Here is a 72,089-nt window from a genome sequence, read left to right as displayed (position 1 = left end):
ATTATACAATTTTGAAGAGATGAAATCAGGTATTGTTAATTATAAGAGTATAATTTGAAAATAAAATTAGAGTTTAATGGTCAATAACGTACACAAAAATATCAAATGTGAACAAAAGTGATAATTGGTTATTCTGGACATTAACCTATTACAACCGGTTATAAATGTATATTTTAAATACAGAATAAAAGTTTAATGGTTAATAGTGTAAAAAATGATCAAATATAAACAAAATTATAAATGATCATCATGATTATTTTCCATAAAAAAGGTGATAATAATAAGTCAATAAAATTTGAACCATGGTTGTTAAGATCTTGATCCTGATCTTAAGATCGTACGGTTTTAAGATCCTACAAGCCAAAAACAATCTTGGTCTCAGTAGGATCTATCATAAGCAAGATCTATAGTGAGATCTTAAGATCCTGACTAGAATCTTAATATCTTAACATTATCTGATGCTACCTCTCGAGTTTTATTATATAGTCGAGGCTTACAAAAATGTATATTCAACTTGAAATCGAGCATCATAAGTTTCAAAAAGCCTCATAGAGTTTCATCGATTCATTTCAAATCAGGAAGGTAACACTCATGATATTCTTTTTGTGATGTTAAGACTTTAGTGTTATATGATCATAACTATCCTGATTCCTTTTGCAATTAAAATGTTTTCTTCCTAACTTTTTAGGGTTTGAAACAACAAAAATTATGGTTCATGTTTGAAAAATTAAAGTTAACTTCATATAAACATCTTAATCAACATCAAATTATAATGTATATTTCACACCCAATACCTTACAAGTAAATTTGATTATGAGTTCATTTTGGTAGGATCTTAGGATCTCAATCCGATCCGATCACGATCTTGGTAAACATAAAAACGATCTTGGGTAAGATCCCGATCTTGACAACCTTGATTTAAACGGCACCACTGAACCCAATCCCGAATTTCAGACATTGAAAAAAGTGGGATCACTTTGTTCTTCTCTGGTTAAAGTCCATGATTTTGGGTCGTTCGCTTGCAACTGTAGCTCGGGCCACTTCCTCTCAGCAGGCTTGGGCCGCAATTGAAAAGACATACCAAGCCCAAACCATAGCACAATGTACGTTCATGAAAGTGGAACTTCAAACCCTATCTAAAGGGTCCATGTCGATGATGTAATACATCGAAAAGAAAATATCTATTGTCGATTCTCTAGCAAAGGATCTCACTCTTATTTCCACCGAGGACCTCATTGGTCATCTTCTATCAGGTCTCGAATCTTCTTATGTCCCTTTCCTCACTGCTTTCATGATCAACGGAGAAAATTCTACCATTGATGATCTCATTTGTATGCTTCTGTAAGAAGAATCGAGAATTGAACAAGAGCATATTCATCAAGCCACTGTGCAACCATCTACACCAAATCCATCTCCAAATTCATCCATTCCAATTGCCATGAATGTGAATCGTTCTCAACCTCGATTCTCATCCTTTCCCACTACAAGATAGTTTTCTGTCTCTTCTCGTTTTGGTGATTCTCGTCGCAAAAGACTCAAATGCTAAATATGCACCAAACCTAGGAAAGAAACTATTGATTGTTGGCAACGCAACAACCACATTGCTTTTCCCCCTAAGTGTCCCAATCCTAGAGACCAAGCTCGTGATGCTCAACGACAAATGAACCTGACTCATCAGCACAGTCCGTCAACGGTTGTTGATCCCTCCTCGTATTTCAATACTGAAGCTACATATCACGTTGCTCCTTATTTTCAGAAGTTGAATCTTGCAAAAGAATACAGTGGTACCGACAAGCTGCAAGTTAGAAATTGTAACCACCTTTCAATTTCTCACATAGGCTCATCATTCTTGTATCCAAATCTTAAATTGCCATCTATTTTAATTGTTCCACACATTACTAAACATCTCCTCGGTATCTTTAAATTAACCCATGACAATAATGTTTACATGGAATTTTGGCCATCTCACTACTGTGTCAAGTCCTTTCAGGGAAAAACACTCCTCAAAGGGGACGTTAAGCATGGTTTGTATCATTTACCTGTTAGCCAAAACCACTCTACATTCATCATGGCTCTCACAGGTGTGCGGACTTCTCTCCATGGTTGGCACAAGAGGCTGGCACATCCCTATGCTCCCTTTCTCAGACGACTATTATCTTTGTTCAAGCTTCCTACTTCATCAAATAATTTTCCCAATGTTTGTGATTCTTTTCAATTAGGCAAGAGTCATCATTTTGGATTGTACTTGACCTGATTATGAGCATGGTCCTTTTGGATTGCCTTCACCATAGCAATATGTAGGATGAATTAAGGAGAGAAAGGTTTAATTATGATTTATTAATATATTATAAGAATAATATATTAAAGGAGAAATCATAATGTTTAATTGATATTAGTCAAGAATTAATTGAGAATTAATTTTGTGGCTAAAAGAGATTAATTAAACTTAGGGGACTGGATTTGTAATTATAAGATAATTGCAATTGGGCTATGGATTACCTAAATAATATAGGTTGGACGAATTCTCTATGGGAAGCCCATAAGGAATTCGTACAAGGGATATGTTAAAGGAGTCCATGGGCTGCTTAGGGCTTAAGCAGCCAGATTAGGGTTTCCTAGTTGTAAACCCTAATAGCCTACATGTATATAAAGGACCCTTAAGCCCCAAAAACGTGGACAAGTAATCCTTTAGGGTTTCCAGCCGTTTTTGGTGCCTCCTCTCTCCTCCCTCTTCATCCAAGTTGCTTAGTGGTGTTTGTGACTCCATTAGAGGTGCAACACTTGAGGCACTAAGCTTTCTGAAGCCAATCAAAGCAAGGATTGATTGTTATTGCTATATAACAATCAAAGGTAATTACTAAACCTTTATTTCAGTTCTTATTTGATAGATCTAGGGTTTATAGCTTTGGATATTCAATTACATGTTCATTAGACAAACTAGATCCAAAAGCTATTAGGGTTTGCATGTACACCATAGGAATGATGTATTGCTCGAAACCCAAAAGTGGTATCAGAGCCTAGGGTTGTTTGTTAGTGAATTTGATGCTTCTTTGATCAAATTTTGGTTGAAAATCGAAATTTTTGAGGTTTTTCGACTGGATTCGCCGAGTCCATGGCTGAACTCGCCGAGTCCATAGTGAACTCGACGAGTCCAAGCCTGACTCGACGAGTCAGAGAGTCAGATGGAGCTGATTTCGGGATTTTGACCTATTTTGGCTATGGATAATTACCTAAAACGTTTTTTATTAATAAAATCCGATTTTTATCAATATTTGGATATTATCCTTGCCAAAATAGAAGATAATTGTCAAAATTTAGATAATCTTTTGTTTTATTAGATAAAGATTGATTATTTGTTATTTAGATTTGAATTATCTTGTGAAAAAGTTTTAATTTTCCCCTTTAGGTTTTATAGTTTAAATTGAACTTAAATGTTTTGTTTTTGAAATTTAAATAGTTAAACCCTAATGTTTTGAAATAGTTTCAAAACTTGCCCTCAAGTTTTGGAATTTAAATTTTTTGATTAAAAGTTAATTTTGAAATATTTAAATTCTAATCCCAAATGTTTTGAAAAGTTTCAAAACTTGCCCTCAAGTTTTGGAATTTAAAAGTTGATTAAAAGTTTAATTTTGAAATGTTAAATTCTAAAACCCTCGTATTTTTGAAAAAGTTCAAATTGCACCCTTATGGTTTTATTTATTAATTAAGGTGTATAATTAAAGGAGATTTTATAAACCCATAAAGTTTTGGTTTACATTTAATTAAATAAAAGTATAATTTGTTAAATTAGACCACCTAGTATTTTAAAAGTGTAAAATACACCCTATACTATATATAACATTAAAAGTCTAATATTATATATATGTATGAGTAAACAGTCAGTCTTACCGTTAGTAGGCCTCATTCACGAAGCTGGTCTATAAGGGGTGTTTAAGGAAATTGCCTATAAAATGGCGATTGAATGGGTATCCATTCTTACCCACCACACTCTTGACTGGTGGAGGGTCGTTAGCCGAACGGGTAAGATAGGACGAAACCTTCCATTATAAGTATAATGAAATACAAAGTAACTAAATGCTTTTATAAATTCCAAAATCATAGTTACTTTAGGAAAAATGTGAAATTGTATGCTAATCTATGGAATTACACTTCACACCCTTGCCAAACGTTAGTGGAGCGTGCGTGGTTAACCGGCACACTAATTTGGGGTTGACATTGGTTGTGAAGGGTGGCTCGATGTTTATCATAGATCAATGGAGCGTGTGTGGTTAACCGACACATTGATTGGGTGATAGTATCATTGAGTGCATCACGTAGATTCGTATGGTTATTCACACCTTATTTGTGATCCTCGGCATCCCAGTCACAAATAGAAGGGCATAATCGAGATTAAACATGTCATTGAAAAGTTCAATGAATCTCAAAAGATCTAGGAGTTTCAATTCATTTAAAACTTAAACTTCATTTTTGTTTTTCATGGTGGGAATTGGTAAATCGTCATTTACCTACCTTCAAATATTATGCAACTATATTACGGCATTCCTCTTCTAGGTTGTAGAGTATTGTGTTAGATCCTAGCCTTGATGTTTCATTTGGGTGTTACATCAAGGATTCTTATCAACTAACTTGAATTTTCTCCCGTTTTGTAGATGTCTAAATCTTACAATGGTCTTCCCAAGTCCCTTGGAACAAGCTTTCCAAATGAAGATGACGTTCCACGATACGATCAAGGAAATGAGAGTCATACTTCACTTCCTCCACCTCCTCCAATTAATCTCCCTAACCCACAAGTTCAAAGGCTTGAAAAGTTCAAGCTCACTCAAGCCCTTTTGGCAAGTAAACACGAAGATGGAAAACCTGTGTGTGCACACATCTTAGAGATGAAGTCACACATTGATAGGTTAAGGATGATGGGTGTCGATATCTCAGAAATGTTGGCTGTTGACTGGGTTCTTCAGTCACTTCCTGAATCATATAGTGAGTTCGTTAGAGAGTACTATATGATGGACCATGACGTGACCCTCATTGATTTGACCTATTTGCTTATAGCTGCTGAATCAGAAATGATTTGGCGTGCTGATCGAGCAAATTTGTCTGGCAAATCAAACTCCCAAACTTCAATGGACATTGAAAATGGTGACATTGGAAATCCAGAAAAGGTAAATTCTGATATAGTTCCTTGTGTCATTCCAAAAGAGTCCATCTGCTTCTACTGCCAAAAGAAGGGGCATTGGAGATGAAGTTGTCCTGTTTACCTGAGAGATCTAAGAGATGGGAGAGTCAAGACGTATGGCTCTACTTCAGGTAAAATCTATTAACTAACTCTATAAGTTCCTATTCTTTGATTCTTAATACATGATGTGATAATATTACATTTTAATGTTTTTTTTTGCAGGATCAAAGAAAAGAGAGGAAGCTTAAGGAAGAAGCGTGCTGAATCTGATCATAAAGAAATGGATTTCGATCGCATGGACTCGAGGATCAGATTTTTGAGCTGCTACTCTAGAGTTAGGATAGAATGATAAGAAATATGAAATAGCATAGTTTTTCAGTTGAATTGCATTGTAAGGACAAATTTTTCCGCAATAAAATAAATTTTGATTTTGTCTTATTTATTTATCCTTGCAATGGTGTGTATGAAAAATTGATGTTTGATTGTTTCTATTGTTAGCAATAATGGATTCTTTATTATGTTATTTGTGGAAATGTCGAGAATTTGCCAAATAAGGGAAGATTCTCATCGCCCAAGTTTCAATTGGACAGAAACTTGGAGTCATGCAACTTGGTTGCGTGATGAATGAGAAACTTCATATTTGGAAATTAGACTAATTCTTTGACAAAGTGTCAAGAGAAGGACTAGGAGATCGAGTACACTAGGTTGTGCGTTGATCAAGTCCATCACAAGAGTGATAAAGATATTCGTCATGATTTACTAAAGTTTAGTAAATATGGTTATACTTATAAGATTAAGTATAATTCTGAGTTGATCGAAAGAGTTTCAATCAATAGCAGAACGAATAAGAAGCGTCAAGTAGGCAGAAAGATAAAAGTTTCTCTATTCTAAGAAGAAGGGAGAGTACCTTTTATTGTGTTTTATGATAAGTCTTAATGATTAAGAACTATTTCTCAATTGGTCCTCTAAGTGAGTTTTAGTGCATTTGTATGTCTAAGAAGAGGAATCGATAATTATGGAAATAGTTAAATCAATAAGTCAATCATACTTCGTTCCAATATCAAGTCTTAAGAGTCATACTCCAAGATTGTGAATTGAGTGACAAGTCTTTAGTAGGTTTATAACACTCAACAAATGTGGAATTGGAAAAAGTCTTCTTATTCCTGCACATTTGAGATTGGTAAGTTGTGATGTCTTCGATAAGACAAAGACCAACTAGAACCAATTATGTGAAGTGATAGTCTTGATAAAAACTACACTAACTCTTGAATATTTGTTTTGTCAAGGAATGTTTCTTGACAAGAGAATCTTATATGTCAAGGATTCAGTGGGAGTCTTAATGGTCTTGAAAGGTTTCAAGAACAAATCAAGAGTTAAACCTAGTTGATCATCACTAGCACACGACTTGAGGTTTAAAGCCTATCGTGGATGACATACTCCTTTTCTGTGCCATTCCAATTGAGTTAATATGCATGTGAGTTCTATGAGTTCTCATTTGAATACATAAAGACAAAGCACCTTGATCAATGGAAAGTACATTGATATGAAAGGGTGAGTTGCTTGGAAGACATGGTGGGCATTCATGTTACCATGAGGCAAGAAATCGAGATTGAGCACGTTCGGTCCATATGAGTTTGGATTTGTCGCAAACTTTGGTTTTGACAAATTTTTACATGGATAGGAACACATACACTTTAAAATCTAAGTGTCATGAGGTTTCCCTCCTTCATGAAAATGATTGTAAGGAAATGCTTTCACTAAGAGAGATTTTAAGAAGATTGCAATTGTGAAAATTGTATTCTCAAATTCGATTATGATTACGGCATCCCTCTTCATAGTTCGAATTGTGAGATTTGGCAATTAGTCTGAACATTTGGGACTTAGTAACATAAGTTCTGAATTTATTTAGACACACATGTGAGATATCTAAGGCAAAGGTGTATGAACTTACAAAGCTTAGATAAAGGCTTATCAAAGCATTAGGTATTAGAAATATGAACTTAAGGAATTCAATAAGCATTGTTTTCTGGAAGTTCAATTGTTTTCTGAATACATGTCAAAGCTAGTGGGAGCATAAGTGTTATGCTGGTAAGAAAATAATCATCATGTTAGTGGGAGCATGATTATGATGGTAAGTATTGCAAGTTAGCAATATTAATTATAGAAAACAAAGATTCACTTTGCAAAGTTGCAAGGGTTGAAAAGTTGTTTTGCTATAATTAAGGGAGAGAATAGTATACTTCATTTCAAAATTCTAAAGTTTAGATCGAGAAATGTTAATAAATTTAGTCAAGGATACATAGTGCATTCTCAAAATTCGATTATAATTACGGCATCCCTCTTCATAGTTCGAATTGTGGGAACAGGGCACATAAAATATTATGGCAGAAGGCTGATAAAGTATCACGTCTTTATGTGAGTCATTATGCATCGTATCCAATATGCTTCGGGTATAAAGATCGATTGCATATGCTATAATATTTGACCATTCTGAAATTTTCCAAATGCCTAGGGCATTAAGAAGGAAAAAGGACTAGAATCGGTTTTGACTAAAATAATTAAACAACTATCAAAGGACGATCTGAGGTTCACTGAGGATTTGTCGTTTGTGAGTAGTTGGAAGTATAGTACTGGATGGACTATATTGACATCATTATGAATAGATAAAATTCTATTAAGAATGAGTTGTCATATGGAAAATATGGAAATGTTTCCATTAATGGGAGTTGGATATTAAGAAATATGTCTAGATTAGAAACTTTTATGCGAGAAGGATGTTCAAAGGAATGTACTTTGAATGTGAGACTTCACGTCTATGGAATTGTCTTGTAACAATTTCCGATAGAGTACTTTGTGATTTCATTGGCCAAGTCTTGATGACTTTTGTGCTATGACTTTACGAAAGGATCGTTGCATAAAATGTTAGAATCTGACATATTCTAAAAGTGGCAAGAATTTGGTATTCCTACACTAATGATAAGGATTGGGGATTGTGAAATGAGTTTCATTGGAAAAGTTTTTCAATTGATCTATTTCACAAAGTATGGACCATAGGAAACCAAAGTGTGCATGCTTGGAGCATGGGACAATTGTGGTTATAATTCGAGTAATAAGTTGATTTTCTGAAACAGTAAGCAATGAATAATGAGTAATCAATATGGTGTTTAAATAAAAGTGTTTTTATTTACGCTAAAAAGTTTTGGGGCCATATAGGATTAATATTATTATTGCGTTTCACTTTGCATGCTTTGACTTCCAGAATAACTGGGTTATTCAAACCTCCACAGTCGGTCATACGTTGGAAGTAGGTATGAAGCAAGACTGTCATGAATCTGTCTGTAGATTGTCTAAAGTGTTTAGACATAGCACAAGTTTGCTGCAGAGTTCATGAGTGCCTTAATAAGATTAAAGTATTGGATTAAACCCACGCTCACTTGAATCACTTCATGGATTTATCACGGGTGATTAGTGAGACGATAACATTGTATATTCTTGAAACCGAGACGTGTGAGTTGTTATTTGCTGGTCGGTTGCACATTGATGATAAGTAAACACACCAGTAACTTGTGTTATAAAACTTATTGTTTTGTGTGATTTGATTAGTAGGTGCAAGCAAGCATTTGAGTCGAAGTTTATCCATTCCTTTTACCCAAAGTGGGATAAAAGCGATATTTGTGGGCCCCTCGATGATTTGGTGATGACATCCTAAGCGCTTGGCCAAGCCGGGACTAATTTGATGTGTTCAATTGTAGTCTGTTGTTAGTCGTTATAAATCGGAAGTCGGGAAACTGTATAGAGAGAATGATCAAATTCATGTCTTGTGTCTATACGATATCTTGAGAATGGAGGAATATATAATCCCTTATCTAAAGGACACGCGTATCTGATAAGATCAGAGTTGACAACGGATTTTGAAAGCTACGATTGCTGATCAGGTTCTGAAGTTATGCAAAATAGTTATTAGACTTATCCAAGTGGGAGACTGTTGGATTAGTGTCTAAGTCCATAACTATTTTGGTATGTACTTGACCCGATTATGAGCATGGTCCTTTTGGATTGCCTTCACCATAACAATATGTAGGATGAATTAAGGAGAGAAAGGTTTAATTATGATTTATTAATATATTATAAGAATAATATATTAAAGGAGAAATCATAATGTTTAATTGATATTAGTCAAGAATTAATTGAGAATTAATTTTGTGGCTAAAAGAGATTAATTAAACTTAGGGGACTGGATTTGTAATTATAAGATAATTGCAATTGGGCTATGGATTACCTAAATAATATAGGTTGGACGAATTCTATGGGAAGCCCATAAGGAATTCGTCCAAGGGATATGTTAAAGGAGTCCATGGGCTGCTTAGGGCTTAAGCAGCCAGATTAGGGTTTCGTAGTTGTAAACCCTAATAGCCTACATGTATATAAAGGACCCTTAAGCCCCAAAAACGTGGACAAGTAATCCTTTAGGGTTTCCAGCCGTTTTTGGTGCCTCCTCTCTCCTCCCTTTTCATCCAAGTTGCTTAGTGGTGTTTGTGACTCCATTAGAGGTGCGACACTTGAGGCACTAAGCTTTCTGAAGCCAATCAAAGCAAGGATTGATTGTTATTGCTATATAACAATCAAAGGTAATTACTAAACCTTTATTTCAGTTCTTATTTGATAGATCTAGGGTTTATAGCTTTGGATATTCAATTACATGTTCATTAGACAAACTAGATCCAAAAGCTATTAGGGTTTGCATGTACACCATAGGAATGATGTATTGCTCGAAACCCATCACATTTACCGTTTATTACTTCTCATATTGCTTCCAAAACATCTTTTAAATTGGTTTATTCTGATGTTTGGGGACCATCCCCCCTTTTTTCAATAAATGGAAATAGATATTTCGTTTTGTTCATTGATGATTGCACAAAGTTTGTTTGGATTTATTTCTTGTCCCATAAATCTCAAGTTTATTCAACTTTCTTGCAATTTCCCCAAATGGTTAAACTCAATTTAATTGTGACATAAAGAGTCTTAAAACTGATTGGGGTGAAGAGTATAGAAATGTGTCTACTTATCTTCAAACACAAGGAATTCTCCATCGTATTTTGTGTCCCTATACTCAAGAACAAAATGGTGCGGTTGAACGTCGAAATCGCATCATTATCGAAAATGGACTTACCTTATTAGCCCAATCATCTATCCCACATTCGTTCTGGGAACACGCATTTAAAAAAGCAACATATCTTCATAATCGTACAATCACTCCCCTTCTCGACTATCTTTCACCATATCAAAAGCTTTACTCTAAAGTTCCTAATTATGCCTTCTTAAAAACATATGGATGTCTCTGTTATCCATTTCTTCGTCCTTACAATCAACATAAACTTGACTTTCGGTCCTTTCTCTGTGTCTTCATAGGATACATTACCACACATAAAGGATACTTATGCTACCATTCCCCTTCCAAGCACATATATTGCATGACATGTCATTTTTAATGAAGATATATTTCCATTTTATATCCTTCTCCTCCTCCTCATGTTTCCACTTCTGCCCCGACCACCTCAACACCTACCACCCTTCTAGAACAAGCTGTCATCAACCCTCATTCTTCCCCTTCCCCTCCTTCTTCACCTCCTATTACTCCTGCTAACTCTATTCACAGATCTTCCACACCACCAGTCTCTCTACCAACTTCCACTCCAAATTACCAACAATCCACAGTAAGCTCTAGAGCAGAAAAAAAACTACGGCTTCCACTCACTATCGTCCCGCTGACAAGTCACATCATCCAATGGTTACTAGAGCGTGTACTAATTCCTTAAAACCAAAAATCTTTTCTTCCGAAATCTCTTCTATTCTAACTGTTGAACCTCACACCTTTAACCAAGCAGTTCAATCTAAATGTTGGCAAAATGCGATGCAATCTGAATATGATGATTTAATAATAAATCATATGTGTTCACTTGTTCTGTGTCCCTCCAATGCTAATCTTGTAGGATGCAAATGAGTGTACATGATCAAAAAAATTTTTTGGATGGTACCATTGACCGACACAAAGCTAGTCTAGTGGCTCAAGGATTCAGTCAAGAAGAAGGGGTAGACTACTTTTAAACTTTTATCCCTATCATTAAACCCACCACCATTCGTTTAGTTCTCTCTCTTTTCGTCTCCAAAGGATGGTGTATTCGGCAGTTGGACATTAACAATGCATTTCTCAGTGGTGATTTAAATGAAGTGTTCTACATGAAACAACCACGTGGGTTTGAAATTTCTCAACATCCCTCTAATGTATGTCGTCTACACAAAGCAATCTACGACTTTAAACAAGCTCCAAGAGCTTGGTTCACAAAATTAAAATCATTTCTTCTACAACAAGGCTTTAGGGCGTGCAAATCGGTTACATATCTCTTTGTCCACTTGTCCAAATCTGCTACTATTTATATCTTGGTGTATGTAGATGATCTAATAATTACAGGTTCAAGTGCAGTTCTCATCCAACGGTTCATTAATCAGGTTCATCAAGCATTTGCTCTTAAAGACTTGGGTGATTCGAGTTTTTTTCTTGGTATGCAGATTAAATGTACCTCAGCAGGTGTAACCCTCAATCAACAAGGTTATATTCAGGATATTTTTCACAAAACCAACATGGACAAAGCCTCATCAATCTCTAACCTATTGATTTTCAATCAAGACTTACCCTTGCTGGACCATCTTTCTCTGATCCTCGATTGTATATACAAGTTGTCGACTCCCTTCAATACACTACAATCACCCGACCAGATATTGCATACGATGTCAACAAGGTATGTCAATACATGCATTCTCCGACTACTCTTCACTGTCAGGTTGTCAAGAGAATTTTACACTATCTCTTTTGGATTATTCAGAATTTTACACTACTCTTTTGAATTTTACACTTGATCATTGTTTACACTTTTCACCTACTTCCAAGACATCTCTTTTGGATTATTCAGATGCAGGAAGATTATCCGACAAATATGACAGTCGTTCTCAATATGGTTTTTCCATATACCATGGATCGAATCTTATACGTTGGACATCTAGAAAGCAACGGGTTGTGGCACATTTGAGCACAAAAGCAGAATATCGATCATTGGCTTACACTCCTGCTAAACTAATATGTATAAAGCAACTGTTGACTGAATTACATGCTCCTATTCCTGATCCTACATTGCTACAGTGTGATAATGGTGGAGATATTTTTATGACAAAGAATCATGTCATTAGTACTCGATCCAAACACATTGCTCTTGACTTTCATTTTATCAGGGAACAAGTTGAATCTCAAAAGTTGAGGATTGTACATGTCTCTTCATTTGATCAAATGACTGATGTTTTCACAAAACCTCTACACAAGGATCAATTTGTGTATATTCGACACAAGCTTCAAGTTTGTAAAGATCATGAGCTTGCAGGGGGGTGAAAACGGTCCAGTGAGTTAGAGTTAGTCAATACACACGTGTTAGAGTTAGTCAATACACATGTGTGTACACATGCATATGTTAGACCTGTTATTTAGGATTCAGTTGTATAGTGTCCTATGTAAGAAAGGATTGTAATCTTGTATTAGATCAATTGAATATACACATCTTTGGTACTTCTATGGTGTAAAGATTAGACTTAGTTAAAAAAAACTATACAACCACATGGACAAAATATGTAATTTAATCAATGTTTTTGTATGGTGACATTATGGTAGTTTGTATCACAACTGAATTGAGTTTGTACAAAAATTTGTTATTAGATTTAGTGTTGTGCAATTTATGTGTTTGAGAAAAACTGAAACAGAAAAAAGGAAAAAGGACCGACGACATGTCGTCATTGTAAATAAAACATATAATGATGAAATGGCATCTCTATATTTCTTATTAAGTTATACCAATAACATATGGCTACGAGTTGCCGTCATTCGGTTAACCTATGGCGATTACATGTATCAACGACAAAAGGAATCTATAGCGACAAGGTGTTATATATATATATATATATATATATATATATATATATATATATATATATATATATATATATATAAAAGTTGGCTAGCATGATGTGTTTGTAGAGGTAGTATGTGAAGAAAACTGAATGGTATATGATATATAACATAAAATAAAAAAATTATGAACAAAATAAAAAATTTCTTGCTGTCATGAGTCGTTTTCCTCTTGACAAAATGGTGAAAGAGGTGATATATTATTAAAACCAGGAAACTAATTAATAAATTGTTGCGATGGTGCATGTCAAGTACTCATAATTACAAGAAAATAAGTTATTTTTTATGAAAATATAATAACAATCATTTTTTCTCATGCAAATGAAACACTTTATCTTGATATCGCCCCGGGCCCCCAAATGCCAAAGGGCCCCCAATTTACATTTGTTATATTGGTTATATGGTATTAGCCCATTAGTTTTAAGGCTATTGGGCTAGATTTTCAAAGCCCAGTACTCTAATTAACCTATGACTGCGTCGATCCAAAAGAGAAAGTGGGAGGAATCGTGCAGCGTCCGACTTCCAAGTTCCAAGGCGCAATTGATATTAATCGATTCCTATGGAAAATCCAAACGACTCTTCTTCAGAATCTAGAAACAATGGTTAGTGAATCAATTTCTTCTCTAATCTCTTTTTTCTTATTCAAGATTTCAAGTGAAGAGTTTTTCTCCTAATTTCAGATCTCCATCTTTTCTGATTTTCTGAGTTTGTCCACAAAAACCAAGTTGTCATGTACCATACTAGAACCAAGAATCAGAGCATCCAAAGTCTAATTGCTTTTCCATCTTTTCATGATTCTAAAAAACTGAAATCGATTTTTAACCTTCATATCTTCGATTTCTAGTTTTCTTTGTCTAAAATAGCATCTGAGAGACTAGAATCGAGAGTAACTCAGACTCAAAATCTTCTTTAAATTGAGACAAAATCGAGAATACTTGACATTGAGACGAAACTGATTATAAGTCTGTAAGTTCTAGTTTATTATAGCCTTCTTGAAATTTTTCTATACTTGTTTGAAATACGATTTTTTTTATGAATCTTTTTTTAACTTCAGAATTTTGTGTTGTGTAGAATCGGAGGAGTATCCGACCTTCTGTGATTGTGAATGGTCTTCAGATCATATTGCACTTTTGGCTGAATTAAAGTGCAAGCCTAGAACAAGAACGTGATGCATTTTCATTTTAGGCAAGTTTTTTTGTATTTTTAATTATGATTATAGGTATGCATGTTAATGAATTGATGATGATGTTGTTATAGATGATAGCGAAAGAGGTTTTTAAAGCACGGTAAGTGAAAAAAGAAAAATGTGATAGAAGTAGATCATTAGTATTTGTTGGCAATTTATGCAATAAGCAATGATCTACTACACACCGTATCATGCTATCTTTTGGAAAAATCAATCATTTTTAGTTTTTTATTTCTTTGTTTTTGATAGAAACTTAGATTGACAAGTATAGTTTAGCTATGAACCTTAAGTTGAAGGGTAAATTTTGGTGATGTATATCTTTGTAATAAAGGTGTGTTGGATGAAACAACATACAAATAGAGACTGTTTTTACTATTGAATACAAATGTGGAAATATCTTTTTATATATAGTTCGTTTCTGAGTTTTCTCTACTTCGTTGTTTGTTTGGAGTTAATATATATATATATATATATATATATATATATATATATATATATATATATATATATATGTGAAAGGGCTCCATTTTTGTGTTTTGCCCCGGGCCTCAAATTGTCTTGGACCGGCCCTGCATGATATTATTAGTTTCTAGTTTCTACACACTTAATTGTTTGGTTATTTTCATACACACTAGTTTACAAATTCCATACGTTTGATAACATTCATTATACAAATTATTTATAGGCAAAAACCTACTTAATTACATTGTTTTTTTTTTTTAAATCAAATATTACAATTTGCAATCTCCGAAAAACGGGGAATGGTAGAAGCGGGATTGATACCAACATCAATTTTTTTTCCACCTTGAAAGCGCCCCAAAACATAGGAAAATGATGGGATGAAATTCAAAGTTGAAGTGAGAGGTCGCTAGTTCTTTATATCTAACTAAAGAAATGCGACACCTCACATTAGCTTGCACAAATTTCGTTCACTTTGCTTGCATGCACGTATAAATATATACCATGCACCACATATTCTTTGTTTCAAAGTGAACTTGAAATTACTTTCAACAATCAATATTCAACATATATAGTCTAATGGCCAAAAAGCTCAATTTTCTCCCCATCGTTCTTGTTCTAGTTCTTATTACATTCTGTTTCTTGGCTCATGGAATCGAGGCACACGAGACTGGAACCGACGACAACAAGATGGAAGGTTCAAATCCAGAAGGGCCTGGACATAAGGATACGGATAACAAGATGTCAGGACCAAGTCCCAAAGGGCCAGGACATGCGGATATGGAGGACAAGAAGGAAACTAATGGCGGATATAGGAAAGAAAAATTAGGATATGCCGCTTTTAGTTTAATTATATTAACCGTGTCAAAATGTATGCAGGTATTGGAATTCTAGGCTCGGCCCATATTATATAAAACAAAAGAAGGCCTTTCGAATAACTGAAAAAAATGTCAAGATTTAAAATATGGTCTCTTGAATAAATGTCGAGCTAAGATGTGGAGTCGCAAGAAGATTACATTTTTGCTAAATGTGAAGTTGTGGTTGACCTTTGGAATAAAGTTAAGATCTGGTGGGGGGTTTCTCTAACTACCCCAACCTTCGGATACTAAAATGGTTTCTTCGGTTGCTGATTCATGAAGGATACTAAACCAAACAGGGGGTCATGCATTGTTTGAGTCTATTACACATACATATGGCGTTTGATTGGAGTTTAGTAGGTGTTGAGGTTACAAACTAGATTGCTTGTCCCGATAATTTGCCCAAATATGGCTACCTCTGGATTGTAATTGTTGCAACTATTGTTTCTATTATATATTTTTTTCTTTAGTTTCTTGCTAGTATTTAATTTGTCATAAAAAATGTTGAGCTAACTATAGATTTTTTTTGAATGACGAAAACCTACAAGTAACTATCATTAATCACCAAAGGGCTTCTAGCCCAGCGGTACCGGGTGTTGCACACCTCCTAGAGGTTGAGGGTTCAAGTCTCATTGTAGACATAGGTGGTATATATATATATATATATATATATATATATATATATATATATTGGGCTGATATTAATTGGGCTGAAGTGTTATTATTCCGACGATGACACGTTGATTTCTCTTTGATCGTCATTGTCTTCTCCGATTATCATGTTAATATGAAGAACACCAACGGAATCGAGATTCTTCTACTAAAATCTTCAATATTCGATTCAAGTCATACGAAATCAGGTTAGATTCGGATCAAAAACTTATATTTTATTTTCTACTAAAATCTTCAATATTCGATTCAAGTCATACGAAATCAGGTTAGATTCGGATCAAAAACTTATATTTTATTGTTAATCAAAAAGTTATGTTTCAAAAAGCGTAAAATTAGCTTTGATCATCAATCAAATTCGAAAAAAACCGAAACAAACTGAAATTGTCATCGTTTTTCCAAATTGAAATTCGAACAAAACCGAAAAAATCTTATATAGTTGTATATTACAACCATCTAATGCATAAATAACTATGTATACCTAAAAGTGTTCTATACAAATCACAAAAATTATTATCGGTGATCAGTTTTTCCAATATTTACAACATATGTGAATTGATTACTATTTTTTCAGAGAAACTAATCATGACTGAATTTAAACGTATATTGGTCTATTAGCATGTCCCATGCTTGTTTATACACCATTAATCGAATTTAATAATATTTTCGGTTTGAGTTATTTATTTTTGACAAAATTACAAAAAAGATCCATGTAGTTGTTAGGGTTTTATGTGGAAAAGTCTCCTTATTTTGGAAATTTTTTTTGATAAAGTCCTAAAAGTTTTTTTTTTTTAACAGAAAAGTCTCATTATTTGGAAAAATCACATAATCTATAATTTCCTATTAAAATATAAAAATGACTCTTTCGTTAAATGGGCAAAATGTTTAAAAAATCGGGACTTTTCCGTTCAAAAAAAAAAACTTTTAAGACTTTATTAAAAAAATTTCCTGAATAATGAGACTTTTCTACATAAATCCCTTAAAGTTATGTGGTTTTGACCCAAAAATGTTTGATGAAATACTTTAATTAAATTAAGACAAAATTGCATCTCTCTCTCTCTCTCTCTCTCTCTCTCTCTCTCTCCACCACCATTTACCGCCAACCACCTCCATTTCCCCCACCCCCACCTTTTGCCGAGAAAATCAACCCAAAAGCTTTGTCGAGCTCCACCATCTTGTCACCATACACGAAGACCTAAAATGTCGAAAAATCGACAGATTTAAAGAAGATGACTTCACCTCTCGCTTCTTCTTCGGTGTATGGATCAATAGATCGACATGTTTAAAGAACAGATCGGTGGCACCTAGTAGTTTACGACAACTTTACAATATAAATTGGAGGTGGCAGACGGTGGTGGTAATCGGGGTGGTCGTGGATGGTAGTGACAGATAGGTGGTGGTGTCCATGGTAGATCCCGTTTTTCCGACGGCGATGCTAGGATTTTCTACCATGGAAGGAGGTTTTATCCGGCATGCAGTGATGTTGGAGAGAGAGAGAGAGAGAGAGAGAGAGAGTATATATATATAAAATAATAATAGTAATAATAATAATAATAATAGTAATAATAAATGTCTCTACAAGGGAGAAATGGGTGGGTTAGAAGGAGTGGGGTGGGTATGATTTTTCTTTTTCTCATTTTTTTAATTAGAATAAATAGAAAATAATTAAAAGAAATTAAAAAGAACTACTTAAACCATCTCCAACCTTTAACATTATTTTTTTTTATATTATACCTACAATTATAGTGTAAAAGATAATGTAAACATTAAAGTCTTCTAATTCATTACATTATATTTAACACTAAAAAGAATATTTTAAGTATATTGTTCTTTATTCAACACTATATTTAATGTTACACTAAAATTCAACACTATATATAATGTTACACTAAAATCCATATTATATATAGTGTTAGGTATAATGTAGGTTTGAGCATGTAATTTATAGTGTAAAAGTGAAATTTTTAATATAGGGTAAGAGATGCCCTTAAGAGAGAATTCGTCATTTCAAGTTCGTTATAGACCAAAACCACACAAAAAAATCAAACCATTTGGACGATAACGGTACAAAGTATCCAAAATTAGATCACTAATACATCACCAAATCTTTTTGGACCAAAACCACGTAATTTTAACAACCACATTGACATTTTTGCAATTTTCTTTTTATTTTATTTCAACATGATTATTGTAGTTTAATTTATTACAGTTATTAAATAAAAGATCATTTGTATTTGTTATTTATCACGTATAAACATAGAGGTAAAACAAAATCCAATGTTATATAATAACTCAATAACATCTAGATCAACTTAAAATCATCATGATAGACGTTATATAATCAACAAATCAAATCTTGACACAACCCATGCAAATTTAAGGTGCTTCGAAACATATTCAACACAACAAAATACTCAAACCTACCAAAATGTTCATATCTACTTTGTGTTCTCTAAAAATTTACTTACACTACCAAAAAAACCCACTACTTCCACAAGTTTTCCCCATTCTACACAAATCAAATACAATATAACAAAGCTTTTCAAGACACTTACTTGGTCAATGGTTATTCTATAAACAGTCAATATCAATACTATCTTCTCATTTCTTGTTGTATAAACTTCAATCAATACCATCATGTTGTTAACATCCCATTGATGCGAATGAAGATTGTTATAGAAAAATGGATTAACATTTCTAAAAACTCTAATCTTCGATTTGGAAAAGGTCAATAGTCAATGGGGTTGTATGGCACACAAGAAGATTAAGCCATGGTGTTTATTTTCCAATATAGGCATACCCTTTATTGAGTAAGTGGCTAAACAATATAGAAGGTAGACAATCTCCATGATTTATGAGATATAATATAAATACCAAATATGCCCCCGTACATGTCATGGCCAAAAATCCAAACAAGAACCCGTTGACCTCAGCCACAAAAAAGTCAAGCAAAAGGTACCCATTGATCACCATCACTAAAGCAGCTACACTCCATGCAATTCTCTGATTCACATTCAAGAAAAAAAATATATATATATATAATCCCATATTCTCATTTATGTGTTTAAGATATAAAAAAAGTTAAAGAATCATCATACTTCATAATACCTCTAAAGTAGGTCCAATTTTGAAGACACCCATGACTTCCTCTTTAGACACCAAGGTCAAAAGTGGAATAAGAGCAAAAGGGATCTGAATAGACTGAAGAACATTAAGCCATTCATTCAACACATCAAGTGAAGCTTCTGATTTGTTGAAAACAAGAGCTACAATCATAGTTGGAACAATTGCACAACTTCTTGTTATCAAAGCCCTCAACCATTTCTTCAAACGAAGGTTAAGAAATCCACCCATGATAAATTGACCAGCATAAGTACCTGTGATTGTACTACTTTGTCCAGCTGCTAATAACCCAATTCCCCAAATATACAAAACTGGCATAAACCCTCCTCCATATTTCTTTTCAAGATACTGTCCAGCATTTACAAGCCCTATACTATCAGCTTGTTTAGTTCCATAAAACCCTTTAGCAAATACAGTAGTCACAAATAGATTGATCATGAAAGAAACCAAAAGGGCAGCAGATGACTCGATTGTGTAGTAATTGATTGCTTCTTGTACTCTTCCTTTCTTCTTTGGGTCGATTTTTCTTGATTGGACTAAAGCAGAATGGAGGAATACATTGTGAGGCATTATGACACATCCTACTACTCCAACTGCTTGTCTAATTGTTCTTGAGCTGAGTTTTGGAACCAAAAGACCTGTGGTTGATGGGATATAAAGATGAGTGATTTGATTACTATGGTTGGAATGTTAAATATGTTATAGAAATGTAACCTATTAGAAGTTCTTTTCCACTAGGTTGTGCATCAGCAAACATCCATGCAAATGATAGTCCCATAGTTGAGATGAGAACTGCAAAAACAGCTTCCAAATTCCTCACTCCATAGTTCTCAAGAAGTAAAAACATGAAACTGTTGTTGAAGGTGATGGAAAATAACAATAGTTAAACCAAGAATCAAGAGGGGAAATTGGTAGATTACAATGAACAGATTCGAAGAGGAGATTAATGGTGAGATGTACATTATATTCATTGTATTTTCTATGTTCAACTCATATTCAGATACATATTCTACAGGGTTCTTCTCAGTATCTTAGTTAATCATCAATTTTCCCTTGAAAATGCAATGGATATATATTCTAAAGCCGAATTATACGATCTAGCAGAGAGAGTAATAGTAAATCTCATAACTTTATAGCAATTCTAATTTCTAGCAGTCTATCTCAATTTTCACATCACAGATGTAAGAGTGGGATTAAGGAGAAAACTAACCAATCAGAAGCAGTGATGATGACTCCAACCCAAATAGGAAGAACCCCATTGCTAAGAATCTGTATAGCAATGGCACTGCCAATCACTTCTTGAATGTCAGCTCCAATTAACGCTACCTCGGCCATGAACCACAACAGCAATCCAGCCCACTTAGGATATTCCTCTCTACAAAGCTCCGCAAGGTGCTTCCCGGTAGCCACCCCAATCCGGGCGGACAACAGCTGGATCAGGAGACCCATACCCGTCGCCCACATCAACAGCCACAAAAGAGAGTAACCAGCAATGGCGCCAGCCTGAAGATCCCCCTCTAGGTTTCCCGGATCTAGAAACGCGATGCTCATTAGAAACCCTGGCCCCGTAAATAACCATAGCTTCTTCCACGAGAACGGTGGCGTAGAGTTGCAATCAGCTGAATCAGAATATGAATCCAAGCCGTCTATTATGATCTTTTCTTGAGACTCGTACGCAACCTCTTCGTCATCCGAGGTGCAATTGTTGTTAGGATTGGTGTCGGTGGATAAGGGGAGGGGTGATTTGGAGATTAGTAGGAGGCGTTGATCTTCTTCTTCGCCTTCAGATTTTGACTCTGTATTGAGTTCCTCTTGAGGCGGCGGAGGAGAATCGTGGATCATCTTAAAGATTCGCCGCCGGCGGGAAGAGTTGACGACCGGAGCCTGAAAGATAAGACGTTTATTGTTATTTTTACAAGGAAAGGGAATATAGATTGATTACGAATAGAGCTCGTTAATGTATGTGTGCGTGTGTGTATATCGTGAGAAACGATAAATCAAATAAAGTTTATTTTATTTTATTTATATTTATAAGAAGATTTAAAGATAAATAATAAAAATTGTAAAGTTCAAAATTAAATATGATACTGGTCGTATACCAATATACCATTTCAACATATAGGATCATAAGATAATTATTATTATTTTTTTTAAATTCTAATATTTTTTATTGGACTAACATCTTAGAATATTCTTTTTGAACTCTTTATTATTAAATGATTTATTGTGTATATATTTTTATGTTTTAAAATATTATCGTTAAATGAATGATTAATTGATAGATAAAAATATATTTTTTATGTTTTAAATATTTATGATATAATTTATTTCTTTGATTCAGGTTACTTCAAACTACTTCTATTGTTCTTATAACAACTTTGAGATGAGGTTGATATAATAAAATACCTTATGAGTTTTATATAGGGTTATCATCACTGTAGTCCAATAATGTTTCGTATATTGGTTTAAATGGTTCATCGTGACTTTTTTTCCCTTTGAAGGGTACAAATTCATGTTTTTAGGGTTTAACAAGTTGTTTTGAAAAAAATGAAGGGGTCACTCGGTGAACCCCTTCCTAATCAGCAGGTTTAAAGTTAAAAAATGTGACCTTATCAGACACATCCCTTATCAATTAAGATCTCTCTCTCTCTCTCTCTCTCTCTCTCATCCCCACACTGCCGGAAAGCCCTAATCCCCCATTTCATTCCACTGGTGACTGCCTCTATTATTCCATTTACCCTTTGTTCCAACACCGCCACTAATCCACCAGAATCGTCCACCAGGTTTAAGAAAAAAGATTCAAAATCCACTTTAGGATTTTAAGCTATCAAATTAGTTAAATTTGTTATACTTTTGTAAAGCTCTTCGAGGGTACATGGAAGATTGACTCATTCAACTCAGTGCCAAATGATTCCAGTATGATATATGGACCAACGCTCCTACAAGTGTTCTCCAACGAAAACATATTTTCCTTAGATTAATGTGTCTAAGCTCTGACGAAAACGATCAGATTTTGTGTAATAATGCAGTTGACGATGTGGTGATACGGGAAATCGAAATCAAAGATAGAATTATGCAAACTAGTAGAGTTGTGTTGAGAACCCCCATCGAAGAAGATGAATACACCACCACCACCGTCGCTACTAGAAAATGGTGAACCACTGCTTCCGCCACCTCCTCCAAATGAATTACTATAAAACTTGACGACACTCATGCCGGACAGATCTGCACTGCCTCCTACTCTCTTGAACCTCGAAGGTGTGAAAGTTTCATCGTCACAGAGTAAAAGGGTTTGCCTGATTTGAAAGATTTAACTAATTCAAGAGATTTGTTTCTTGAGCTCTATTCTTTCGTCATTTTAAATGGTAAATTTGTGTTCACAAATCGAACAAGTATCGAGGGAAATGGATTTGATTTCCAACGGGGTTAATCAAATTATGGGTTCATAAATTAAATGGTGTTTGAAGCATCCATTTGGTGCATAGAAAACGACCTAAAAGATTGAATTTCGAGGAGGAGAGAGAAGCGAAAAGACAAGCAAGTCGCAAATTTAAAGACGACTTTCTTTAATGAACTTGACTCATCCATCCATGAAGTAGTATTTGTCTTTGATTTTAATGTATTTGATACTCCATTCAAAAACAGATTTGTTCTTGAGAACAATTGTTGCTCTCTTGTTGTTGTCTTTTTCTAAATACTCTTCGGCAAAAGCAAGCAACAATGACTGCAAAATATGATGAATAACTAAAGAGCTATGTAATGAGAAGCAAAAAAATGGTTTTGTGTGTGTGAGAGAAAGAGAGAGAGGGAGAGAGAGAGAGGTTGTTGCAGTTGACTAAATGGGAGTAATAACGCTTGACTTATGTGACAACGATGAGTCGACTCACTACTGAGTCATTGTTGACTCACCTATTTAGTTGGCAGTTAACAAGGCAGTGTAACATTCAAAAATGGGTAAAGGAACGAAATTAACCGATAAAACACAAGTTTATACTCTTCAAAAAAAAATCACGAGGACCACTTAAACCAATATACGAAACATTGTTGTGCTATAGCGACAATAACCCTTTTATATATGATTTAATTAAAAATCATTTTGAACTTTTATAAGTCATTTTCTTTAAAATTTACTAAATCATATAAGATTAATATCATAAAATATACCTTATCTACTGTGTCTTTTTCCGTATATTTTTTCTTTGAAAGGATCTCTCATTTGTTTTTCGAAAAAAAAAGCATCAACCTTTTATTATTTATTTTTTTTGTAAAAACCTTCAACATTTTTTTAAAACCCTCAACTTTTTATTTCTTTTTTTAGAAAAAAAAAAACTAATAAAAGGGTCAAATAAAAAATATAAATTATTTTTCGAAAAGGAAGATAAAATTTAATCGGAAAAAAAATAAGATATCCCTGTATAATATGTTCCCAAAAAATGACTTAAACTCATATACTAACTAGTGTCAGACCCGTCCGGTGGCCGGGTCGACCGGTGTAAAAATGATCATTATACCCTTGACAATTTTTCTTTTGTCCAATCAGCTTTAAACGAAGTTTTTCTACCCGTCGGGTGGCCGGATCGACCGATGTAAAAATGACCGTTATACCCTTGACAATTTTTCTTTTATCCAATTAGCTTTAAACGAAGTTTTTCTGCCAACTTCAAATGACCACTTTGACTTTACTTTCTTATCTTCGTGAAGATCCTATTATACAAAATACAATTTTCTTTTGAAATATGGCTCCTAATCCGTGAGAACAGAAAATTAAGTAGCTAGTATTGGTTAAAAGAATTAGTATGTTGTTATTATTGGTTAAAAGATATGTATGTTGTTATTAATGGTGAAAATAATAAGTACGTTGCTATTATTGGTTAAAAAGATAAATGAATTGCTATTAATAGATTAAAATTAATATGTTGTTATTATTGGTTAAAAAGATAAGTGCATTGCTATTTATGGTTAAAAGATAAGTATGTTGATATTATTGGTAAAAAAGATATGTGTATTGCTATTATTGGTTAAAAAGATATGTGTATTGCTATTATTGGTTAAAAAAATAAGTATGTAGCTTTTAATTGGTTGAAAAGATAAATGTGGTTAAAGATTTTTGACCAATAAAGTAGTGATTTACATGGTATAACTTGATGAACTTGCAAAACGAATCTTTTTTTACAGCTATTTAAGTAAAAAAAATTATGACCAAAATCGCTCGGATAGCAAATACAGTATGTTCCACAAGGATTTGTACGCAATAATCTACATGTAAATATGATTGGTAACAACATCAATGCTAGAAAATTGGATATACAACTTATATCCCCACCATGCTCAAACGATCAAATCTTATACTACCAACGAACAACCGCATAAAAATCCTCCTGAAAAGATCAAAACATATAATAAAAAAACAAACCTTAAACTAAACAAAAAAATAAAATAACTAAATTGGAAAATTTAGCTACTTGGATCCCATAGAGCAAATATTGAAGTGATTCATTGTAGGAGATATTGGTTCCTCTAACTCTTTTTTTTGCAAAAGGTTGCATCAAAAAGTGCATAAAAATAAATGAGCTTCCATCCAATCGTATACATGAAAAAAAAATTAAAATCTCAAATATTCCACCGATTTAGTTTCGTTTTCAATTTCCAAAATAAAGCGATTTTCTATGATGCACGGAAACTTCAACTTGGTCTCCGTTCCCGAATCCGATACTCCATGGAAACGAATACTCCATGGAAACACCTAGGAAACGTTTCCATGACGTATCTGGTAAACACGATCCGTTTCTGTGCAGTATCCACCAAGTTTCCATTTTATTTAGGGTTTGCATGGGCCTTTTCAGTCCAACAAAGTCTAATGAGCTATATTAATCGACTCTTAACTTAATACCCTACAAGCCAAAGCTGATCGTCCCTCAAGTCTATTTACTATATATATATATATATATATATATATATATATATATATATATGTTATTACATATTTTTATATTTCCGTATCCGTATCTTGAATTTTTGAGTTTTTTTGTTTCCTGTTTTCGTTCCGTATCTGTTTCCGTGCAACTTAGGCGATTTTCCATCCCAATTCTTACAAAACAGAAGCCGTAAGTAGGAGACAGTGTCATGGAATCAGGATAGTAGCAGGACATCGCCATTTCCATAATCACCCTTTGAGTTTTTATTGGTAGCCTTTTCCTCTCGCTTATACCCTTTTACTTCCATTTCTGTATTTGGTGGTTCAGTGGTTGGTCATGCACACAGAAAAAACATATATCATTCAGTAAGAATAGAAATTCAAAACCTAAACCCCTTCAAATTCCTTTTATCACCATATAAACCAATAGAAGTACCAAATTACACGAACATGTATACTTCCCACTTAAGTTGGTACTTGGTCACGTTTTGCTTGTTTCCCCAACAACAACAGACGTAGGGAAAGTATGAAGATGTGTATTTTTATGGATTTTTGAAACCCTGCAAGAATAATACATTCATATGAACTTTAAATATGAAATATTAGTAATGAAATTAAAATCTAAAACGCTTAGAAAAACTCAAATTGAGAATCAATCAATATGATTCTCTTTTATTTAATATACATGTGTTAATTAAATCTGAGACGATCAGAAACAATTTGAGAACCAACTTACAATAAAAAATAAATGCAAGATATAACAATGAACTTCCATATGACTGTCTAATATAACATCATACTGTCATACTACTTCTTAATTTTTTTGAACTTTTTATTTTAATAGTTCAAACCATTGTACTCCTAAAGTAGAATGCTTAAATAAAAAAAGGATAAATTATATTAAATTAAATCAATTTAAGAAATAGAAACAAAATTTCAATGATATAATTAGACAAACAAATATAAGTACATTGATATTTATTGCATTTAGCCCAATCAGGGGCTAAATGCAAGAGATAACAACCGGACTAATTGCAAAAAATAGTAATGTACTACCATTTTTTTTGTCTAATATATCATCATACTTTCATTTCTCATTCTTAACTGTTTAAATTTCATTTTAATGTTTTTTCTTTTTAAACATTGTATTTTCAAAATACAATGCTTAATTAAGGAAAGGAAAGAAAAAATAAAACAAACTTTAAAAAAGTTGACAATTAGAAACGAAAGTTAGATTCTATAATTACACAAACAAATGAAAAGACATTTCATGAGCCCAATCAAGGGCTAAATTCTAGGTATAGAAATGTACTTCCATTTTTATCTAATGTAGTATCATACTTTTAAAGATAAAATTCGAAAAGAAAAAAAAACCCTGTTTTTGTTACAACAGTCCTAAGTCATAGTAACTAAACCCATGCATGCGGAAGAGAACATTTTTAATAAAAATTTCAAGTTTTAAAATTTTAAGAAAAAAAAATCATATAAGGTAAATAAACTCTAATTTCACCGATGTAAATCTTTCTTTATCTAAAAATAGCCCCTCCATTTGTGCCGTATAGGCAATATTTATCAACAACAAAAAACATTTACACATCAGCACATGGTTTCTTAATTTCTGGAAAAACCTTCCGGATGCATACATGAATCATCTAAATAGGACAAAATGTTTTTGTTCTTATAATCACTAATATGTCCAATAGATCCACTGGTATCCCATGAGGACTAAACACATCAGTTACCCTTTAAATACACTTTCAAATCGCCAAGTCAATAAATGTCTTAAATACCCTTTAATGATAAAAAAAATAGGAAAATAAATTACCTGACACTGCATATCCTTCTATTTGTGGCATAAATCACAATTGGAGATGATGAACTTTCCAAAGCACGATTCAAGTAAGAAAAATACTCCATGTCCAACATATGTACCTTTAAACATATTTTAAAGTAATCACTAAAAAAAAGAGTTTCATAGAAAAGGTATATAAAAATACCTCATCGATGAATAAGATATCACAGACAACCTCTGCAACCCTTCATCAAGATAACGATTAACAACCTTAAAATAATAAAAACAAAATGTGATTCATTTAGAATTAAGAGGTCGGTTATAAAGAAATTAAATTCCTTATTGATTTATTGTAGTTATTTGTCTGTAATTTCAGATTTCTTAGCTTGATCTTTTGACCAATTAATGACAATATATACCTTATCCACCTTGAAGGCGTGCATTAACATCAAGATTATGAAGTGTAACATCCTGATTGAAGGAATTTTGGATAATGTGTGACGATAAAATGTCATAAATATTAATCAAATGGAATTATATATAAAAAATGGTAGACCTAAACTATTTCTTTCTTTGAGAGTTGCTACCTTCACATGCTTCTCATGCACCTCCAAATGGACAAGTATCATAATCCTGACTCAGATCAAGAATGTAAAATTTAGATAGATATTGTTTATATTCATATACACTAAGTCAAAGCCTCAACAATCATACCAGGTACTTCACCTACAAAACCAGGAAAAGCTTTTAATATAATTACCAGTCAACATTGTAGAATTGTTAGTTTTCCTTCCATTTCCAACTTTCCATCTAAATCCCTATAATAGACACCAAATGATATTCATAATTAAATTGAACATTAGACATAACAGTAGAATTTGTTTCATAATTGTTTGTGCACAAAGATTTGTAAGTTCTCCAATTGCAACTGTATTTGCTATAAAAGAGAGACCAAAGCATTGTTTAATTGATGACATTTTGCTAAAAATTGGGTCAAATACAAAAAATCCATGTATTTGTACCATGACAGTTTAATTGATGGCAATTTTAAATACCTTTACTTGAAAATGATACAGACTAAACTTAAGATACTTAATGGAGAGTGGAGACATGACTTAATCTGGTAAGCTATAGATGAGTGTTTTTCTTTTTTGACTTGATGCAAAAAAATTGATTTAATGTAGAAATAGATAGTTAATGTTTCTGTTTTACAAACTTTTATGAGGAAAAAATTTAAAATCTAGTAAACTCACCTATTACTTCAACCAAAGCATCACCATTTTGACTGAAAGAGATCCCAGTAGATTTTATATGCATCAGCAACATAAACACAACCCTAGGAACATCCAAATAAGTTAGGATCACTTTTACTCAATCAAACATAACAATAGAAACAAAGAAAACAGGATTACATATAATTTCAGTAAAAGAAATTAGTGAATAGAGAGAGAATCATTACATCAAGAAAGCCTAGCAAGGAGCCAGCTAATGAACCTGCAACAACCAGAAGTCAAATATCACCTACTCAGTATCAGACAATGAAACAAATGGATGTATTAGAAAACTGCAAGTGAAAACATGGTCATTCATTATATACACCAAAAGAAAAATAAGTAGCAGGTTAATCATTTTGATTAGCTTCTGTTTTGGAGATTAGCATTAAGCAAGCAGCAGTCAAGATAATTGTCCTTCCAAATACAACCACAATGTTGGAACTTGAGAAAATAAAAGCCATATGTAAATGAGAAATTAATAGATTCAATGTGAATATTTACTTTCAGCTTCTATAAGAAATATGAGAAAATGATATGAAGTGATGATACATAACAGTTGTTCCGGTATCTTTAGCATTTGGCTCTTTTGACTGAGTATTAAAGAGAAATGATTTTGTTCTTCAATTTGGATATCAGATGTGTCTGCAAAAAAGTACAAATCCACAAAATATAATTAAAAATACTAAAAATGATTATATATTGCATAAATAGCATAAATATGTTTTAACTCACCAAAAGGTTAATTAAGTCGTGCTCAAATCCAATTTGAGGCGCAAATTTTTTTGCCACGATTACACTTGATGCCTTTAGTGTGAGTTATCAAATGACCACCATGAGGCCAAAAGATTTCATTCTTCATCTGCACTTCAAAAAAGAAGTATCTTATCAAGAAAGTAACGCTATGAAATTACCCCCTAAAAATTAAAAAAATATATTGGTGAGTTATCTTCTAATGATTACATTTGATGCCTTATTGTGAGTTATCAAACAACCACCAGGGAATAATCCATGAACAATATAAGGAATTGTATAACCATAAGTTTTTTTGAGGAATAAACTCAAAACAGTTGGTGACCATAATACTAAACATTCCCAGATACCTATTTCCAGATGCCAATTACCAAGTCTGAATGATTTGAAATAAACATTTTCAAACTTAAATAAATAAAGTGAAAAAATGACTTTACTTTAAATCATAATCAAGTTTCCCTGCCAGTGCGACCAACAATGCAGTTTTTCCTCCACCTGGTGCACTTAAAACCAATGCCAACCAGCATTTAATCATGATTACCATCTGCCATCGCATTGAGAAGACTAAAAAAACGACATGAGGGTTTAAGATGGAGAAGAGAGAGGGATGCAACCTAGTATTGGACGAGAGCAAGAGAAAGTAAAGGTGAAGGTGTGATGAAAAAAACCATGTTACAGAATATTATGAGAGAATATGGAGAAATCAATATCTGAAAACATAAACATCCTTACCTTTTCAGATAAGCCTAAAACCAGCAGTCTTCACCTGTAATTGAATAATGGATGTGACCTTATGCTTTTATGGAGAGAGAGAGAGAGAGAGAGAGAGAGAGAGATAGAACAATGAAAGATGATAATAAATTTTACTCAATGAGTTAGTTGCTGCAACTTACAATTGTGCATTCTTAGAAGTTTGAATTCAATCTAGCAACGATTACCTCAATTCCTGAAAGCAATAGTAGAAATTAGGATTTTGTTCATCGGAATTACAACATGAGCACCGTGGTATGCTATGAGGATTCACGAAAACTTGCAGAAACAGAATCAATGTTATTTTACCTTCTCGACCGAACCAACTAATGAATGGGTGAATAAACAATGCAAATCCCATCAATAATCAACTCCAGTAGCGGATTAAAACCTAAAAGATGAAATCGATTTAAGCCTATCGATTGCGGAACCAAAAAAGGCATGGAATTAGCAGACAACAGTCAAAGATAACCCTTCAAATCAAAACATACCTGAAAGAGACAGTCGAGAGAGAGAACCAAGCCAACCTCTACCTTCGATCCTTGTAATTTCTCTTTGGATTTGATGTGCGAAGATAATGAAATCATCAGAATTGGCAAAAACATTAAATCAAACGAATAAATTATTTTTACCAATCGAAACAAACAAATGCAATGAGATACAAACTATGGAAATCGAGTAAACAAATGAATTTTTACCTTCAGGTGAAGCTATGTCAGACGAATCGGAAGCCATTGGATCAACAGAAGCAACTATTTTTTCCAACAATTGTCAATCGACAACTATGATTGAAGCATTTACAGTGAAATTCAACTCTTTATATAGGCAAGACAGTTAATCAAAATCACCTGATTTCTTGCAATCATGGAATCGTGGGGGAGACGAACCAGGAAGCGAAACTGCAAGAAACGGCCAAAATCGAGTTTATGCGGACGAGATTGAAAGAACGTGGAGTTTTGATGGCTGAGATTTTGAGGACGACCCCGTCGTCAATAGTATTAATAATTGTTTGGTATCAAATTGTAAACAAGATTCGCAGATTGAAGAAACTACTAGATATTTTGTTTTGAATTTCACATGTTAAGCACCTTAAAACCGGGTCCCCTGGGCCTTTAATACGTAATAGGCTCCGGCATTGGCCCAATGGTCCAGACAATAAATACATTGATCAAACGTTTGAAAAAAAAAATATAAATAAAAAGTAGTTGTAATAGTCCTTCAATAGACAACACTAATCTCTCCGAGGGAGATCTTAATTAAACTACTTCCAGTGCATACACACATACACTTATGAGAACATGAACTATGATCACATAAACATAGATCAACAAACGTGATCCAGACATAAAATTCACAAATATTTTGTAATTGTATAGAAAAACCACAATCATGAACTTGCTTCTGAATAGACAATAGCCCACATGACAATGGACTCACACATGCAACAGTAGCTTCTCCATCTGTAAACGTGGTTTACACTTGGCTACAAGTGGTTCAGCCTTAGGCATGTTGAGCCCAAAACCTTCGGTCATATCAATCATCTTTTCACTCACCCTTTCCCACTCAAAGCATTGAATAAGCAACCCCAAAGTCAACCCAATTACCCGCATTGCCAGCCCTTCCCCAGGACAACTCCTCCTTCCCAACCCAAATGGGATAAACTTAAACCCGTCTCGTGTCCCTTCCACCCCTTCAAATCTTTCAGGGTCGAATCTTTCCGGGTCGACCCATATATTCGGGTCATGATGTATGGCCTATTGATTGACAAGTAACATTGTGCCACTTGGGATTTTATAGCCACCGACGATACAATCTTCTGATGACTCGTGAGGGACGAGTAGCGGGCCCGCCGGATACAATCGTTGGGTCTCGTTTATGATACAACGGAGGTAAGGGAGGTTCATTACGTCTAATTCATCAATAAGTTTGTCTGTACCAATGACTGTATCCATCTCGTGTTGTGCCTTTTGTAAAACTTGTGGGTTGTTTAGCAAAAGTGACATAGCCCATTCCATAGTTCCAGCCGAAGTATCGGTTCCACCCGATAACAGGACCTAATCGATCAATCACAATAATCATTGATTGTATTAGATCCCGCATCGAAATTCAAAAGCAAATCATATATATAATTGTAATGAAAAACAATTTATACATTCATTTAAACTCTAATTATCACCGACAGATTTATGAATTAGGATACTTGGATTTTAAGGATCTATGATCCTTAAAGTCTTTCCAAGAACATATTTTGATCGATCAATTATTGGGATTTTGTTACAATCAACTAAAAATCCATATATATCAAAATATTTAATGTCATGGACACAGGACACTATCAATAGTTGAATATTGAATGGTCTCCATAACTAAAAATTTGAATGTTGTCACATAGGTCTCTTATAAAAAAGGTATGAGTAGTGTGGGATAGAAATATTACAAGTTCTATGGTTTTTTTTTTTTTTTTTTTTTTTTGATGGTTTGGGATGACTTGAAAAAAAAAAGAGGGATGGAAAGATAGAGATCCATTATACCCCATCTGAAATATTAAACTGAACTTGAAAATTACAGAGAAACAAAAAGGATATATTACCATAAACAAGCCTCTAATCATTTCGTCGGTGTAGTATTTGGGATCTGATTCTTGACGAGATAATAGCACTTCAATCATCGTCTTCTTCTTCTTATCTCTCGATTTTCTTAGTTGTTCGATCAAACCTTGAAAAAACACATCCCTCTTTTCTTTCAACACAAGCAATTTCTTCTCCAATCCCTTCCCTCCCAACCAACTCAAAATCGGCAAGTAGTCACCAACATTAGCAGCACCAGAAAGCAAAAAACTCTCCTCCAGTATCTCCCTTATCCTTTTCCCTTCTTCTTCCAGCTCCAGTGTATCGTCGCCGAAATACCTCTTCCCGGAGATCATCCTCATCATCACATTCAACGTCAGCTCATACAAAACCGACTTCATATCCACCATGGACGAATGAGAAAGCAGTTTCCGTATCAGGATCCTGCCTTCATCGACACGTATATCTTGGAACTCGTTGAGGCGAAGAGTAGAGAGGATCTCATTTGAGGCAATTCGCCGGAAATTGCGCCAGGTATCGCCGTAGGGTGACCAAACGAGGCTGTTGTAGTTGTTGCCTATGATCTTACCGAATAGCATGCGAGGCCGGTTGGCAAAAATGATGTCGTTTTTGGTGAAACATTCTTCGGCTGCAGAAGGGGAGGAGAGCAAGACGACACGGCGGGATCCAAGGCGGAGGAGGAGGATGGGGCCATACTTGGCGGAGATCTTGGCGAAGGTTCTGTATACTGGTGGTTTTAAAAGATATAGGTGGCCAATTATGGGGAGGGTAGGGAAAACGGTTGGTGGAAGGTTGGAGAATTTGCGATGGAGATGGAGTGTGAAGAAGTAGGAGGCCAGAAGCAGTAGGAAGGAGATGTACAGGTATGGAGCCTCCATCGTTGAAGGCTTGAAGCTATTGATGCATGCTTTCATTGGGGATTTGTGTTTTGCTTTTATAGGCCATGCCAGGTAAAACCAAGGTTGAGACTTACAACAAATACCACTTTGGGTTACAAATTACTCAATATTGATTATTGAAGTCCACTTGTGTGTTTATTACTTGTGATGGTTACAGCTTACAAATTACAAAACTCATTTAAATAAGACCACAAAAAGTTAGGAACCTAAAAAGTAAAACTTCAAATTTCATTAAGAAAATGGACAAATAAGATACAATGATTTATTTTCTTTTTGGTTTTTTTAGTAAATATGGCAAAATCGTAGCAAACAGTATTAATAGCTTAATAAAACATTCATGGTTTAAATACAAGGGGAAATAACTTAAAAGGTTAAGATTGTTCACTTTAGTTATTATTATTATTATTATTTGCAAAATACATCATTAAACTTGTTGGTTTTGTTCGCATTACGTCTTTATGGCACGTTGTTCTAGATTTCCGGCAAAAAAAAACAGAACTTCCGGCAACGTTGACAACTCTGACGAGCCTCCGATCATTTTCTCCGGCGAGCCTACGGTCACCACCTTGCCGGAACTTTCACTAATCTATTTGATTTTATAAAGATTATAAAGAAATAAATCAAGCCCAATAAATTATATTCTTCTAAACACGTATCTAACTAAATTCTAGCATATACATGAATGAAAATGGAGACCTGAACCAGGTTCGGCGACTACCACATTCACCGGGCTCCACCACAAATCGTCGAAAAAGTCGAGTCCACCCAAACCCCATAACCATAAAGATTTATAAAACTCCACAGATCAAATACATAAAAGCTTAGGCCACTCAAAATATGAGTCGCATAAACACTTCTAGCACCAGAATTCGCAAAGATTATAATTAATCAGTGCATGTTCTTTGATATTAAAAGGCTCAAGGTTCTCGAAAGTATGTGCATGTTTAACCGGCACAGAGTACTCACATAGTAGTCCCTTGGCATACCTATCGATCTTTGTTAGTTCGTCCGGAACAACACGCGGGGCGAACTCCATTTTGTCAGTGAAAACAAGAGTATACTCATCAACAAACATGCTTCCCTTTTTCAATGTCAGGAGTTGATTCTCTAACTCCAACATGTTCTCAGAAGAGCAGAATTTGTGCTTGAAGTGGGTCAAGAATTCTTCCCATGTTCGCTATATTGGTTTGTTAGGACTTAAAGTTTTTCCCAACGGATCATTGCACCCTTGAATTGCCTTACAGCGTAGATGGTCTGCAACTTGTCCGTGCAACCATATGTTATCAAGGCTAGCTCCATTTCAAAAATACGGTCCATGACTCCTACTGGATCCTCTTTCCCACTAAATGATGACGAATTTCAATTCGTAAAGTCCTTAAACTTGTAGTTGCCTCGGATCATTTCTTCGGACCTCTGGTTTTTTTGGTCCTTGATAACTCTCAGGCTTGTTGTTTCCTTCCTGGATCGTTGTTGCATGAGAAGGAACCGTCTCATTGTTAACTTGGCTGACGACTATCGGTTTGTTGATCACTGGTACTCTTCCCCTATCGTTAGCTAGCTCTTGGGTTAGGAGTTCTCTAAACTCACGCCTTTGCTGATCTAGCATGTTCTGTATCATCATCCGGACTTCATCCATCGTGAACTGAGCAGCTCCTGCTCCGACGTTTTGAGGTGCTAGACCTCCTTCGTTAATAATGAATCTTCAACTCATTGTGATCGTCATGTCATTCTATTCCCGTAGGTTCGAGTAGTTTAGCATAACAATTTACTACTTACTATATATATATATATATATATATATATATATATATATATATATAGCAATTTAGGTATCTTCCTATAGTATGTTATTGATTAAGTCTACAGCAATTTAGGCATCTATCCTATAACAACCCAAAAATCATGGATAAAAATTTCATTTTAATTTAATAAAAACCATCAAGTATTCAAAACAACCCCAAACAAAGTATGTCATTGTGTGAACAATCATCAGAGTACAAAATCCAAATCGTAAGAAAGTACAAAACATGGGTGGATGCGTTGTGATCATGTCGGGCCCTTCCCTTTTGAACCAGAAGTACCTAGAACCATAAACATAACTGTAAGCACAAAGCTTAGTGAGCTTCCCTAAAATACCACATACAATAGACATATGTATGTAACAACACTTGGTTGTGTGAGGTCCGTATCAACCCTATATGACAGCATGTAGATGTGTCGGGTCCATATCAACCCATATGACAACATGTAGCTGTGTCGGGTCCGTATCAACCCAGAGTCCATAATGACTCCGAGCCCATATTGACTTTATATATATCATTCGATCATATCAAACATAGTCACATACATTCAACACATATAAATCAGTGGGACGACATTGGTGCCTTCGACCCACTAGTGTGGTAAGAAGACTCGCCTCTAAATGAAGATAACCGAACCGCACACTCGAGTTGCTGATAACACGGCTCCTCACACTAATTATATCCCAAAAATAACTCTAATTAATAATCTAGGTTTTAAACCATAATAAATTGTCTGATTATTCCGTTATCTTAATAAGGGTAAATACCTGATGGTCATGAATACTATTGCAGGTTGTCTCTTAATCACTCAACATCCTAATCAAGTTCCAGTGCCTTATGTCTTGATACCTATGATGCATATGATTGAGTGGATCGGGTTGGGAAACCTGGAGAGATACATAGGGATTTTAATCCCACGATATTGATATGAGAATATTCCATAATTATCAGACCTGCAAATCAACCGTTACCATACAGTAACCATTGCTACATATCTATTCCTACCGATCCTCACAGATACTAGACTATCCATTTCTACCGATCCTCACAGACCCTAGTATGTGATTATCAGGAAGAAATTATCTCGCCTGATGAATAGTTAAGATTGACTACACCGCTAGGGGCTTCCTTGGTTGGTGTAAGTCATAAATGCTTATGGGTCGTCAGAGTATTTGATGAATATGTTTTTTCTAATTCATCTATGTTTGTGAGTAATGAGCTCACACTAGCAACATAATCAACAAGACCATCTAGAATGATCAAGTTTTGTCACCTACTTTGTGGGGTGACCATAGATACCGCTAACAGTTGCCTGATCGGGACCCACAACATCTGGTCATCCTATACAGAGCTACCATGCATCAACACCTGATAGTGTCATGGAAAAGAACTTTACTCTCCGTGCCTAGGTTACGTGCATTTTCCTAATGAGACTACCTAATATCAAACTTAATTGAGCTAGATATCTTCCATGAGTCTAAGTTTATCCTTAGACTAGATTACAGTGTTTGTAACCAACCTTAATACCAACTCTATCCTTAAGTGACACTAACCTAATTCTAGTGTATTTATAATCCCTACAGAGCATTATGTATTATTATTCTTTTACCTTCTTAGCAATGCTACTTTTAATATTATTATATTATGTTATCTATTTAATCCTAACATAAAATAGAACTGTATTTGGTTCGCACGTAGCATAGTATATATCCTAACATATAATCCAGACATTAAGCATATAATTAACATACGACTTCCAACAGATATTTAATATTTTAATTTAATACTCGTATTAAATCATGTTCATGAAAGGTACTATGCACTCACATGATAAAAAGGGTGACTGATGATTTTGATAGCGCTTCGCTACACCCTTCTGAAGATACCTAGACATAGAAAGCACTAAGTCTTAGTCTAATTTCATAATCCTGGTGACTATAATGATTATAGTCTAGATTCCTCAATAATCTCAATGTCTACATCAAGATCTAATTAAGGAATAACCAGGTAGGATCATATCGGAGGTAGGGTCCGTTTGGCATACAAAGTATGTTATTTGGAACTCCCACTTTAAACACCTCACTAAATCTAGCCTAGACATCACTCCCGTAAGTAGATCAATCAGTATAACGACATGGAATTACTGATAAATATTATTTATAGGTTCATAATAACAACTTATGACCATAAATATAAGTTACACTGAAAAGATAGAGTGTAGCTTAGCTTACTGAGCTTTTTAGCGGAAAGCTAGGAATTAAGCGGGCAACATTCTGATCCGGTAGCTTCTATTCACTAGCTATCTGACACCGCAGGGCTTCTACTTGATAGCTACTACTACTTCATATATTGCATGGCTTCGCTGAAGCCTAAAACTAAAGGAAAATGGGGTTAAAATCGAAGGAAATCGAGAGAGAAAGTGTGGGCGGTGTGAAGGAGAATGAGGTTGAGCACATCTATTTATAGCCCATATGCACGACATGCATGAGGCGTGCGCCGCACACTCCATCCACGTCGATCCTCTCGTTTTGAAATACGTGTCAGGTCCAGATTTGTCAGTGTCCCTATGTCGGCAGTCTTCTGCGCGTCGTGCCCCTCGCGCACACGCGTGTGGATTTCTGACATTTCAAAAAATCATTTCTTTTTCATACGAGCTTCGTTTTCGACATTCTTTATATCTCCGGAAAGCACTCAATGAGATGTACAACTTTCGTTTAGACTTCGTTGGCTAATTTTGACTTTATTTTTAAAGCTATTATTTTAAAAGGCTTAGACTATTAAAGTTCGTTAAAAATTCATAACTTTTTCATATGATATTCGTTCTCGACTGTCTTTATATCGACGGAACCATATGGAAGAGATCTTCAACACTCATTTGGATTGTTTTTCCTAACAATCAATGGATCTCTACTTTAGTTTATGAGTCGTATACTGCTGAGCTGAAATTCGAAAAATCATAACTTGCTCTGATGAAGTCAGATTTGGACGTTCTCTATATGCACGATCTCGGTTTTAATGACTACTATGACTTTTGTTTAGACCTCTTAGGCTAAAAAGCAATTTATCAAAAATTCACTTTTTACGTTCCGCAGAGTCGTGTCGGTTTAATCGCGAAATTTCGAAGAAGCATAACTTCTTCATACGAAGTCGGATTTTAGCGTTTTTTATATGTACATAACCCTTGTCACATACACTATAACTTTGGTTAAGGTGATTTATCCTAAATAACCTTCTATCAAAAAGTTATTTTTATAGCTTATTCTATTAATTGATTAGCCCGAATATGCGGACGTTACAATTAAACATGAAACACTTGATTAGTACATAGTCTTCTCGCCCTTTGGAAAAATCAAGTATGGGCCAAAAATAGATTTGTGTTAACAGGATATTGTTTGAAAAAAATCAAGTATAGGCTAAAAAGAGATCATGGAATTTGTTTTGTGAACCCATTTGTAATCTCGCCAAGTAATCATAAAGGGAAATCTTAGAATATCAATAATACAAGTAGATTTGTTGCAGATCAATTATCTACAAGAAAGGTCAATCACATCATCATATTTCCCTTCAATCCCAGGTTTGATTTTCCCTTTAATCTTAAATACAATAAATACCTATTTATTTTAGTAACTAAGTTGTTTGACTTAAAACTCATTCGAACATACAAACTAAAGATGAACCACAAATTTCAAGAAATTGTTTATGTGTATTCAAGAACCAAGTGGTATGTGTGATATGATATGATTTGTGTGTTTCAAAAACTAGATAAACATATGTATATCAATAGATAGGGAAAACCAAGATTTCTAAACCTCAAAAAAATATATGAAATTCGAAAACCTAGAAATCAAAAATACATAGAGCGATAAGTGAGAAGTCGGACCTAATGTGGGTGCATGTTCTTGAGTTTGTATTATAAAAATGTAACACCCCAAAAATATCAAGTAATAATTTCATTTTTAAATAAGTTAAAGCCATTCATTCATTGTTCCAAAAGACGATCAGAGTCAAAATATTCTCAAAACATGAGAGTAATTCGTAAACATTCGGTGGGGAATAAAACTTCAAGGGATGCAGTGCGATCAAACTGAGCCATTTCTTTTGAAAATGAAGTACCTGAAAAGATAAACATAAAACCGTAAGCACAAAGCTTAGGGAGTTCCCCATACCATACATACATAACAATTCAAAACATAATGGGGTCTATTTCACCCCTTTCGGTCTCTTTCAACCGGTACTAGGTCTATTTCACCACCTTTCGGTCTCTTTCAACCGGTATTGGGTCTATTTCACCCCCTTCGGTCTCATTCAACCGGTATTGGGTCTATTTCACCCCCTTCGGTCTCTTTCAACCGATATCGAGTCTATTTCATCCCTACAATTAAGCATACAACCATATCAGCAAGAGTCACAAAGACGACAAGCACATATAGGCGTAACAGTAAGTGTCACAAAGAAAACTATCATCCTAAAAACATAATCCAGTGGGTCGACATTGGTGCCTTCGACCCACGAGTATAGTGAAGAGACTCACCTGAACTACTCAACAAAAGCCCAATAGCTGCTTCGGCATCAGAACAGCCAACCCAAACTTCCTAAAACCAAACTGAGACCAACTCTTAGTCAAACACTCAATTATATCCAAGTTTGACCAAAAGTCAAACTTGTCAAAAAGTCAACGGGTCAAAAGTCAAAATTCCAAAGTCCATGGCAGCTGAGTACGCCCAGCGTACTCAACTTACGCCCACCGTAAATGATCTCAGCCTAGTACGCTAAGTGTACTCGCAGGTACGGCTCGCGTACACGAGCTGGTTCCAATATTCCCATTAAGCACTTTATCCTTTAAGGCCTTTTGTCCAGAGCTCAAATCTAGAATCAAAACATCGACTTAAGTCATAAAGTTCCCCCTTTTATGACTTTCCATGGCTAGCAAAGGTCCAAAAGCTAAAACCCTAACTTATTTATCCATTAAGACATCTTAAATCTTGCATGGAAGGGATAAAAGACCAAGATCACATTTTTATGGTTCCTTATAGCTCCATAATGGATAAAGTTTCCAACTTTATCCATTAGAATGGTCCAAACCACCAAGATCTAGTTTTTAAGTCTCAAAGGGACCAAAAGTGCATCTTTTTCAACTTAATCCTTTAAGTCCTAGTCTCCAACCTTTAGATCTGAACCAATATGATATTTAGATGGATAAAGTTTCCAACTTTATCCATTACAAGTTCACAAACTTTCAAGATCTAAACTTTATGCACTAAAGTGACCAAAACCTCATAACACCCAAAACTAGCTAGATCTAACAAATGCATCATCAAGATTCAAGCTTTATACCTCCAGAAGAAAGATCAAGGTTAACAAGGTCTGTATCTACAAGCTCCAATGCAACCAACACTTCTCCAATGAGTTCCTTCTTCTCCAAGATGCACCAAGCACACTCGAAAGCACTTTCTTTAGCTCACAAAGCTCAAACTAGGGTTAAGGTTTCATGGGAGGACGTTGGAGAGGTGGAGGCTGGGAATGATAAGGGTTTAGGGGAGTTAAGGAGCTTAAGTAGGGCTCAAAACCCTCAAATTAAGGTTTAAGGTATGATCGCGTACACCCAGCATACTCCTGGTACGCCAGCGTACCAGGTTGATCCCCCATGATCCGTCTTCCCTAGTACGCCCAACGTACGCGGCTTAACCCAAAACCGTCCTAACTTCAAACGGTCGTAACTTCTTCGTTCCAACTCCGTTTTCGACGTTCTTTATATCCACAGAAAGGTGTTGAAGATCCCCACAACATTATCTAAATATCTTGGACTAAAAACTTCTCGAAAAAAAATCCATATTTCATGCAAGAACTCGGCCTATGACTTTTCCCTTTTTGCCCTTCGGCCCAAACACAATTCAAGAGTTAAATCTCTTAACTATCATTACATCCTTCCACAAGGACTAAACTTTGCTTCCTTAAGGCCCAAAGCTTTACACAACTGACTTCCGGCCCACGACCCTGAATCACAGAATGATCCGGAACAAGGTGTTACAAAAAATTAGAAGGATAAGAAAGATATTAAACCTGTGTGTTCTTGAATTTTCATTTTCAAATATCATAAAGACACTGAGAGAAGATAGAAGATTCAAGAGTGAAAAATGAAGTGACATTTGTGATCTAATGAGTCGCCTAAGAAGATGAATGAAGGTGTCGTTGGAGGTGAAAAAAACCTCTTTTACATGCACTACCCATTCATAATAGTATATTTTAAACACTATAAACAATTTCAATAGTAAAAATATAAGTGACTGGATTTTGAGATGGGTCTTTGTCAATCTTCAACCGCAAAATTTTGTTATGATAAACAGACAAAGAAAGAATTAGGGATTTTGATATGATCGATCTAATCTCCATCTGGGTTTTTGAAAGTACAAGGGGGGGGGGGGGGGATGTTTTGTAATGAGATCTTAATTATGAAGTATTACATTAGTGGTAATGAGTTTGTAGAATTGGGCTTTTGTGATCTACCTCTTTTGAAAAAAAAAATAGTTTAATCATAATATCTGAATTTGTTTCCATCAACAAATGGATTTTAGATGTGAAAAAAAAGAGACAATGGGACGATGAACGATTGATTTATGCGTCCTTAATGAAACTGGGGCGGGGGCGGGTGAGATAAAAAAAATATATCCTTTGTATTTTATAATATCCTCTTTAATAAATAAAGGTTTTTTTGGCCACATGTCAAGCTCTCATGAGTTTTGACACTTGTCATTTTGTGGTATTTTTGAAGTAAATATTATCTATTTGTCAATTTTTGGTTTTTTCAATTTTTAAAATTAAAGTCATATACTTATATATGTAAAGTATTAAATATCATATATATGATATTAAATTGCAATAAATACGTTTTTCTTTTCTTATTTTAAAGTTGTACATTAAAAAATGTTTTCTGTTTATATTTTAATGTTTAATCTTTTTTTTAAATCAACCCGTGTAATACACGGGTCTCACACCTAGTTAACTAATATAAGCAAGTAAACAAAAAAAAACATAAATTGAAAAGGATAAAATTGTCTTTTTATCAAAGCCAGGATGAGAGTTGCAATTTCTCCTATAGACAGTCATTGTTGCTATCAACTTGTTAAAGTTTGGTTTAAACCACCAAACTGTAGGGGCTATTTCTATAATTGATTCTTTTTACTATGTTTTAAATATATAAAATATGTCGGTTTCTATTTATTTTATATTCAAATTATGTTGAATCTGTAAGATATATGCATGACCGAACATATAAAGTGTCTTGAGGGATCCCATGCAACTATTCAATTTTTTTTTTTTTTGTGTTAATGTAAAAAATATTAATTTTAATTAGTGTGCACCAGCAACATTTTATATGTATATATATGTGTTCCATGTGTTATAGATAGAAGTAGAGTCGTGGTCACGTGGTTAAGGCGTTGGGTTAATGCACAACAGGTTATAAGTTTGAAACAAGCTGCTTACATTTCCTTCATTTTATTTTGGCTCATTGGTTATTTTGGCAGGGAAAATACCGCAAATAGACAAAAAATGGGGTCAATTTATAAATTTAGTAATAAAAAAAGGTTTTTCCAGATATAGACATACATTCCGCGGAGGACCCTCCGCGGAACCATTAAATCTCCGCGAAGAGGGGGTATTTTGGTAATTTCCACCATATTTTTTTGACAAAAACGAAGGGGTCCTCTTTTGGTCCCCACTGGTCCCCGTTCCCCTTCGTCAGTCCGCATCGGGTCCTCCGGGCTTTGATCGAAGACTTTAAATCCGGCGACGACTTCAACTCCGGCGACGACTTCAACTCCGGCGATGACTTCAAATCCGGCAAAATCGAGTCGCATAGCTCTTTCCGTCACCGATGGACCCCGAATTCCCCGATGTTATGGCCGATGGATACGGTTCTCAGGTATTTCTCACATTCTCATCTAATTATTAATGTCGAAAATGTCGAATATGATTCAAATTAGAGGAAAACCCATTTGATTACATTAAATATGTATACAGATTTAGGATTTTTAGGTTTACAAATCACAGAACCGTTTTTGGGGATGATCCATTCCGCGGAGGGGGACGTCAGTCCGCAGAGGGTGCCTCCGCGGAGTGATGTGTTTCCTCCGCGGAATGTTATAATCCAACTTTGCAGGCCTCCGCGTAGGCTAGATGTCACTCCGCAGAGAGGCCTCCGCGGAATGACCTCTAGCCTCCGCGGAGTGATGGTTTTTGCACAATTTTTATTTTTCCTGCTTTTAAGTATGTTGCTATTTATTTCATAATAGAATAATATTTTTTTTTATTTTCAATTACTAATGTTATAAATGAAATAATGTTTTTTTTTGTTGTGTAGCACGAAGATCTCAATCAAAAAACGGATTTAACTTTGAAAGGCGTGTGGGGTCTATCATTAAAGATTATTTTCCGCGCCTAACACAATCACAATGAGTATTATTCGAAGCTTCCCCCTTTGGAATATTCTTAGGAATGCATATCCCACATGGTGATCCCTTACTTGTGCATATGATGATGTTGCACGAAGCAAGGTGTCAACAAATATTTGAAATGGGGAGGTTTCTGTTTGATATAGAGGGGATCCAGTTGGGTTTTGGTGAAATTGAATATATTCTGATTTGTGGTTTAAAAGTTGGTCCTTATGTGGATTTACTCCATGACGAAAAGGGCCAGTCAAATTCAAATCTCCGTGCTCGGTTGTTCCCACATATTTCTGATGCACGTTTGCGGCTGAAAGATTTAGAAGACTTAATTATGTCCCCGAATTATTTGGCACTACAAGATGAAGATGATGTGATGCTTATCCAGCTTGTTTTTATGTTGAAGGGTCTACACGGACGGGACGTTAAAACGGGCATTCCTGCAACAGTATACAAGCTTGCTGATAATATAGATGATTGGAACAGGTATTACATTTAAAACAGACATTCCCGCAGTAGTATGCAATGCACTAATTATAATAAATAAATTGAAAATTGCAGGTTTGCATGGGGTGCGTATTTCTGGAAATATACTTCGCGAATGATGCGTGGAATGTTTAAGAAAATAGAAGAGTTTAGAGAATTCAAGCAGGTCAATCCCGAATCGAAGAAAGTACATAAGTATACCGTTCCCGGTTTTATGCTTCCGTTTAAGGTTAGTATCTAATGCATTTTAATAGTTATCATTGTTTAGTTTTTTATACTATAATAGAACGATACTTACATTTTTTTCATAGATATGGATTTTGGAAACGTTCCTAGAGGCAACCAAGTTTTATATACGCACGCCGACAGAATTGCCACGGATGAGGGCGAGGAGAAGTAAAACACCTTTGAATTGGGTTCAATGTTGTCGAATAATGAACGTGTCTGTGGTATGGTTTTTATATTAACAATCATCTATATTTACAAATTCCAATGTATTTTCATGTTAAACTAACAATCTGATTTTTGCAGCCTAACAACCAACCTATTAATGTCGTGGCAAACCCGGAGGAGCTGATGTTGTCGTTTTATGTTCGTTATGTCAATTGGACTCTTAACCCTGTAGAGTCTCTCCCACGACAATATAGTCCCGTCCGGGATAGTCCACCTCATGTTGCCTCGCCTGCTCGAAGAAGGATGTACAAGTCCGAAATACAAACATCTTCGACTGAATCTGCCACAAATGCTTCTTCCTCGCAACATCTTGAAACAGAAACAAGTTATATGTCACACGCCACATCAAGATTGGTAAAGAAGAAGAAGACAAGCACAAAGGCATTAGTGAAGCGTCTACTAGGCGTTGTGGCTGACTTAAGTTCTAAAGTAGACCGTGTATTACAGAAAAAAGATGAACCCGACACAAATTTTGAACCAGACAGAGGGTTTCGAGAGGAGGAAGAGATAATAAATGAAGAGGAGGAAGAAAAATATCCCCATGATACACATTTTGACTATGATAATATAGGTAGTCATGGTTTGGAGGGGGAATTTGAGTCTACACCTAAACATGTTGAGCCGTCATCGGACGTGGGTGAACATCACACAAAAGAAATGACTCCTATTGTTAGGCCGCAACGAAAGAGGGGTGTTCCATGGTATCAACGGACTCCGTTCACAGTGGTACAAAACTCATATTTTAAATTTGGTATATTTTTAAAATATTAACGTATTGATAATTATTTAACATGTTAATTTTTTAGATGCAATCCACACAAAAATTGAAGAAAATCACCAAAGCAAAGAAAAAAAAAGTGGTGAAGAGTCCTGAAAAAGCAAATGAAGACATTGTTAATGAAGAGAGTAATGATGTTTCAAATCATCTCCTGCTCGGCAGTGTTGAAGCTGCCAGTACGTTGACTTTTTGGAAAGAATGGAATAGGATCTCTTCCAACCTAAACACTAAATATAGGCTGCATATGCTCACACTGGATGTGGAGTTTTGGTCGAGGTTACTTGCAGTTACTGACGCTGGGTGGTTAATTTCTTCGGTAACATTCGTTAAATATAATTTTTAACTACATTTTTAGACGATAATTTATATAAAAAACGGTAACATTTTTATCTTAAAATGTACAGCATATTGCGATATGGAGTGCCTTGCTCATGGAAAGACGGCCGGCGAACGCAAGGTGGACGATATTCCCTCAAGAACTTAATTTGCAAAACGGAAAAACATATTTTCTTAGGAATATTGCAAATGGTGTCGGAGGCCATCCTAAATGGAAGGATGTGGATATGGTTAGTTAAGTTTATTAATTATTTATTTTATATAGGAAACGAATTAATGACTATTAAATTTGTTTTTGTTTGCAGGTTCTATTCCCCATAAACGTTCCTCATGCTCATTGGTTTTTGGCAGTGCTACATTTAGATATTTGGAAAGTACACATTTATGATTCAACACGATGTATGAATTACTTCACAACGTACTTGACTGGTGGAGAATTCAAAAGTTTTGGGGATAGTATAATTGAAGAGCTAGATGCGATTGACTACTGGAAGGATTTCCCCGATGGACACAAAGACAACGCAGTTGTGGAGTTTATTGATATTGTAGACGCGCCACAACAAGAATATATTACTAATAGAGGGGATTGTGGAGTATTCGTAAGCATGTATATGGAAATGATTGCTTCGGGGGTACCGGTGAAGAGTGATAAGCCATGTAGGGATGCGGGATTTCTCTACAGAAATAGGATGGCAAATATTATTTGGGATACTAAATAACTTGATGTTTGAAAGTTTGTATACATTATTATGAAATACTTGTTTTTAGTAGTTTTGTTTAATATAAACAACTTTTGTATCATATATTTTTTGAAACATAATTCACCAACATATATTACGATACATTAAAAACAAAACAAACATTTGAAATAACATAATAACATTACAGAAAACATTGCAAATAAAAGATGAACGACTAACAAACATTACATAAAACAATACGAATAAAAGAGTCGTCTACATGAAAAAGGGTTTATTTCTAACCAGATTCCAAACGTCCGTATACTCGAACTCAATTTCATCAAACTGGCACAGGTAATATCCGTTCACGTATTCAAGAAGTTCTTAATCATCAGCATCAGAGCATCGCATTTTCTCATAATTGTAGCATCGATTGTACCATGTGACTTTAGTCTTTAAATTCATCCATTTACTAACAATATCGGGTTTTAGTCGTTTTTCTCCTTGTCCCACGTTATAGTTGAACAAAGCTACTAAGCGGGAACATTCATCACCAAGAAGGCAATTAAGGGGAGCTATTACCAGCAGACCCTCGTAAACGGTAATCCAACATCGTGTTAGGACCAACACCTCTGTTGTCGTCCATGGAGATGTACCATTTGTTGGAGCAGACGCATTAGACAGATTAGCTGCATTTGAAGACGTTAGTACATTGGATGCCATTTTGTGAAATGATCCCTTACCTCTAATTCGGACGTATAGATAATTGTTTTACTATATATAAAAATATAGGTAACGCGGACTGACGAATAGCTATGCGGACTGACAAGTCAGTAACGCAGACTGACGAATAGCTACGCGGACTGACGAATAGCTATGCGGACTGACAAGTCAGTAACGCGGACTGACGAATAGCTACGCGGACTGACGAATAGCTATGCGGACTGACAAGTCAGTAACGCGGACTAAAGAATAGCTATGCGGACTGACGAATAGTTATGCGGACTGACAAGTCAGTAACGCGGACTGACGAACAGCTCTCTGCGGAGTTGAAGGGTCTATATATTGTCATGGATGATCGTTGGATATTTTCGGACGTCATGTCTATATAAAAAGACAAAAAATTATGTATCACTTCATCTAATCTATTTTAGTTCATGTAGTTTGTCTACGAGAACACCGGTTATGGGTTCAAACCCATGGACCGCTAACGAGTATTTGCTTCTAACTCGTGCATATATTAATGTCTACGAGAACACCAGTTTGGAGGATAGAATGTTTTGGGTCCTATTAACGAATACGTTCAACACTGACGCTGAACCCACCATAGAAAACCATCGCAACATGCTTGATATAGCTGCAAAATGGTATGAATTGAAAACAGAAGTTGTGTTATTCAACGGTCTTTATAATAAGATTGAAGACGATCGTGTGAATGATACTGAGGAAGACATCTTGGAGGCGGCTAAACAATAATACAAATCCATTAGCAACGGACAGAGTTTCGAGTATGAAGCCCCTTGGAATCTTTTGAAAAATGTCCCGTTTTTTTAACTAGTACTGTGTTTTGTATTGTTCTTGTATTGCTTTATTTATATGTAATATGGTATTTATCCTTTATATTATGAAAAATAATTCCCATGTTTAAAAACCATACATTCAAACAGGTTACGCGGACTGACAAATAAGTTACGCGTACTGACAAGTCAGTTACGCGGACTGACAAGTAAGTTCTGCGGAATAATGTATACTAATTCCTTATAAATTGGACAAGCATTTCCAATTTTACAAGGTGTCGAAAGTTGTGAAAATGAGTTCAGTCAATCAGGTATTAAGAAAAAGTTTCTCCAGCCTACCGACTTTTTTCCATAATCTGCAAAGAACCAATCCTAACACCTTCACGTACATTACGAAAGATCAGTACAATCGTTTCCAAATTTGTTTCGTGGCATTGGGATGCGTGGTATGTAATCCCTTATAGTAAATAAATATTTAGTTATTTCAAGTTGTTATATGCCTAATATTCTTATATTGACTTACAGATTCGTACGTTTCTCACGTCTATGATACCAATCATATTCGTTGGTCAAGTACCTATAATTGGGGCGTATGTAAGATCCATGTACTTTGCGGTTGCTTTAGATGGAAATCATGAACCCCTTCTCATAGCGTTTGCTTTGGGAACCATAAACCGTGACAATTCATGGTTATGGTTCATGAGGAGGCTTAAAGAATGTTTAGGTGACAATACAAAAGTTGGTTTCATAAGCCATATGTCTGATTCTATAGACTGTGCAGTTCAAAGAGTCTACCCTGATTCATATCATGGCTATTGTTGTAAAAATATAGCCGAGAAAATACGCGCTTCCATCGGAAGCAATACAGTCGTAGAGCAGTTGTTCTGGAAGACTTGTAAAGCGTATAATTTATCTCATTTTTATGCATGTTTGAACAACTTAAAAAATGAGGTTAATGGGAATGATCTTCATTGGCTTGACAATATTCCCATTGCAAAATGGGTACGGGCTTGTTTTCCAAGAGTACGTTTCAATGTTAAATTCATTGACATTCCCGTTGTTGTCAATTGGTTTAAAACAAACATGCATGAGTTTCCAATAACAACAATCATTGAAATGGTCCATGACTCGATGCAAGCAGTGTATCTTCAACGTGCTGCGTTTGGAGGTAATTATTAGTTATGACATCACTCAAATGGTGAATTGATATGTTATTATACGTTATGACATCATAATTTTTGTTTTTTGATTTAGTTCATTTCACAGGGGATTTTCATGGTCTTCTAACCCCTTATGCACTTAAGGTGATTCATAAAAGATTTATCCACTCGGATGGTTGTAGGATTACGCATATTGTTGGCGACAGATATGAAGTGACTAAGTATTCAACAACCGAATCTGTCCAATTAGACCGTGGTATTTGTAGTTGCGGTAAATGGCAAAAATGCGGTATACCTTGTGAGCATGCTATAGCTTCACTACAAAGACTCGAAATTGCAGAAATCCATCAAATGGTAAATTTAAAGTTAAGTACAGCGGTGTATCGAAATGCTTATCAAACTGAGACGTTCAATCCTATTCCAACCCTTAGGCATTGGGAAATACCAGTTGAAAGTGTTGTGGTCTTACCTCCACGAAAATTCAATTGAACTGTATTGTATGGATCACAACGAATATTAGTTTGTATTCGGTTCTATGTTAACCGTACTTGTAATGGTCTGTTGGCGTTCTTCACTTTTTAATAAAAAAATGTTTACCTTTAAATAAATAATTGTATTCCCATAATTGTAATGTATGGATGACAACGACTAGACAAACAGCTCTGCAGACTGACAAACATTATTGCAGACTGACAAAAAGCTCTGCGGACTGACAACAGGTCTCTGCGGAGTGGAAGGGACTATATATAGTCATGGATGGTCGTTGGATTTTTGGTATAGAGTTATAAATTTTTTTAAATTTAAAATGAGTTCATCTTCAACTTTGTATATTTGCTCGTGCAACGAAGTTGATTGTTTCTATTGTGATCTGATCGACCCTTTTCTTGCCCCATCACCAAATTTAAGAGAGCCGTATATGTCGGAGGATACTTTGCAACAACTACGATGGGCTGAAGAACAAAAAAAAAAGATAAAGACTCATCTCGAGCTCTCACAGAACGTCGTGACCTCATTGCGGCGGAGTGCAAAGAGGTTGAGGAAAGGATGACGATTACTAAAAACAAAATCAAAGATCATGAGGAATGGATAAAAAAAAGTAAGAAGAATATCAAACTGTCTGAAAAATGGCTTGCTGACAAGGATGCATAAATGATAGAACTTGGTAGCCAAAAGGACCGTATGGAAGATAAAATAAAAATTAGGGACGACTACATAACAATGGAGAAAGAAAAGTATCCTTTGCAATTCCCTTAAGTTAATTACTGTTGTTGTACGTTTACTATATGTTTCTGGTTTGTTGAATGTATTATCTTCGAGTATTAGTTATTATTCTACTAGTAATTATGCACTAATATAATCATAATATTACCCATCATCTTTAAAATAAACACACCATTTCAAAGTACACAAATTAATGTCCTATAAAACAAAACATAATTAATTATAAATACAACATCAATCATTTAAATCAAACTTTGAACAATAGTCTTCTCTCTGTGTCCCACTCGTCCAACGCGTCTCTTGTGTCCCGTGCATCTCTAGCGTCTCCTGAGTCCCTTCTGTCCCTTTCCCTTTCCCTTTTGTGTTACTACCTGATGCCGCACTACTTTTTGTAGCCTTTTTTGTTTCTTTGGGACTAATGTCGGACAAGTCGCTGCATTATGTGTTGTACTATCACATCTACTACACCTTCTTACTATAGGTTCCTCACCTTGTGACGGGATACGATTTCTGTTTCTCGGTCTACTAGCTTGACGTGTATCCATTATCGGGGGTTTAACAACCATCATCTCAGCAGGAATTTCCCAATCACACGGTTCTGGAAGGGGGTAAACCGGCTCCTCATACGTACTTCGGTACGTTTCCATTTTGTAAGCATCTATAGCCAGATGTCCGAAGTTAGTTTTTTTCAAGTGCTTCAAGACCATTATGACATGACCACAAGGCAACCCAGTTCTTTCCCAATATTTGCATGTACAACTCTCTTGCCTCAGATCAACTATGCCACCATGTTTGAAATCATGAACTTGATATATTGCATCTGAAACACCAGAAACGGACCATCCTGTCGTACGCTCTTCATTTTTACTAACTACTTTTTCAGCCCACTCGGTTAGCACTGTTGAACGTTTATCTGTAAAGAAGATATATATAATTAACTTATTATTCGACCTAATTAAAGTCCAAATTAAATTCATACCTCCTTCGATGCGACGCTTGTTACACCATTCCTGTGAAATACGACGGAAGAACTCAAGAAGGGGTATTATAGGCATCTTCCTTGCATCTACAGATAAAGCATTCATGGACTCTGCACTGTTCGAGGTCATGTAATCGTACTGTTTCGACAGCGAATATGCTCTAGTCCACTTAGCACGGGGAATTTCACTTAGATACGCTGCTACTTGCGGCCTAGTAGAACTAAATCTATACCATAATTCTTCAAAAACATTTCTTTTGTAAGCTTTCACAAGCCTCCAAAACAACACTTTCGTTTTATCATTTTTCCCAAACTTGTGTATTATGTTTCCTAGTAGATGAAAAGCACACAAGCCATGATGAGCATGTGGGAAAACATTTTCAATACTAACCCGAATTGCATCGGCCCTATCAGTTACAAAAGTCAATTCTTGACAATCAGCAACACATTCATACAACTTTTCAAGAAACCATGTCCAAGTAAGACCACTCTCTTTTTTGCATATTCTGTGCGCAAGGGGCAGTATCTGGTTGTTCCCATCCATAGATACTGCATGCAATATGGTTCCCTTAAAATCACCCTTCAAATGGGCACCATCCATAATTATAACTTTACGACAAAATCGTTTGAACGCTCGTATCTGCAATATATTTAAATGGAACACATAAACACTCTATAATTTGTTTAAATAAATTATATATTAAATAACAACAAGTTTTTTGTATTTACCGTGCTCCCAATGGCATAAAAACAACACTCGAAACAATCTTCAGAATCTGTTTGAATATATGCCACTGTACCGGGATTATGCCTCTTCAAATTGTGAAAATAAATAGGAAGTTTGGAAAAACATTCTTCAGAGGATCCCAACAACAGTTCCATAGCATATTGTTTTGCACGCCAAGCTTGTTTGTAATCTACATTGATTTCCAGCAAAGCATTCAAATCCCTTGATATTTCATTAGGCCTCCAAACCTTGGAACGAGTTTTTCCCATAATCTTATGCAATATAGTACCCATCACTTTTTTATTAGCATGCTTATGATTAGGGTGTATTTGTAATGACGAACATGTGTGCACGTTGTTGAAAGTCCTGATTTCAAATTCATCAGTGGGATCAAGGCGTTTTGCATATAAACGCCAACTACAGTTCTCAATTTCATAATATACCTCATCACGGTTTTTGTTAGAATGTTTGGTCTTAAACTGAAACTTTTCTCTGGTTGCTTTAAGACTCAAAGCAAATATTAGTTGTTGTTTGTTATCATATGTTTGACGAACAAACATATCATCATTTGGACCTAAACTGTGAAATGGTCCGGGTTCAACAATAGGATCAAGACAATCAGGTATGGGAGGCATACCGTAAAATATGTCTGAAGCTTTTTTCCCGTGTGTGAACTCATCTTCTGACCATCCTTCATTTGACTCTTCATCGTCTGACAAAGTTTTGTCAGTCAGTCTTCCAAACTCATATAAATTTTTTTCTTCAACCGTATTCACTGCCACAGTTTCTTCTTATGGACACTCTTCAACATTATCAAATACAACGTTTTCAACATTGTATGGTACAATCTTGTCAACCACTTCTGTCTGTTCGACCAATCCCTGAAACACCTCTAAATACAAATGCACAATCTCCTTCGTTTCAGAAATTACATTTCTGAGTTGATGAACATCTGCTTCGTCTAAAATATTCATAACATACCCATGAACCGGGTGTTGAAATGATAATGATATATTACTATTGAACACATTAGCCTTAATTTTGATCAAATCAAACAATATTCGACGATCAAAATTTGGCGGAAGCAGTAAACCTAAGTTGTTAAACTTTGGTCTAACGTAGGTGTTAATCCCATTACTTATCTGCCAAAAACCCCCAGTACATAAAATAACAAAACTCATACTTTTTTTTTTAAAATGAAATGAATAAGAACTGATCTATTTTGTAGAGATGATCGACCAAATCGACCTAAAAAAATGAAAAACAACAGTTTATATTAAAAAAACCCCTAAAAACCGTTGCAACCACCACTTCCGAGGAGACATTAATCTCTCCGCGGAGCTCCTCGTCACCTCCTCTGCGGAGGTATTTATGAAGGCCAAACGACTCGCTCCGCGGAGGTATTAATGTATCCGCAGCGGGTGTACGCGGACCATTCTTTTATCGATTCAAAAATCAGAATTGTAGCTTGTCCGCGGAGATGACGTCATTCCACGGAGGTCCGCGGAGGGTCCTCCGCGGAATGTATGTCTATATCTGGAAAAATCGTTTTTTATGACTAAATTTAGAAATTGACCCCCATTTTTTTGTCTATTTATGGTATTTTCCCCACTTTAAAACCGAACCCATTGGTTGGGTATCGGGAAAAAAATCTGAATGCACCTACTGCTACATATTCGTCCGCCAGTGATTTGATATGAAGGACACATTCTGGTGGTTTCTCTCTCCCTTGAGGCATGAAATGGCATAGAATTACAAAAGCTTAGGTAGCAAGCAATGTTGGAGGCAAAGAATGTCATCACTCCTTTTAGCATTATTGACTTGATAGTTCAAATTATGGCATGTTATAATTTGAATACACTGCCGACAAAGAGTGTGCCTGTTAACGACACTCAAACTTTTAATTATGTGCATAAAATTAAGAGTAAATTACACAAATGGTCCCTATGGTTTGGGGATATTTGCATGTTTGGTCACAAATTTACTTTTTTAAATCGAAAGATCCTTACAGTTTGTTTTTGTTGCACGTTTGGGCCCTGTCTTATCTAAAAAGACTATTTTGTACTTGATTTTTTAATTTATTTAAATAAACAACCTCACATTACCTTACATACCCCAATTTATTTAAATAAATTAAAAAATCAAGGGAAAAATAGTCTTTTTAGGTAAGACATGGACCATGCACAACAAAAACAAACTGTAAGGACCTTCCGAGTTAAAAAAAAATAAGTTAGGGACCAAACGTACAAATTACCCCAAACCATAGGGACCATTCATGTAATTTACTCTAAAATTAAAGGGATATAGTTGGATAACCAAATGATTTGTTAATATAGATGCTATAAACAAGCAAAACTTAATCTACAAATCGATCAATCATGTAGTCATTATTTCGATTACAATTTATCATACAAATATCTATAATTTCAAAGCAAAAACACCTTTCACAGTTGGGAAAGTATATTCTTCATCTCAAGACGTGGTTTGCACTTAGCTACAAGAGGTTCAGCCTTAGGCAATGTAAGCCCAAGACCTTCGCTCATATCAACCATCTTTTCACTTATTCTTTCCCACTCAAAACACTGAATCAATAACCCTAAAGTCGACCCCATAACCCGTATAGCCAACCCTTCCCCAGGACAACTCCGCCTTCCAGACCCAAATGGCATCAACTTGAACCCGTCTCGTGTCCCTTCTACCCCTTCAAATCTTTCCGGGTCGAATCTTTCCGGGTCGGCCCATATATTCGGGTCATGATGTATGGCCCATTGATTGACAAGTAACATTGTGCCACGTGGGATTTTATAACCCCCAACAATACATTCTTCTGATGACTCGTGTGGGACTAGTAGCGGGCCCGCTGGGTACAATCGTTGGGTCTCGTTTATGATACAACGGAGGTAAGGAAGGTTGATTACGTCTGATTCATCAATAAGTCTGTCTGTACCAATGATTGTATCCATCTCGTTTTGTGCTTTTATTAGGACTTGTGGATTGTTTAGTAGAAGTGACATTGCCCATTCCATTGTTCCTGCTGACGTGTCGGTGCCGGCTGATAGTAGGACCTAATCACCAAAATCATATAATCGAATTGTTTGTCATATGTTTGGTTTAGTTTGTGGATTATGGTGACGGAATTTGATTTCGTCATATTCCTTCAAATTTTGTGGTTGATGGATTTCAACATTTATAGGAAGGGTGGAAGGATTTAATTTTTTTTACTAAAAGTTATGTATATTCAAAATAAATAAATAAATAAACAATTATAAAAGTTATTCAATTATTTATTATTAGATTAGATTGTATTTTTTTATTGCTAACCAAACACCTGAATTAACTCCCCTGCTGTTTTTCATTTAATAATTATGAATCATATCAAGAATATTTTGTGATGGAATCAAATCTTGGGTTCTATTTTAAATTTTTAATCAACCAAAAAGTCTGTATCTAATTATTCTTTTTGCTCAACAAATGACGACAAAACTAATGTAAGATATAAAGACTTTTGAGTACTCGTGTAGGAAGGAGTCAAAAATAAGCTGCTCAATGTTGACAAGAAAGATTAATTTCTATGTTTCCACTTTCCACTTCCACCCACACAAGGAAAATTCATAAGTCAAAAGTTTGACTATCCATGTATACGACTTTAATTTAGCCATGCGTCAAAGTCTCAACCACTACGTACTTTACCTTTTTCACTCGGCGAAAAGCTAATTAAGATTTCTTGAAGATCATCCTTTCTAAAAAAACCCCAAAAGGAAAGATTTGTTTTTTACTAACTTTTAAGTTTTAATAACACTCTAAAAGTTGAACATTTCACTATACAAGTTGAACTCTGACATAACTGTTTTTTTTTTAAACCGCAAATGATTAAACGGTAGCATACTCGAATGTTTCAACGAGCATCCCGGGTTCGAGCTACTTTACAGGGCAAACCCAGCCCTCATAGGGTTTCCAGGGAAAATTTCCCAACCTGTGTCACAAGTTTAAGAGGCAGCCAAACTGGGTATTAAACCCGGTACCTCTGACCCCAAGTGGGTATTAAATCCAGTGCCTCTTCCCAGCTAGGCTGGAAGTCATTGGTGTGACATAACTGTTAATATGTTCTTTTGTACATATAATTTTATGGCTATGTTGTGATTGTTATAAAATGGATTTGAGATAATAAATTAAAACTAAAAATTGGAGCAAAAACGGAAGGAGGATCATACCAGAACGAAGCTTCTGATCATTTCATCAGTGTAGTATTGAGGATCTGATTCTTGTAGAGATAATAGAACTTCAATCATCGTCTTTTTGCTGTTTTCCCCTTTCGATTTTCTAATGTGTTCGATCAAGCCTTGAAAGAACACATCCCTCTTTTCCTTCAACGCATTTAATTTATTCTGCAATCCCTTCAATCCGAACCAACTCAAAAAGGGCAAGTAATCGCCAACATTGGCAGCGCCGGAGAGCAAAAAGGTCTCGCTCAGTATCGCCCTGAACCGTTTCCCTTCTTCCTCCACCTCCGGTATATCGCCGCCGAAATACCTCTTCCCGGAGATCATCCTCATCATCACGTTCAACGTCAGCTCATAGAAAACCGACTTCAGATCCACTGCGGAAGAATGAGAAAGCAGTTTACGGATCAGGAACCTGCCTTCATCTACGCGTACGTCGTGGAACTCGTTGAGGCGATGAATAGATAGAATCTCGATTGAAGCGATGCGGCGGAGGTTGCGCCAGTTCTCGCCGTAGGGCGACCAAACGAGACTGGTGTAGTTGTTGCCGATGATCTTACCGAATAGCATGTGAGGGCGATTGGCGAAGACGATGTCGTTCTTGGTGAAGCATTCTTCGGCGGCAGACGGAGATGAAACCAAAAGGACACGGCGGGATCCGAGGCGGAGGAGGAGGATGGGGTCATACTTAGCGGAGAGTTTGGCAAAGGTTCTGTACAATGGTGGTTTCAAAAGATATAGGTGGCCGATAATGGGGAGGGTTGGGAAGACGGTTGGTGGGAGATTGGAGAATTTGCGACGGAAGTGGGATGTGAAAAGGTAGGAGGCCAGAAGCAGTAGCAAAGAGATGTATAGATACGGAATCTCCATCGTTGGAGATCTTGGTGTATGATTTAATCGCGGGTTTTTGTTTTTGTTTTATAAAGCGCATTGAATGTGAAAGGAAGAAAGGAGCGTTGATTTTTCTTTGGTACAAATAAAGGATGTCTACACTCACGCTACGTTATCTAGAAATCTAGAAGGAAGAAAACAAGGGAGACTTGGAACTGATCTAAAAAGTCTATGCATTTTGAATTGTTTGTAGAGACAACAAAGTTTGGGAAAAGTATTTAAACTATTTATTTTTGGGCAAATCGACTAAAATAACCATATGTTAACAAAAAAAAAAAATTAAATAACCTTACTTTGTTTATTGTTAGCAAAGTAATCACCAATGTTTTAAAAACCGGTTTGAACCGGTCGGTCGAATCGGTTGGACCAAGAACCAGAGAAGGGAACGGTTCAACTAACATCAGTTTTATGTCTATTTTTGAACCGGAATGAACCGGTCGATTTTTACAAAAAATCGGTTGAACCAGTTAGATTAAATAAAAATACATGGAAATAAATCATTTTCATAACAAACTTTGGATGTTTTTTTCATGTTTATTTAGATTTCTTAGATTAACAACACATGGTAAATGTTATAAAGTTTTGTAATGCGTTTCTATTCATCTAAAACTATATTTTGTTTCCATATTATACTTTATTTTATTTTTGATGTGCGTGGATTGATGTAAAACTTACAATTATGTGTTTTTAATGTATTTGGATTGATCTTCAACTTGTATTTATATGTATTTTTAATGTTTAAACTTGTGGATGTCTATGTGTGTCGGAAAATATGAAAAAAAAAATGAAAATTATAGAAACCGGTTGAACCGACGGTTGAACCGGGAACCGGTCACCATATCGATTCAATTAAAAAACCGGTTTTTAAAACATTGGTAATCACTGCTTCATATGACGACTGACTAGGAGTATAGACAAAGTGGACCACCGTACATCACCAGTGTTGTATATAAGACTTTTTTTTTGATACATCACTATTTAGCGACTACTAGCAACAAATTAAGGATAAGTGATAAATTTTTATTTTGATTAATTTTATAATAATTATCGATTTATTAAGGATTTTTGTCTATGTAAAAAAAATATTTAGGAGCTTATTTTTACTTTTTATACATATTTTTTAAAATGAACAGGCCGTCTCTAGTAAATGGTTAGGGAAATAGACATATTAAGGTAATTAATTTTTCGGTTTGTTTACATCTGGGTAACTATCTTTTTTTTTGTACACGTCTAGGTAACGAACTTTTTGGAAGTGTTCACATATGACCATTATGACCGGCTGTAGCAGGTTACATCCGGTCATAACCGGTTATAATGGTCATATGTGTACACTTCCAATAATGAAACATCCCAAAATTCAATGCCAAAAAATTCATTTTTAATATAAGAAAACACTTCATAACTTTGTCCCAAACATTGAAAACATTTCATTTAAAATAAATATCAGAGTCTAATCCCAAAGATCACATAATGCGGAGTAAAATGGGTAAATGCGTTGCGATCGTTCGGAGCTCCTTTTCTTGAAAACTGAAGGCACCTAAAACCAAAACTGTAAACCGTACGTACGAAGCTTAGTGAGTTCCCCAAATTCCACATACCATATATATCAACTGGGCCATACATGTCATACATACTGTGAGCCATACATATCAATCAAATAAGGTGCTATGTGCCGCACATAGTCTTGTCGTTATGTCACGAGCCGCCACGTGGTCTTTCTTGCCAAGCCTCACTCCTAGAGGAATGCTAAATATCTCATAACTGGCCTCCCGGCCTCACACGACGCACCCATCCATGAAACTTCCACCAACCCTGCAACACTCGTATATGCTAACCATACATAACGATGAACCCTATAGACTTTCGAATACCTGATCCTACCTTAAGCCCTTCATCAAACAAGAACAGGAAATATGGCCAAACCAAACATTGTCAGACTATAAGATCTTAATTATGTACAGTCGTGATGCATACACTAAGCAACTACAATAATGATGTCAATCTCATATAAAGAAAACCCTAGGCTAGCAGGCATCATCTAATTAGGCAATTCTATCATGCAATTCCTGAAGATCCCTAGCCTAGTACTAACATGTTGTTCTAACATATCATAATATTAAATAACCGTATGGTATTTTGGGGCCTACTTACTGGCTCCGGCTGATTGTACACCCTGCATCCTCCTTTGATATTTTGAAAACCTTTTTGAAAAATCATTTTGAAAATCTTTTCCTTGGTTTGAGACTGGATTCACACAAGTGTTCCTCCAATTCACATAAACCAAGGCTCTGATACCAACTTGTAACACCCATAAAAATCAAGCCAAATTTAAACTTTTAAAAACATTTCAAAACCATTCATCATTACAAAACTTGTCTTCAAAATGTATAATATCAGAATATCCTAGAAACATAAACGTAAATATGAGGAGCTGTATGATCACGTCTTTGCCTTCCCGCGATCACCTGATGTGCCTGAAACAATAAACTGAAACTGTAAGCCCGAGGCTTAGTGAGTTCCACAAAAATACCGATACACTGCACATAACACATATACAAATAACAGCATGTACCGGGTCAACAGCTTTACAGACTGGATTACCCCTGGGCCCACAGTATGAGTCTGGATTGCCTTCCGGGCCCACAGCTCACATCTGGATTGCCATCGAGCCCACAGTACGAGTCTGGTATGCCCCACCTGGCCCTCAGCTCATATCTGGAATGCTCCCGAGCCCACAGTATGAGTCTGGCATGCCCCACCTGGCCCTCCGCTCGTATCTGGAATGCTCCCGGGTTTGTTGGTTACCGCACGGAGCAGCATCACCTCAACTCACCCCACATAATATGTCGACATATAACACAACTAATGCGCATACAAGTAATCACATAATAATACAGGTAGTCCTACAGATCTACCTAACTGGCATAGCAACTAGCATGCAACACTATCTCATACTCAACATACTACCAACTGCTAGGATATCATATCCAATGGGCCGACCTTGGTGCCTTAGACCCCTTAGTAAAGTGAGGTAACTCACATCGCAAGTAGTGCTGAAGTACCGAAAAACCCTGATTGCTATCTCACCGGAAATCCCGAACTATCACATAATAAACACCAAGTCAATACACCACATAACAGTCTTGACTAAGGGTCCACACAATCCATCATGTCCATTCTCTTTATTGGGCTAAGGCCCAATGCCAAGTCCATAACCTTAAAAGTCCTTATGCAAAGCCCATTATTGGCCCAATTTACCAAATTGGGCCCAACTTCCTAATTGGGCCTAATTCCAAGATCCATTATCAAAACTTGGCCCAAAACATCATATTCATAAAGTCCAGCAAAGGCCCAAATCCAACTAGTCCATAAACAGCCCAAAAACCCGAAGCCCAAATGTCAAAAGCCCAACAGAGGACTTACGCGGGGCGTACTCCTCTGGTACGCTGGGCGTACTCGTTCTGATATTGACCACCATCGGGGTGGTTGACCCAGTACGCTGGGCGTACTGGATTTATGCTAGGCGTACGTAGAGTTTTGCCAAAATCTTAATAAGTGCTTAATGGCTTAAGCACTTAAGCCCAAACTTCAGATCCAGTGACCAAATGTGTCTAGGCCCCATAAAGTCACGGACTTTATCACTTTGGACGTCCAGAAAGTTCTTAATACTTGATCTTAATCCATTAAGACCTTCCTACTCCATGCATGGGACATCTTAAGCCATTGATACCTCATTTTTATCACTCAAAACTCCTTCAAGAGTCTAGAAGGACAGTTTATTTCGTCCAAATCACATCATGCACCATCTTGGGACCTTTTGGGACAAGAAATGGTTCTTTAAAGCAAAATGGCTAGATCTATACATATATGCATAAAGTTTGAATCTTTTTACCTTCTGGAGCTTCTAGGGCACAAACCAACTTTAGATCTACAAGCTTGATCTTCTTCTCCAAATCCTTGATGCAACACCTTCTTCTTAAAACACTCAATAAGCTCACACACTCAAGGAAATGGCTAGGGTTTGGGGAAAACGACTCTAAGCAGTGGAGGCTGAGGTAAGGGAGGGTTTGGTGCTCATAATGTTGCTTGTATAGTCCCCAAACCCTAAATATTAGGGTTTCATCCTGATATAAGTACGCCCAACGTACACAAGTGTACGCCCAACATACTAAGGCGTACCTTAGTACGCTTAGCGTACTCTTATGTATGCTCAGCGTACTCCTTCTTGACCCAAGGTTGCAACCTTGGCCCTTATACTTGGCTTGGCTCTACACTTCCAACCTCAAGGACTACAAATGACAAAGTAATGATAGAAGAGGGTTTGGAAATACCTGTAAAATCTCGGGATGTTACACCCTGGGTCTTACAGACAAATGCCAACAGCCGCCTCCTGGTCTTCCATGCAAGTATCACAAAGACAATTAACATACATACTACTCTACTTACCTAATGAGCATAAGGTGTATCAGGAGCCACCTCCTGGTCTTTCATACATAGTGCCTAGGGCTAAACCCCGGGTCTTTCTGTCATACATAAGAACATACTGGGTGCCAGGAGCTTCCTCCTGGTCTTTCATACATAGTGCATAGGGCTAACCCCCAGGTCTTCCTGTCATACATAATAACATACTGGGTGCCAGGAGCTACCTCCTGGTCTTTCATACATAGTGCCTAGGGCCAACCCCCGGGTCTTCCTACCAAACATAAACTAAATGGGCCGACATTGTCGCCGTATGTAACGCCCGTAGATCCGGGCTAGTCAATTTAGAGAAAATGAGCATCAAAAATGAGTTTTTGATGGAATATTATTTAGAAGGAGTAATCTTAACCAAGTTTTAGAATATGTCACAAGGGTTCCGTACATATAAAGAATGTCGAAATCCGAGTTATAACGAAAAAGTTATGGCCCGTCGAAGTTTCGCGACAAAATCGGCACGGCACTACGCGATGTAAATAGTGAATTTACGATAGAGGACTTTTTGCCTTAGTGATCTAAACAAAAGTTGTAGTATACGTTAAACCGAGAGCGTGCATAAAAAGAACGCCCAAATCTGACTTCGTATGAGGAAGTTATGATTTTTCTAAGATTTGGCCTAGTAGTGCACGGCCCGAAACTCGAATTTTAGATCGAGCGGTTTTTGGCCAACACAACCTAAATGAGAATTGAATATCTCCTTAATAGGAAATCAACGACAAAAAGACAGACGAAAACAGAGTCCGTATGTAGAAGTTATGAATTTTACGCGGACATTTAACAGTGTAGTCGACTTCTACTGTTAAATTTAAGATCGGTCGAGAATTAGCCAACGGAGTCAAAAGGAAAGTTGTAGATCTTATTTTTACCTACGCGTGGATATAAATAACATCAAAAACGAAGCTCGTATGCGAAAGTTACGGATTTTAGAAGTCGGAAGTGTGCTGTGCGAAAATGGGTGATGTGGCACAATCTTGGCCATTTCTTTCTCCCCAAGTCTTGCCACCAGATGGTGAAATGTAGCACCAAGTTCATCCATATTTCACCCTATAAATAGAACCTCTCTCACCTTCATTTTCTTCACACCTTTCCCATTCTTTCTTCTCTCTACACTCTCTCTAAACCTCCCAAAAACTCCCCTAGCGCTAGAAGAAAGCCCCGGAGCACTCGACGGCTCCGAGAAGAAGAGCTTTCGGCTCAGAAGTCCTGCCCCTGCAGAGCCCGACTTCTAGCCAAACCCCCTCGAGGTAAGATACGCCTACCTAATTTTTAATATAGCTTTTATTTAAATATAGTAACGTTATTAGGATCTTATAATAATTATTTGATATATTATTATGGGTTATATAAGTGTCGTTATAATATCTTTTTAACCACTCGCGTTACGGGGAATCCGGTTTGAAGGGCCGCCTGGGTTGTTGGATTTCAAAAGTGTTATATGCCAAAATGATCATGCCCTCCGGTATTTCATGTCTGGCCCCTGTCTGTACATAGTGGGTGAAGAGTATTGTTTTAACGCTTATATAATAGTAATAATAACAAGTGGTAATGATACTATATTTTGTCAAAGGAAAAATTGTTTTAAGAGTAACGAAGTGCTGTCCGAGTGCCGAGTCACCACCTTTACAGGTGAGTGCATAGTTACTTTCATCTTACACATAGATATGAAGTATTTTATATAAATTACGTGCTATGTGTGTATCCCGTCTGAATATTTGTTGTCTATGCTGGATGAAACGTTTTATACATGTTTTAAATTATCTAAACTGTATATGTATTTTATATCTACAAAATATGTTGGATAAAACATGGGTAGATTAGAGGTGAGATAAATGATGAGCGATAAAAGATGAGATAAATGATGAGCGATGAAAGATGAGATGAATGATGAGCGATGATATATGAGTGATAAAATATGGTGCGAAGCGATGACCTAAGTGATGACCTAAGTGATGAGCCAAAGCGATGAGCCAAAGCGATGAGCCAAAACGATGAGCCAAAACGATGAGCCAAACGATGACCCAAGCGATGGCCCCGTCATCGAGCAGAGTATGGATGACAACCACGGACTATTCTAGACAGTCTAGTAGAACACTAGCAGGCTCGCAACCTATAGGTGTTGTGAACGATGTGTTCACCCGGTGTACTCTAAAAAAAACCCATTGACATGTATTGCGGGTGGACTCTCGAAAATGATACTGTCAATAAACGAGATAAACCCTGGCGACTATGCAGACTTAGTGTCGATTCCTTAGGATACTCCTTAGGAATGAATGAATGAGGAATAGCTGAATCTTAGGGAAGATCCTTAAGAGTAAAGAAGATAATGGGGATGGGTAATTGGGTTGATTGTTTGATGTTGAACATAATAATTATATTATTGTGGGTTGAAAACCCTATGTACTCACCAGGTTTCCCAACCTGACCCACTCAAGCTTATTTGTATCACAGGTGTCGATATGAAGCTACTTTACACTGAGAGATTTAAAAGATATGTAGATCACTAGTGTAAATGAATGTAAGTTCTGTTTATGCTTATGTTTCTGTATTGACGATGACATCCCAAATGTTTTAAAATGGATAAAAACACATTTCTTCGGAAATGCTTTGATAACGTATTTATCATGTTTTTTTTCTGGGAACAAATTCCGCAACGTTTTTATTAAAAGAGGTACTCTGATTATTATAAAGCATAAACAAAATCGGTCTTTTCTTGCCGAGAAAATGGGGATGTCACAGTTGGTATCAGAGCATTAGTTTAAGCGAACTAGGAATATGGATTTATTTCTAGACTTAAACTTAGAAGGCTAAGTGATGATCGTGAGGAGTGTGTCTAATAAATTTAGGTAATACACCTGAATAGACACAAGCACTAGCTTATTTAGGGAAAATGTCTAACATGCTTTTATGTGCTAAATGATTTATGATATGCATTATATGATCGGATCTATGGTCTGTTGCCGACCGGATCTGGAAACTTTATGTGTTCAGGTTTCTAAATGTTTAATTACGGTATTAGAACTGGCATATAACTTTTCGGAGAGATAAGGAGATTTATACGTCAATCGTAGATAAAATCTTTCCTATCTTAATTCTCGTCATTACACACCGAACGTCTGATTTGGTGTATAGAACGAAATGGCAAGAACCCGAAGTGGAAACGCGAATGGATATAGAAATCAACCGCCTCAACCACCAGTGATTGAGCAAATACCTGTTGTAGTAGCCACTCCTGAGCCAATCACAATGGCTGGAGTACAAGCCATGATTCGGGCTATGCTGGCTGAGCAAAGAGAGGAGATGAGGTAAATGTTGCACGAAAATAGGGATGAACCTACGGTGCCTATTGTGCAACCTGAGTTGATCGTTGAACAATCAAAGGAAGGAAATTATAACCGCACTGTGAGTCAAGTTGGAACCCAAGGGGTAAGGAGGAATGGCCCGAAGAAGGGAAATGACAAGGATGCGCGGATGTATAAGAATTTATTGGATGCAAAACCATCGGGTCTCTCTGGAAGCCCAAAACCAGTGGAGATTATGGACTGGATCTATGTTTTGTGAACACGTATTGATTGTTATTTGCATATGTATTCTATGTTTTGTGAACACGCTTTGTAAACACCTTCTTTCTAATGAAATGGTTGTTCATTACTTTGCTTACTATGATGCATGTCTTGTGATACTAAACATGACGTCCTCCACCCCCGAACGTTTCCGCCGTTCCGGTTTTGGGGTGTGACAGATTGGTATCAGAGCATTGTTTATAGTGAACTAAGTATATCAACCGATAAAAGATATACAACTATAAATACAATGGGGCTAAGTTCTCTGGATAGTGGTATAGTTTAAGAGTATAACGATAAGTTATAAAAATATACCTTCTTGATTATACATGTACATACTAGACCAAGTATCACAAGGAGAACAGAACTAAAGTATTTAAAGGTTGGACACTGTCGTCAAACCTGAACAGTTATGTAATCATAGCTAGGATCAATATAGTCTGATCAACTATATTCATTCGAGATGTGACCGACATGTGTTTGGGAGTGATGTGGTGTTGCAACAGTCTTCAAACTTACCGAATACTAAGTCAAGGGAATACTAGAACAAGTACATTTGAGTTAGAATACTATAGGAGTATTCTATGATACTATAACGCGATAACAAGTTTGAAACATACTAAGTACATTACATTAAAAATACTATAGGAGTATTTTAGGCACTATATAAACAACTTATGTGATAACTTAAAAGACCCTTTTGGATGGGTCTATAATCCTACAGTGTATACTTCCAAGGTTATATATAATTGGGAATCTATAGACTTAGAATCTGCGATCTACGCTCCACTACCTGTTCCTTGTCTGGTTGTGGTTTTGGAGTAGGATCGCTTATTCGAAGGTCTATTTAATCTTAAGTTATATACAACTTGTATACATTGTGCAATTATAGGAGGACTATGTAAGGATCACCCCATAAAGTTACCTTAAATCTCATAGATTCTTTAGTCACTTCCATTCTCGCACGACAAACCCAGATAGATGTAACCACTTCCTCATAGTAGACAACAGAAGAGTCCAGGAGGAACAAGAGCAGGTTCATGAGAAGTTTTCAAAGAGGGATCAACCGAAGTAACCAAAACGTCTTACACGTCACACTAATAAATAATAATCTTGTTAACTAAATGAGCGAGTGGAAACACTGCTCACATTATGTGTTAGGATTATTTTCTTACATGCAACTGGTAACAGTTATTCAGGTAAAAGATATTCATTCGAGGATAGCCATTCCAAATTCATAAAGTTTATTTGGTATAGACTCTTTTATGAATTGTTACTAAAACCCTGTGGAAGTCAGGACCCGATACACTCAGAACTGGGATAACCTTGTCTTTTCAGCTTTCAGCTTGTATCCACTGCTATAGACTTATTCCATCTCATCTTTGTATTCTGTTAGCAAAGATGCCTCCTCACAAATCGAACAGACGCACTACTCCGATAACTCCAACTCAACCGCCACTACCCCCGCCACAGTTCGACGTAGCTGCTTTTCAGGCAGCGGTAACGGCAGCAACGACAGCCGCCCTAACCCAAATTCGCGCAAGTGATATCAGTGGACCTAGTAGCGGTGCTCACCTAAACAACCACGGAGATACCCACGAATACCCGCGGGAATGTTCGTATAAAGACTTCATGAAATGCAAACCCAATTCCTTCGACGAAAATGGTGGAGTCATCGCTCTGATGCAATGGTTCGAGAAAACAGATTCGGTCTTCGAACTTTGTTCATGCCCAGAAAGGAGCAAAGTCAAGTTTGCTGCCTGCACCTTCTTCGGAAGAGCTCTAACATGGTGGAATGGCCATGTTAAGTCACTGACCCTAACAGTGGCAAACTCTATGGGCTGGGAAAACTTAAAGGAAATGATGATGAGAGAGTACTGCCCAAAGGGTGAAGTACAGAAACTAGAACAAGAACTATGGGAGCTCAAGATGGTCGGCTCAGACATAGTGGCCTACACTGACAGGTTTAGCGACCTGGCAGCACTGTGCCCCGAGATGGTTACCCCCGAGAGCAAGAAGATAGAAAGATACATCAGGGGTCTGACTTCCCCGACCCGAGGTAATGTGTTGTCTTCTAACCCAACCACATTCGATAGTGCCAAACGCCTGGCCCAGCGACTCATCGACCATGAAGTCCATCATGGCGTAGAAGTCCCGGTTCCCGAGCCATCGAGGGAAGAGGACTATGGACAGAAGTCGGGGAACAAGAGGAAGAAGAAGCAAACAACATAGGACACCCCGCAGGAGGAACGAACGAGTACTATGTACACCGCCACAACACCTACTACTCCAGCACCTGCCAGTCGATATGCTGGAACCCTTCCGAAGTGTGGGAAGTGCAACTACCACCACACCGAATTATGCCGGAAAATGCAGTGTCTGAACTGCCACAGAAAAGGACACACAGTCCGTTTCTGCAGAGCACCGGCTCAACCGATCTCCCAAGTCTCCGGAGTTGAAGAAGACCAAGCCTGCTATGGCTGTGGTGAGACTGGACACTACCAAGAGGACTGCCCGATAACAAAGAACTCAGGAGCGGATGGACGAATTCTGATGATCACCGCAGGGGAATCGACCTCGGAGTCGCCATCGAGCAGCGGTACGTTTCGACTTAGAATTTGCTTTGAAAATTAATTTATATTTATATAAGATTAAAACATGGGGATAACACTTAAAAGTAATTATAATAACTCACTCATAGGAACAAGTCACAATATTCGAAAGAACTAAAGGATCCGTTTAGAGAAGCTATGATGGCTGAACATATACATCAGGGTTGTGCATAACTAAGATGATGCAGACTTAGAGTGAGTAATTCCGCCTTAATTCCTGTTCCTTGTTTGGTTGTGGATTTGAGGCAGAGTTACTCAGTCGACCATCTTATTCATCTTAAATATTCATAACTTGTATATGACAGGCGATCGTAGTGGTACCGAGGAGGATCATGATATAAAGTATCATCACCAGTTATCAAAACACTTTCATTCGTATGTACTCGCTCATCGCGGTACGATACGTAGGAGTGTCAACATCAAGAGGAAAACAGAAAGCACTAGAACATTCACTAAGAGTACACTATCGAACGCACTAAGAGTACACTATCGAACGCACTAAGAGTACACTATCAAACGCACTAAGAGTACACTATCGAACGCACTAAGAGTACACTATCGAACGCACTAAGAGTACACTATCGAACGCACTAAGAGTACACTATCGAACGCACTAAGAGTACACTATCGAACACACTAAGAGTACACTATCGAACGCACTAAGAGTATACTATCGAACGCACTAAGAGTACATAGTCGAGCTCACTAAGAGTACATTTTCGAGCACGCTAAGGATACATCATCGTATAACATATATTTCTTTCCAATCGGCAAGACTTTGTTCGGTAAAGAGTCCGTTACTACCATTCGTCATGAATTGGCGTGGTCCTCACCATACTAAGTTCATGTGTTTCTATCGCCTCGACCGTCAAGTTCTCGAAACTTCCGTCATTTATATCAACGGTCCGACATAAAACCCAGTTTTATCTTTCGTATTCTAAAAACCCAAAAGTACTCATGCGAAGAGTACTTTGTCCTCTGAAACCTTATCGTCAGATGTCCGCAGACCGTCACGAAATACCACTCGTCCAACAGACTCGAGTTCGAGCAGAGAGGTTATGGACGAATACAGCCCACCTATCACTACTCAGGGTATACGTGAGGGTGGTATATGATTATGATTACGCAGATTTAGTATGTGTGCTTCCACCTTGTCTCCTGTTCCTTGTTTGGTTGTGGACCTGGGGCAGAGTCGCACATCCGACAGTCTTACTAATCCTAATTATATACGACTTGTATACACGAGGTAATGATAGATGGACCAAGTACGAATCCTATCATGAACACCAGAGCAAAGTTGCCAGGCCTACGAGTAGGTATTCTGCAAATCAGAGGAGCGCAACCCCAGTAGTACTGTAAGAAAGCTAATTTCGGGACGAAATTCCATCTAACGGGGGGATGATGTGACAACCCGAAAATTTTTAAAATTTTTGCCTTGCAAAGCTCAGCCAGTCAAGTCAACTGAGTGTTAGACTCATTTCTGCTATCATTTAGCCTCGTTTAGAGTCCGTTTAAGTGTTCTAAGCTTGAGTACAACCAAGGTTGAGATTAGGGATGAACTGTAAAGTCGTAAGGTAGCAAAATCGGGCCATACACCCTCGTGGGAGGAGTGTACGGCCGTACACATGGGTGTGCGGCCGCACACCCACTCCTCAACCGCACACCCACCCCTCAACCGTACACCCACCTTTATATATAGGAGGAGACCCCCTTCTTTCACTGTTTTTCCCTTTTGGATGCACACTACTTTCTCTCTCTAGAATCTTCACATAAGGACCCTCCAAAGGCCTAAAAAACGAGAAGTAATCCATCATTGAGCTTGTTATACTGGTAAGACACCTTGATCTAAGCCTAAAACTCTTCATGTTCTTCGTGTTCTTCATCACTTGAAGGTGTACGGCCGCACACCTTCATAAGGTGGCCGTACACACCTCAAAGACCCTCCAAAGTGAGAGTTTGATCCCCTATCTTCTATTTGGACTTGGTTTGAACCTTAAAACACTGGAAGATCGACGTTTGGAGCATAAATGAAGAGTGTACGGCCACACACCCCTTTGTACGGCCACACACACCCTCTGTACGGCCGCACACTCCTGTGTGCAACCGCACACACTCCCTGGCCGCACACCCATGGCCGCACACTCTTCAAAGTGGCCGTACACTCCCCTAAATTGAATCACATGTGATTCCAACACTTGGTCAAAGTGTTTCCTAGTCCCGTGAGGTGTTTCTTTGCATTTGGTTGCTTCTAAACACTATATTTATGTCAATATATGTCATTATATGTCATTTAGGATTCGTTAAGTCTCGGGACTTCGTTCGTGGAACTTCTCATCCTTACGCGCACATTCGTTTGAATCACCCACATCAAGTGAGTTCATACACCGTAATGAATCTTTTAACTGTTTTAAATGTTTTAAGGGGGGGAATACAAGTTGAACACAATGATAATTGTGTAAATGTTTGCTATAAATATCTTTCAAAAGATTGTTTATGTCTTTTATAAGTGATCAAAACATTTCAAAAACTCTTTTAAAGTTATGTTACTTTATAGTCTAACAAAACTCCGTTTTAAAGTACTAGCATAACTTAGTGGTAAATTGAGTATTTTCAACAATAGTTCAATTACATTACTAGTAAACTATAATAGGTATAGTTTAAGGGTTCAGTTCATACTATAATAAGTATAGAAGAGAAACATACTATAACTAATATAGAGAGAAACACACCATACTAAGTACCAGGAAAAATCACGTTAATATATCTTGCCGGGTTTGCATTGACACTGGTATGATTTCACGTACCAGGACTAGCAAGCACGAGGTGATAAACCTAATAATATATCTTGCCGGGTTTGCATTGACACTGGTACGATTTCACGTACCAGGACTAGCAGGCACGAGGTGATAAACCTAATAATATATCTTGCCGGGTTTGCATTGACACTGGTACGATTTCACGTACCAGGACTAGCAGGCACGAGGTGATAAACCTAATAATATATCTTGCCGGGTTTGCATTGACACTGGTACGATTTCACGTACCAGGACTAGCAGGCACGAGGTGATAAACCTAATAATATATATTGCCGGGTTTGCATTGACACTGGTACGATTTCACGTACCAGGACTAGCAGGCACGAGGTGATAAACCTAATAATATATCTTGCAGGGTTTGCATTGACACTGGTACGATTTCACGTACCAGGACTAGCAGGCACGAGGTGATAAACCTAATAATATATCTTGTCGGGTTTGCATTGACACTGGTACGATTTCACGTACCAGGACTAGCAGGCACGAGGTGATAAACCTAATAATATATCTTGTCGGGTTTGCATTGACACTGGTACGATTTCACGTGACAGGACTAGCAGACACGAGGTGATAAAATATCATAATATATCTTCCTAGTTACATATGAGTTCACATTTAAACCTTTAATTAACCGACTTAGGACTAAAGGCTATTTTAGACTCCCCGAGGTGTATTGTACATTTAATACTATCTGGAGTCTGTATTTTATTACTTTATAGCCAGCAGTGTCACTGCTGAGGTAAAACATTATTTTCCCTATTACATTTACTTGTGATTTTCTCACATATTCATTAATGTGTCAACTATATTTAGTTAAAGATAGTCTCACTTAGGAAAATACATACTAATACAAGAAACAAACACACATAACATTTGATGCCTTGGTAGAAGGCTACGTTTAGTAGAAAGGGGCCATAATGCTAACCTTATGATTTCTTAATGTATAAATCAAAGGATACATATATGTCAATAGGATCCGACAGGTAATAGGATGTGTGCTCTCCGCTTCATTTCCTGTTCCTTGTTTGGTTGTGGGCTTGGAGCAGATTCACCCAGTCTATTATCTATTCGATTCTAGATATATATGTCCAGTATACATTGAGTCATCATAAGGGTACCAGGTATGGGTCAAGTCATAGGACACAGAGTCAATGCACAGTTTTCTAGTACAGATCACACTTTCCAAATCAGAACTTTGGGTATACAAAACTAGAAACTTACTAGTAAAGGGTTTAATCCATTTTATTAAACCAGGTTAAACTTAAAGGACCTTAGGTGATTAACTCTAAAATACTTTAGTTTATACAGCATTGTTATATATCATTGATACCCACTAGGTAGTTGGATGTGTGCTTTCCGCCTTACTTCATGTTCCTTGTTTGGTTGTGGGCTTATGTAACGCCCGGGTTTCGGGACTAAGCATTTTCGACAATGTAATAGTCTAGGTCCACTATTGTAACTCTTTTTGAAGTAATAAAGATGAAATATTTGA

General features: G+C 36.3%; 4 protein-coding genes, 1 long non-coding RNA gene and 1 pseudogene across 56 annotated transcripts; 2 read left to right on the top strand and 4 right to left on the bottom strand.

The window, feature by feature from the left end:
* Positions 1-13,678: 13,678 nt before the first annotated feature.
* LOC145115163 (uncharacterized) lies at positions 13,679-14,773 on the top strand. Of its 2 annotated transcripts, XR_013711472.1 has the most exons (3): positions 13,687-13,783; positions 13,862-14,147; positions 14,253-14,773. It is a non-coding gene; the product is annotated as an uncharacterized LOC145115163 (long non-coding RNA). The 2 variants fall into 2 exon arrangements; XR_013711474.1 differs by lacking the exon at positions 13,862-14,147 and having other exon boundaries at positions 13,679-13,783.
* Positions 14,774-18,708: 3,935 nt separating this feature from the next.
* On the bottom strand, positions 18,709-21,434 carry LOC145115045 (metal transporter Nramp3.2-like). 2 transcript variants are annotated; one of them, XM_079051231.1, is made up of 4 exons: positions 20,686-21,432; positions 20,190-20,326; positions 19,461-20,113; positions 18,709-19,355 (listed from the first exon to the last, which is right to left on the bottom strand). In XM_079051231.1, the coding sequence occupies exons 1-4, from the start codon at positions 21,315-21,317 to the stop codon at positions 19,131-19,133; spliced, it is 1,647 nt and encodes a 548-aa protein (XP_078907357.1). In that variant the 5' UTR covers positions 21,318-21,432; the 3' UTR covers positions 18,709-19,130. The 2 variants fall into 2 exon arrangements, with proteins under 2 accessions (XP_078907357.1, XP_078907428.1); XM_079051302.1 differs by having other exon boundaries at positions 19,236-19,355; positions 19,451-20,113; positions 20,686-21,434.
* Positions 21,435-24,971: 3,537 nt separating this feature from the next.
* Positions 24,972-31,002, bottom strand: LOC145113216 (ruvB-like protein 1). Of its 49 annotated transcripts, none has more exons than XR_013711358.1 (16): positions 30,654-31,002; positions 30,447-30,508; positions 30,265-30,346; positions 30,099-30,151; positions 29,938-29,971; positions 29,643-29,819; positions 29,188-29,314; positions 28,957-29,097; positions 28,641-28,675; positions 28,435-28,517; positions 27,896-27,999; positions 27,769-27,814; positions 27,601-27,652; positions 27,387-27,426; positions 27,215-27,321; positions 24,972-25,949 (listed from the first exon to the last, which is right to left on the bottom strand). XR_013711358.1 is itself a non-coding variant. In XM_079050273.1 (16 exons), the coding sequence occupies exons 13-16, from the start codon at positions 27,649-27,651 to the stop codon at positions 25,871-25,873; spliced, it is 327 nt and encodes a 108-aa protein (XP_078906399.1). In that variant the 5' UTR covers position 27,652; positions 27,769-27,814; positions 27,896-27,999; positions 28,435-28,517; positions 28,641-28,675; positions 28,957-29,097; positions 29,188-29,314; positions 29,643-29,819; positions 29,938-29,971; positions 30,099-30,151; positions 30,265-30,346; positions 30,447-30,508; positions 30,654-31,002; the 3' UTR covers positions 24,972-25,870. The 49 variants fall into 49 exon arrangements, 34 of the variants coding, with proteins under 34 accessions (XP_078906399.1, XP_078906433.1, XP_078906368.1 ...); XM_079050273.1 differs by having other exon boundaries at positions 27,215-27,346; positions 27,387-27,451; XM_079050307.1 differs by having other exon boundaries at positions 27,215-27,346; positions 27,387-27,451; positions 27,738-27,814; positions 27,942-27,999.
* A 43-nt stretch (positions 31,003-31,045) lies between these two features.
* Positions 31,046-33,497, bottom strand: LOC145113150 (cytochrome P450 81Q32-like; annotated as a pseudogene). The gene is made up of 2 exons (XR_013710738.1): positions 32,546-33,497; positions 31,046-32,009 (listed from the first exon to the last, which is right to left on the bottom strand). The product of XR_013710738.1 is annotated as a cytochrome P450 81Q32-like (transcript).
* Positions 33,498-48,538: 15,041 nt separating this feature from the next.
* On the top strand, positions 48,539-49,584 carry LOC145113298 (uncharacterized). The gene is made up of 2 exons (XM_079049409.1): positions 48,539-49,103; positions 49,190-49,584. Exons 1-2 carry the CDS (start codon positions 48,539-48,541, stop codon positions 49,582-49,584), a joined length of 960 nt encoding a protein of 319 aa, XP_078905535.1.
* Positions 49,585-54,334: 4,750 nt separating this feature from the next.
* On the bottom strand, positions 54,335-57,228 carry LOC145113097 (cytochrome P450 81Q32-like). Its single transcript, XM_079049227.1, has 2 exons — positions 56,234-57,228; positions 54,335-55,087 (listed from the first exon to the last, which is right to left on the bottom strand). Exons 1-2 carry the CDS (start codon positions 57,110-57,112, stop codon positions 54,467-54,469), a joined length of 1,500 nt encoding a protein of 499 aa, XP_078905353.1. The 5' UTR covers positions 57,113-57,228; the 3' UTR covers positions 54,335-54,466.
* Positions 57,229-72,089: the final 14,861 nt, after the last annotated feature.

Source organism: Lactuca virosa, chromosome 1 (assembly GCF_052849685.1).
Source record: "Lactuca virosa cultivar CGN04683 chromosome 1, Lactuca_virosa_CGN04683_v6, whole genome shotgun sequence".
Classification (NCBI taxonomy): Eukaryota; Viridiplantae; Streptophyta; class Magnoliopsida; order Asterales; family Asteraceae; genus Lactuca; species Lactuca virosa.
Note: the sequence above shows the minus strand (reverse complement) of the source record. Positions and strands in the feature narration are given on the sequence as shown.

Coding starts and splice junctions, on each gene's coding strand:
- LOC145115045 (XM_079051231.1), bottom strand. CDS start 21,317: ATGATCCACGATTCTCCTCCGCCGCCTCAAGAGGAACTCAATACAGAG. Junction 20,327..20,685: donor ATCATCACTGCTTCTGATTG/GTTAGTTTTCTC, acceptor CTTCAACAACAG/TTTCATGTTTTTACTTCTTG. Junction 20,114..20,189: donor TGGAAAAGAACTTCTAATAG/GTTACATTTCTA, acceptor CATCAACCACAG/GTCTTTTGGTTCCAAAACTC.
- LOC145113216 (XM_079049758.1), bottom strand. CDS start 27,696: ATGACATTTTATCGTCACACATTATCCAAAATTCCTTCAATCAGGATG. Junction 27,452..27,600: donor ACGCCTTCAAGGTGGATAAG/GTATATATTGTC, acceptor TATTATTTTAAG/GTTGTTAATCGTTATCTTGA. Junction 27,347..27,386: donor ATATCTTATTCATCGATGAG/GTATTTTTATAT, acceptor TCTTTTTTTTAG/TGATTACTTTAAAATATGTT.
- LOC145113298 (XM_079049409.1), top strand. CDS start 48,539: ATGTACTTTGCGGTTGCTTTAGATGGAAATCATGAACCCCTTCTCATA. Junction 49,104..49,189: donor TCAACGTGCTGCGTTTGGAG/GTAATTATTAGT, acceptor TTTTTGATTTAG/TTCATTTCACAGGGGATTTT.
- LOC145113097 (XM_079049227.1), bottom strand. CDS start 57,112: ATGGAGATTCCGTATCTATACATCTCTTTGCTACTGCTTCTGGCCTCC. Junction 55,088..56,233: donor TGATCAGAAGCTTCGTTCTG/GTATGATCCTCC, acceptor TTTGGTGATTAG/GTCCTACTATCAGCCGGCAC.